The sequence below is a fragment of the Macrobrachium rosenbergii genome, chromosome 6 (assembly GCF_040412425.1).
Source record: "Macrobrachium rosenbergii isolate ZJJX-2024 chromosome 6, ASM4041242v1, whole genome shotgun sequence".
NCBI lineage: Eukaryota > Metazoa > Arthropoda > Malacostraca > Decapoda > Palaemonidae > Macrobrachium > Macrobrachium rosenbergii.
Genome location: NC_089746.1, coordinates 60,500,733 through 60,572,821, shown reverse-complemented (window position 1 = coordinate 60,572,821; position 72,089 = coordinate 60,500,733).

Genomic DNA, 72,089 nt, shown 5'->3' with positions numbered 1-72,089 from the left:
TGTCGGGTGTTATACGAGTATTATCCCCAGAAAGATCATTGTTGTCATTATAGATTAACTTAGCCTTATGCCGGCTTGTTTATGAAAGAAGAGAGGTCAATATAAATGTCATAATTGTAAAGGAAAAGACTTTCATTTTAAGAAGCGGTAAGGGAAAGGGTGAAAATGAAACAAAATATTATAAACAATATGAAATAAGATAGAGAGTTAGGGAATGGATAAATATGTCATTCCAAATACGCACCACTCTCAACGCACAGCCAGTTGTGGAAAGTCACACATATACATACATACATACATACATACACTAAATACATATAATATATAATACATTACATACATACATAAACATGCTTTTATACATAAATACATAAACATACATACATACATACATACATACATACATACATACATACATACATACATACATACAGGGTGTCCATAAAGTCTCTTTGCAATTTTAAAATGTATTACATAAGCAAATGAACAGATAGACATGTGCAAATTATTACAAAATGAGGAATAGATATTGAAGTTGTTTGCCTCATTTAATGCACCTCTAAAATACGTCAGTTCTGAAAATGCCACATTGGAGAAGTTTTGTTTATACGCTTTTATTTAGCTGGCTTTTTTGTTTGTTTGCCCGTTTGTCTGGGTCAAATCTTGTAACTCAATTTTCGACCTGTTCCCTTTGTCCGATGGACGTGAAATTTTGCATGTTTACTCAATCCCGGTGACAATACAACCTTACATGATCAGTAGGTCAGCAGTGACCTCTAGCGACCCTGCAGCGACCTCTCCCAGTATCTCAGGATTGGTATGAAACTCTTCGTATCTTTCAAACCTTCTTTGGCTCGATTTCGTCAGCTACTATTATAAATCGGTTATAATTTCCGTCAAAACTAAAAAGTGTAAAGTAAAAAAAGTATAAGGTAAATTTTGTAAACATGCTTTTAATTAAAATGCACTAAAAAATAAAATAAAAAATTTTTGAGGCACACCAGTTTTTTCTTACAATTAATCATGTCTACAAATATAAAAGCGTGGGCGCCAGACATGGAAGGGAATGGTACAAGAAATGATTCCACACTGGAACGTAAAGTGTACTGTAAATTCTTGAGATTAATATTTATTTAATTTATTTGCATTAGTTTGCTGCTGAAGGTTTGTCATTCGAATCTTGCCTAATGAATAAACTGAAAGCCTTGGAGGTACAAATAATCAACTTACAAATTAATTATTAGAATAATTATTCTAAATGGGATAAATGGCCCGAAACCATTCTAAGATGACGACGAAAAATTAATTAAATTTCTGAAATATTAACAAACCAGCCAGTTTCCCTTCTGCAACATAAAAGAAAATGTCAATACTAGCCAACAGCAGACTCTTCATCGTTTAGAAACGTTCGTTTTTTCCCCATTACTGTCATTTACTGTGATAAAATACTATATGACTAGTGAAGCGCTGAAAGAGAAGGAAATTAATTAATTTGTATGCAGGGTAGAACAGTTGTTTCCATATTAGGAGACAAAGGCAAAAGCAACGTTGATGTAATAAAATCATCTTAGTTTTTTTATTTACGCATAAAACGAAAACAGGAAATTGTGATTGCAATAGCTTGCGAAATACTTTTATCAACTTTTCTGAGATTCAATGCCTGACAAGGGTAAAATGAAAAAGATATGACAAATTGTTATTTACGAAAGCAAGTTTATTTACATTAGCGTTTGTTGTTCACACTTGTAAATGCAAACTTCGAAGAGCTAAATATTCACGTAACAAACTGATCTTGACCTCACATGAATATGAGAATGTGGCCTAAAATAACATTTCTGACTTGGTAATAGTAAAAATAAAAACAAAATAAAAATAAAAACAAATAAGAGGAAAAAGAAAAGTTAATCCCTCGTAAAAATATGAAGAAATATCCTTACGGAAAAACCGTAAATATCAGCTGAAAAAAAATCAGCATGAATTCTGCACGGAAAAAGAGAATTGACACCATTTAAAGAAAAAATACATTAATAATGAACTATTTCGTACTATTTCCTCTTAACGTGATCCTTCAACGACTGACCTTTTATATTAAATCCAAGTCAGAAGCACACAGAGCTAAGAAAAAGGAAATTAAACAAGATGGCGGAAGGTAGAAGAACCTCAATTTCTTCTCTTTAACAGATTTTCCTTTCAAGTTTAGACCGGAAATACTTCAGAGGGCAATCATAACCTTCGTTCTCGGTTGCCTTGCTGGAGTTGCATTTTCATTACGCCAAAGAGAGAGAGAGAGAGAGAGAGAGAGAGAGAGAGAGAGAGAGAGAGAGAGAGAGGAATCTGTATCTGATTGAGAAGGATGTTGTGTATCTTTGATTTGTATTTTTTTAATCGCGCACCATTCAGAATATTTATTTCCAAATCCATTCACACTCCCAATCACCGATGGTAACAGTTTTCTTAACTAATAATATTTGAAATGTTGTCTTCTTAAAACGACTCTCAAACTCTTTTCAACGAAACACAGGAGTGCTTGTAGCCTTTTCTTTTAATCGCCATTTGACGATGCATTATCTGTAGAACTGTGTCATTCTACGTTTTGATCTTTATTTATATATACATCATTTCCATATTTTTCTGACACACACAGTTATATATATATATATATATATATATATATATATATATATATATATATATATATATATATATATATATATATATATATATATATATATATATATATATATAGGTATAATTTTGTATTCATTCGGTATAATTTATAGGAATCAGCTGCTTCTTTATTTTTCCGTTCATATTGACGGACATTTCTTTAATTTTGTGGCTACCATTTCCTCCCATTAACTTAATCTGATAACCATCTTCCTTTAAACCTACATTGTTCCAAATTCTTTAATTTTTTATCCGTCTCTGCTACTTCTCTTTACGATCACAAACTAACACTTCCTCATTTTCCTCGGCATAGCACCATTATCTTTTACTTTTCTGAAATGTCATATGTAAAAGAAATACACAGGCGAGGAGATACCGCATACCAATGTTTTAGACTCACGTTACACCAAACCAACCATACCCATGTCTATTTATCGTACTATGAATATTTCTAATGGCTCCCAACAAAGTACTTTTTACAGTAAATATGCCCTTGACAATTTTTGGTCCTTTAGGTCAGTGTCTGCTGCTTTTTTTTTCTTACATTACTCTCAGACTTCGATTATGCCCGTTTGATTGTAAAGATTTGATGCTCATACCCATTCCTAACATCTAAAATATTTTTCACATAGAGAAAGTGACACAGCTTAAATAACATGCAGATTCATTTTTCCCTTTTTATTATCAATCTTACAGTATTTCTACATCCAATACCTGGGCCTTTTAAAAATGTTACATTCTTGCCTCTAAACTTACAGATTTATCATTTCGTTCGTTCCCAGTCTCACTTTGATGTCTCCCCAGGAAATAAATTCCTTTTTATCTGTATTCCTCATTCAATATTCTTTTCATCCGTTGGACCTCCTACGAAAATTCTCGGAAACCAAGAGAAATTTGACTCCCTCGCAAGGTGGAATATTTCATCAAAAGAAATGCGTATTTGTGGGATAAAAGTATATTTGGATTTTGCGTAATGATGGCAAACCTAGTGTGGGAATATTACAAAAAATACAAGTAATGAAGGATGTACGCGTTGAGGCTCTTAGTTCTGTGATGGGGTGGGTTCAATTTTACGTTCATTCTTGGTGTAAAATTCTCATAATGAAAAATATGATAAGAATAATGAAATGGTCAATTTCGCCTTCTCACTGCAAAATATCTAACTAACTTATCAATGTGTTAAATTTACAAAGCCTAAGTCGGAGATCGAGAAAAGGAAAATCCCATATACGATTTATGCTAAATATAGAGTATCAGAATCAGTCCTTTTCTTATGTCTAGATGAAAAAGGATTAAAACGAACAAAATTATAATAAAGAAATAAGAACACTTTTATGAAAACTGTATATGATTGTTTTCGATATAACTAGGCGTTTTTCGTTAAGGTAACTCTCTCTCTCTCTCTCTCTCTCTCTCTCTCTCTCTCTCTCTCTCTCTCTCTCTCTCTCTCTCTCTCTCTTTTCCCTTGGCATCAGGAAACAAAGATCCATAAATCTTTCTTACTTCAATAGCTTTACGACATTCATTACAGAAAAAAACCACTTCAATATATCAACGGAGCAAAAAATAGAAAAATCAAAATAAGGAATAAGGGACAGCGAGGCACGGACTTATACAAAGGGTAATAAGTAATAACCAAAAAAATTGAATATTTGAAAGTTTATAACATCCGGACCCTTATCAGAAACGCTATTATTAAAAACCATAAATTGTCTCAGTAACTTCTGATGAAGGATTACAATAAGTAAAACCTAATGAAGATTTCAGGTCCAAGCAAATTTTGACTGTTGGAAGTGAACACTGAAATAAAGTGATTTTAATGAAAATTGTATCTGATATATATGTTTAGTGTAAGTAATTGTTAGATCATTTATGAAAGTTTCATGGTTTTAGACATGGCATATGGATTTTCTCTGTTTATAAGCAAATATAATATTGTATGCCCGTACTATCTGCTACTTCTTATATTTCTGCTACTCTTTTGTCATTATTGTCATTGGCAACAAAAGCAGAAAAAGCAGTTAGTAGTAATACGGCAACTAAAAATCAAGTAAGATAATTTCCCACTTCTAGATTGTGCTTGAAATCACATCCTAGAACTGATTGTGGTCAGCCTACCCAAGTGAAGTAATATGAACAGCATCAGAGTTATAATATTTTGATTGCAATACTATGGTGCACTTATCCATGAGAATGGAAAAAACGATACAAAGTACTTTCATCCTTACAATAGTACTAATTAAGGTTGCAGAGCATATGAAAGTCTTGTTGTTGGAACAAAAAATAAATATCTGGATTCTCTTCCATAACAATCGCCACTCCTCACAACAAAATGAATAATTTCTCCAAATCACAGCTCACTCCCAAAACAATTTGTTGCAAGACAATTTAAACAGTTCCTTGTTACAAGACAAACAGTCAAAGCCTCTCAGAGATGGCAAACAATTCCTTGACAGATGCAATTGCACTGAGAAAGAGCTTTCTTATCTTATACAGTCAAAGAATCCTCTCAGAGATGGCACGGCGGTAAACAATTCCTTGACAGATGCAATTGCACTGAGAAAGAGCTTTCTTATCTTATACAGTCAAAGAATCCTCTCAGAGATGGCCCGAGACATTCCGCCCATAACTTATCCACGGACAAATCAGACAGAATATTGTTTGTTTTTCTGGTAACTGCACGTCCTCTGGCAATCGCGTCCGGACGTCTCGTTATGGCCTTGGTGTCGAGGCCATCTGTTGTGGGAATGAGCACCGGCGCTCTTCAATTAGAGATACGGCCATTATGGCCCTCAGCGTCACATATTTGTTCTTGGCAGCTGACTTTTCATGCTTTGTTTTTTTTTTTTTCTGTTGCCCATGTATGTTCGATTGGTAGAGGGAGGAATGGGGTGGATTCAGTAGGTTTTTATTGTGATGTATGTGTGTGTGTGTGTGTGTGTAGGCGCGAGTGTTCTCAATGGTAGAAGAAAACTCGATGAAGGGTTTGCTTTTTATTTGGGAAGAGGTTGTGATAAGATTCAATCTGTAAAAAAGTCGATAAGTATACAAATTTAACAGAAAGATACGAAAAGTGGAATTTCAGAAATTAATCCTGGACAAAATTGCATTAATCGTCGCCCAAATCGAGATGAACTGCTCAGTTATAACTTTGACTTGACTCTTATGTAGTAAGGATACAAAAAGTATCACCCTGTTATATGAATTAGAACAACTTTTGTCTTCTTCTGAAACTGCCAGGTTAGTTCCGGATCTCTCATGGAAAACTTTCCAACAGACGATGTTTGAGGATTGTGTGAGTTGTCACTTTCTTTTTGATTGTGTGAGCGGTCACTATCTTTTTCACTACGAAGTCTTTCTCACTCTCTTTCTCATTCTCACTCTTTTCTTCAACATTTTTGTTATTTTGAGTTCTTCCTAATTTTAAGCTGTATTTCACATTTTCCCTATTTTTATAAGTTGGAATTTTTGTTTTCCATAATGATTATTAATATTGTTTTAAAAAAGATAGACATCTCTAAATATTTTAAAACTTAATGTACTTCTAATGACAGTATTAGCAATACCTTTCATTATTGTAGCTATATAAATATTGTAATTATTTTTCGCATTTACTTTGATATTTTACTTTCATCAATATCATTATTTTATCATTAACTTATACGGGATTTCATTTGAAAGTATCATAGTTATTTGAACACACACTCCAGCTAAGTTTAGAAAATATAGCTGTATTATAAGAATAAATGTATTTAGAATAAATGTATTTCCATGACCCACGAGCATTCCTTAAAACATCTAGTTGTGAAGTATGGTAGACTCACAACCTCTGTAAATATCCAACTTAAGACCGGTTGCGGTGGAAAATGTCAAAGAATAATCGAACAAAAAAATGTGTGAGCTACTAAATGGATGATAAACAGTAATTTATTTGGAAATATAAGAAATTATGTCAGCATTTAGAAGAAATAAGTGACATGATTGTCAAAAGATGGCGCCTGACGTCTCTTCAAGAGGCACTGGCGCTTGATTTAAGACGGAAAAATTTGCTTTTTGATATTTATATATTTCTCTTATGATCATTTTCAGAAAAATGTTGAGGAAAACCTGCTGCGCGATTTAAAAAAAAATATTACCCAAAAATGGAGGCTCCATATATAACCGATATAATAAATTCATGAATAAAATGTGGCCTTCGATCCAAATATAATTATTTCTATCTCCATTATATATATATATATATATATATATATATATATATATATATATATATATATATATATATATATATATATGCCATATAAATATATAAAATATATATATATATATATATATATATTATATATATAACTGTCTCTATCTTCAGGCAAGAGACAGACAGTTGGTGTCTATATATATAGCATTATATATATATATATATTATATATATATTTTATGGACTATATTTATATTTAATGGAATTCTGTTTTAACAGAAAATGCTATATTTCAGTCAACTGTCATATATTCATAAGAGACAGATATGGTGTCTGAAATATATATATATATATATACTATTTAATGGAATTCTGTTTTAACAGAAAATATTTCATATCATATATATATATATATATATATATATATATATATATATATATATATATATATATATATATATATATATATATATATATATATATATATATATAGTGGCTCGAAAATAAATAATGCGATAGTCACTGCTACATTCATACTTGAACTGGTAGCTTTTACAGAAGGTTCACTAGCCGTACATTGTAATCTAGTCCACTCTTGAACTTCTGCTATAAAGGCCCCATCCTCTGTGATAACGCTCTCACTCAGTCTATCTTTTCCTTCCTGTCGTATCCCTCCTGTAAAAAAAAACTTCCAAATTATACAATTATTTCAGAAACCTAGCATGTCTCTTTCCACATGATCATACCATCTCATTCACTTCTCCCCTACGCCAAACTTTGCTGGCTTCTTTCAAATTCTTTTGCTGCCCTTCCCATTGCTCACCATTTAAACTTGTCTTATTTCATATTAGTAGCTTCAGCCTTTTTCCTTTTATCCACATTCATCATACTTACTTTACCCATACCAAGAAGTAATCGTTTTAATAATAACATTCCGTTCAAACATTTCCACTCTGGCTTCTAATGGGATTCCAAGTCTCATAGTAATTTTTGTACACAACCTGCTGCCTTCCTTGTCTTAGCTATTCCATAACTCACCTCTTTTCTCCTACTACCATCATCCTTTTTTATTTGTTCTCAAGTACCTGTAAAACTCATCTATTCGTTTTCTTCCTCAATCTTCCTGTTTTTTTTAATCATCTTCATATCCTTAATTTTGTTCCTGGTTTCCATTTACCCTACAATTCTACCCTTGTATGTGCATAGTCTAATCACCTCACATAAGTGCTCTGAAATATAAAATGTAGTAATGAAGAAATTAGTTTTTTCTTTTTATTTTTTATTATTGATGACACTACATAAGATAAAAATCATATTGTATTTATTTTAAAGGTGTTTGCTAGAGAGTATATCAAATATTCTGACAAAATTTGCAGATTTGCCATGTAGTTAAGAAATGCGTAAACAGTTTTTTTTTTTTTTTTTAAGAGTCCCTACTTTGTTGGCCCACAGACATTAAAGGGAATTTTGATACTCCGAGCGAAAGTGGCCTTTAAAATCATTCTTTTTATAGCATTTCAACCTGAGAAGAAAATTATGAAAAAAAATATTTCTCAATCGACTGTTTTAATATTATTTCTATCTGATGATTTTATGGAAGAGAATGAAAAAGGTGGTGTAAAAGTTGGGCACAAAGAACACTTGAATTTTTTGCCCAACAGAAAATTACTAGATTACTTATAAATTCTCTCTCTCTCTCTCTCTCTCTCTCTCTCTCTCTCTCTCTCTCTCTCTCTCTCTCTCTCTCTCTCTCTCTCTCTCTCTCTCTCATAGAGTACGCGCCATGAACAGTCCAATGCAATGTGCAAATATTGATAATATCTTTTATCAGCAACAGGTCAGAAAAGAAAATATTAGGACAACATTCATAGTTATTTCAGTTTTATCAATGGAGCCTCACATCGCCAGTTACTGTAATAGAACATCCAGACCAAAATTATAAAATGTTTTCGTTGATAATTCTTCTGTGTAAACCGACAATATTGTAGTGCTTCACTGCTAAGCAAGCTATATTTTCCACGACCCTTTTTAGTAAACGTTTAACGGACAAATGAAGGTTTCAATTAATTCGGCTTGCATCATCGAATTCAATAATTGGACATGGTATTTGTTTAATAATGCCATTTTATTTACGTAAATTATCCATATTATGAAGACCTGGTACAATAGTTTAAAATTTGGTTGATTGGGGAATATATATTGGTCAGTGGCTTGACATTCCGCTAATTATTGAACGATAGTTACTTACCTCATTGCTAGAATCGTTAGTTGTTGTAAATTGTCAAGGTGAAAAGGACATCATCCCCGCCAGACACTTCATGTTGCAGGTAATATGGTCGCAATAAAGAAGTGTTAGAAACAAAAATGAAAATAGAAATCGACCTTTTCTTTCACCAAACGTCTCCTTAACTCATAGATTCATCCCCAATTCTCGTTGTGAAAAAGAATATGAGTAATATTTTACTCGTGTATTAATAATCCCACTTTTCTTTTCTGATTTCCAGAGAAGCGTTACTTGCGATAGAAAAACACTCCGGTTAAAAAAAGCTCACATTATGGTGCCTGATCAATTGAGATAATCCGCTTATTGCAGTTAATCCCGGCAGATACCTGATCCAACCGTTTTGCTAAGGGATTGTTGGGTGACGGTTTTCACCCGAAGAATCGAGTGGAATGAAATGGCCTGGATGATAGTGATTCGTTAATTGTTCGGGTGATGAATACGATTTTAAAAGAAAATAATACTTGTGTAATTTATATATATATATATATATATATATATATATATATATATATATATATAAATATATTTATATATATATATATATATATATAAATGTATATTATATATATATATATATATATATATATATATATATATATATATATATATATATATATATATATATATAATATATATATATATATATATATATATATATATATATATATATATATATATATATATATATATATATATATATATATATATATATATATATATATTTATATATCTCCTTGTTTTTTATACTATTTTGTATTTCATAGTCCAAAATTTCACTCAACTCTTAATAATAAATAGTCCTCAAATGTCCAAACTGAATTTTTAAAAAATCGAGATAAAGTCTGCATTAATTATAGCCAAGCCTTTGAAAAAACATTTTCTGCTCTTAAAAAGGGATATATTTGGCTTATATCTCGATATGTATACGTTTTTGTTATCCAGTATTATATACCACTTAGCGGTATATAACTCCACGAACAATTTCTGTGAAATTATTTCCCATTTGTTTTATTTCCACTTAAGGTTTTTCCAAAAAATTCCGAAGGGAAAAGTTATATAGGTTTGTCCATCCCTACGATAGGTCGGTGAAGTTCTTTCTGTTTTACGGTGAACCTGGGTATCGTTTGAAAACATAGGATGGGAATTTGTAGCTGTTCTTTGAAATAGAGTTTGGTGGTGGGTATAAACATAGTGAAATATAATATCACCGTAAAGGCGAAGAACTTTGACAAAGTTAGATTACATCGTGTTTAGCCTCTCTCTCTCTCTCTCTCTCTCTCTCTCTCTCTCTCTCTCTCTCTCTCTCTCTCTCTCTCTCTCTCTCTCTCTCCTTTCCTTTTTCTGTAAATGCAATACTGAAATGTTAGAATAAGACATGGCGACAAATTCTATAAACGAAGTAGCCAGCAAGAAACTATTATTTGAAGGGTGATCAGTACTGTACTTTTCTCTCACCTTTATTTTTGTGTATTTTATTTATGTGTTATTGGTCTTCACAATTTGTTTTGTTCGCAACTGTTTATGGTGTAGCATAATTTTAAAAATCGTATTTTTTATGCCGCATTAGACTTACTTTTATTCAAAATTTAGAATTTTTTCGTATTTATTGGTGAGAAAATTGTAAATATTGCCTATGTATCATATTACTGAGCTTCGTTAGTCATCCTGACACCTAACATAATTTATTTTACGACCGTGATTTGCTCAGGTATCGAAGTATTAGATATCCATTGTAGGCGTTATATATGAAATATGTAAAATTTTTTACGTATATCCTTCAACGTAAATTGGAAAATTCCTATTTGATTACGTTCTCGGTGTGATTTGCGTATATTATCTACTTTTGTTTGTCATTTTGACCTGATAATTAACTCAGCCCTATTCTCGTGCTTCGAAGATATTTAGGACTAGCAAACCTCTAAAAATACCGGAATAATGTATCTTTGTCAGGATGAACGAAAACCAGTTAAACTAAGCGTTTTTCATTTACTTTTATTCAATTTAAATATCCTTATGCACTCAAAAGTTTATATATATGCAAAAACAACACACATATAAGGGAAGTATAACTGCATGCATGTATCACCTGCGCATTTGCTTAAATTCTCACTATTTCCTTTCCATAATGGACAACATGAGTGTGTGTATATTGTATCAACTGTTTGTCCACACTGAAATGAAATAGATTTCATAGAGGAAGCGTGTATGAGTGTGTTGCTGTTGTATTTGCTGATATTAAGATATTAAGAAGCGAACAAATTAAAAAATGTTGGGAATATGCATACGGAATATTCGGGCAAAGCTCTCTCTCTCTCTCTCTCTCTCTCTCTCTCTCTCTCTCTCTCTCTCTCTCTCTCTCTCTCTCGTTGCGTGCTATAAGTTTCCTGCCTCATCGTTAAATAAGGTAAATTCCTAAAAGCTTCACCATCAGCGTAGCTTTGTAATAAGCCTGACGAGCTGTAAGGTCAAAGTACTGCAATGAATTGTTAAGAATTTCGTAAAACCTTAATTTGAAATAGATGCCGCTGAGCTCTGCAGAGTGTTACCTTGAAATGCAAAAGATGGGAAGTAAAACATTAAATTCAGGGAAATTTGACACACGTTTTTTATTAGGTAGATATATTATATATATATATATATATATATATATATATTTATATATATGTATATATAGATATATATTATATATATGTATGTATTATATATTATATATTATATCATGTATTATATATTATATATTATATACTATATATAAAACGCCTTTTAATGTACTTTTAACTGTCTTTGCATTCAATCATTTTTTTTTATTTAATTCATTTAAGTCATATTAACTTCGAAGTCATATTAAGTTCCTTATGATGCATCTTTTATCATTGATAAAAATCTTGGTCAGAGACTTTTGAACGAGATTGAAAACTGCAATAGTACCGAGATTTCTCGTTTCTATGCAGCAACTGAAACTGATTATCTGAATTACTTTTCAGGTAATAAGAACTAATTGCATTTAGTCACTAGAGCATGAAATGATTAATCATTTTCATGAAAGACAAATGAGTTACCGTCTCTGTGCTGCTAGTAATTGCCTGCAATTTCAATGTCTTATTGGTGTGGAAGGTAAAGGAATAATTGCTAATAAATTTCGCGTGCATTGATCATATTACATTACGGCGATGCATTTCGTTCTTCTTTTGTTATTTATCATCTGGTGATGGGTATTTTTATTACAGAAATCAGAGAGGAGGTTAAGTAGTGGGAGGTAAAAACAGAATGGTGGCATCAGCATAAAACAAGTAAAAAATGCGCAATCGAGTTTTCTGTACACCGTATAATCATGGCCACCGAAAATAGATGTATCTTTCGGTGGTCTCGGTAGAATGATGTATGGACCGCGGCCCATGAAACTTTAACCACGGCCCGGTGCTGGCCTATCCTATATCGTTGTCAGAAGCACGATTATGGCTAAATTTAAGCTTAAATAAAATTAAAACTACTGAGGTTAGAGGGCTGCGATTTGGTATGTTTGATGATTGGAGGGTGGATGATCAACATACCAATTTGCAGCCCTCTAGCCTCTGTAGTTTTTGAGATCTGAGGGCGGACAGAAAAAGTGCGGACGGACGGAAAACTGAAAAGGCTGCGTTTAATAGTATTATATATGACCATCCGTAACTTTAACTGTTCTGTATATTATCGTTATACGATTGCATAAAGCATCTTAGAAAAACTCAAGCTAGGATAGTATTATTTAGAGATGGAAAGAAAACGAACAATGGTCAAATAAAACATCTGACCATTCAAATAAATATACTATGAGGTCAAATGTTGCTCTCCGTGGTAAAATTACTATTGAACACTAGTGTTCCTGGTAATGAGTACCAAAATACATTAAGAATTGTGTCCCTGGTTGCGTTAGTAAATAGATCCCTTGTATGGTCGTTTCTATTTTACCTTCGTTTAATGTAATGTCCGTTCAACGAAATGTCTGTTAGCGAAAATTTCTGCTAAAAAAATGTCTTTTGAATTTTTTTTTTTTTTTTTTTTTTTTTTTTTGGCATTATGGGCTATATTTCAGTATGATCGTAATTTTTGTTTCGAGCTCTGAGATTATTTACTTCCTGTAGTAGGATCCTTCATAACGATGCGAATGATTTTCTTTTCAAATGAAATTCTCTTTGCTTGCATTTAAACTTCTGTCTTAGATTTTGGGACACAAAATTTGAATATACATATTACTGACGTCAGCGTACAACAGAAAAGAAAAATATCCAGTGTAATCAAATGAAAGATATGAAAGATTTCATTCTCCAGTTTCAGAGGATTTTTTTTTAACTGCAAAGCAAGGATTTTTAATACAGTAGAAGTCGTATGGAATGCAAAACTTTAATTAAAACCAAAACTGTTATAACTCTTACTGCAGTAAAATGCGTTTTGAAAATATCTCTTATTATTAAGTTACTTCTCGGTGTGGCATAATTGGGTTATTTCCAGACCTCATGTAATGAACATAGGAAACTTCTGGACTTAATTTCCTGGGATTACAATCTAAAGGAACGTGTGTAAATCATTTAACAGGATAAAATGAATGAAAATGTACTCTGGTTTTCCATTTGTCTGTGATTTCGATTCACGTGTTCTAAATGGAAAACCCTTAATCTTCTATGTTATTGCTTGGGTTAGAACAAATTCCGTAAGCAATGATAACCTAAAAATTTATTCCTTTGCGGAATACTCACAGTTCTCTCTCAAGAGAAAGCAATAGAAATGTATTTCCACTTGTAAAACTTAAAGAATCACTTCTAGTTTTTCCTAAACCTTGGCAGAGGTTTCATGTTTGGAATTAATTTCAGTTCTGGATTTATATCAAATCGCAGCATTGTTTCTAGTGTCACTCTTGCTTTGCTAAACACAATTTTCGAATATAATTCTGTGAAGATTTTTGTAAAAGTAATTCAAAATCTAAGAAAAAAAATTAATGAAATAATTATGTTCCAAATAAACCAACTGTTCAGTTCACCATAGTATCCCCCACTCGATGGCAAACATGAAAGAGATCTCGACATATGCATAGCAGATAATTGGCCATTGATAGCGGAGCATCATAATGAACAAGCATTTTTCATGATGAAAAAACAACGTATCCCTGATTTGATGGATATTACATGGCCTTGAAAATGGTTGTCCATAATAGCTTTGCGAAGTAAAATGAGAAATAACTGATTCATTCTGAAATGAGTGTTTTCTACTGCCACTTGAAATCACATCATGGAACTATCCAATACGTTTAGAGGGTTTTTTTTCTTATCCAAAAATATTCAGGTCTCGGTGATGAGTTTTTTTCTTATCCAAAAATATTCAGGTCTCGGTGATGATTATGATTGTTATGACAAACAACAGCGTTTCATGTTATGTGTGAACAGTCCATTATTTTCATAGAATATTCACACTTGTTCACATACGTGTTAGCCAACTCAATGGTCAATACCTTATATAATATTACCCATTTTCACACGAGCGTTTTCAAATTAGCATTGAAAATATATCCTGTATCTACTGTAGCATAATGATACATCTTTTAAGGGCTGCTAAATAGGAACCAAGTTGATTTCCTGGCTAAATCACTAGTCCTCGAATCAGAAAGGCTATCCAACGCTGGCGCTGGTCGGTACGTGGATCGGTAACCGCAAGAAACTATTTTCTAAATATTGGAAAGATAGAAATTTCTCGATGTACAACCATATATATATATATATATATATATATATATATATATATATATATATATATATATATATATATATATACATATATATATATATATATATATATATATATATATATATATATATATATATATATATATATATATATATATATATATATATATATTTATACATACATATACATATATATATTTATATATACATATACATATATACATATTAGACCTTAATCTCAAAGATTGTTTAAAGTGTCCCAGTTTTATTTTCAGCCGAAAATAAAAGGAATCTAAGGTCTTCACTTCGTCCAAATACTCAATAAGAACTTGCATACTTCTTTGTATTATATTATATACTTTTGTGTATATAATAAAATGGCAGGAAGAAAATGGAGTGTTAAGCTAGTATAATGGAGAGCATTAGATACCGTTTTATAAAATATGATAACTTATTTATATAGCATATAGAGTAGAGAAATAGCAATGCCTTCATCCATTCGATTAAAAAACGTCACAGCATTTACTTGACAATATTTCATGGTTTCATATTAAATGTCTTTCTATTTTTCTGCGAAAGAAAACTATCGTGCCGGCTTTGTCTGTCCGTCCGCACTTTTTCTGTCCGCATTTTTCTGTCCGCCCTCAGACCTTAAAAACTACTGAAGACAGAGGGCTGCAAATTGGTATGTTGACGATCCACCAAACATCAAACATTTCAAATTGCAGCCCTCTAGCCTCAGTAGTCTTTATGTTATTTAAGGTTAAAGTTAGCCATAATCGCGCTTCTGGCATAGATACAGGATAGGCCACCACCTGGCTGTGGTTAAAGTTTCATAGGCAGCGGCTCATAGTACATTACACCGAAACCACCGAAAGATAGATCTGTTTACGGTGGCCTTGATTATACGCTGTGCCGGCTGTACAGAAAACTCGATTGCGCCGAAGAAACTTTAGCGCATTTTTTACTTGTTTATTCTCCAGTACCCTGAAACGTGTGCTTTCACCATTCATAGAGTAATGAAGGTTTTTTCTTTATCTTGCTTGATACGTTTGTAAGACCAATTTCATGCATAAAAATTCTTTATCTACAATCATAAATGTACATGAGAGATAGATATTGTTCCAACTCGGAAGAGGTTTTCCTCTTATCCGTATCTTTTCCTATCTGCTGACTTGTCAGAGTCTCCATTTATATATTATCTACTATAATTTGCTTATGTGATTGTGTATTATCCAGAACAACTTACCCCACCCTGTCACAGGCTATTGAAAAGCCAGTATCTTGTAAAACAGGCTGACATACACTTTGGCTCCGCAATGGAAGCAATGGACAACCTCTTTCATTCTACTTTTTTACGGTTTGGCATCGTAAAGCGCAGACTGAAGGTGCCATCAATGAACGGCGAAATGCAATTCTGAAATGCCCTCAGGAGATGTACAGCGGCGACTGTCTGGGTCAGCTTTAAGAAGGGCCTTGGCGAGCAAGAACAGTTCCGCGATGGATATTTAAAGTACCAATTTCCCTTACGTGGCTTAATGGCTTTCTAGATGTTCCTTTGTTAGTTTGCGCCTTTTGTCTCCGGCCTGTTGGGTTATTTCCTCAGGATCCCTCTGCCCTTCCACGGGATATTGCTTCGTATATAGTTCTGTTTTTCCACTGCAGCTCTGGTTCCTTTGCCTCCTGTGAAAGGGCAGGAGAAAAAGTGACCAATCAAGGCTAACTAAAAATGGAAATTGGGCTGTACCTCTGGGATGGCTGGCGTCCGTGGAATCACGTGAATGTCGTTACCTGAGGAATAAAAGGCGTAATCAGCGATTCTTTCACCTATGCAGCGCCAGCAGGGTCAAAAATAATGAACTCGCGTATTGTCAGTTCCTTATACTTTCGTTATAGACAATGTTCCAGGAGGTAAGGAATGTTTTGATTGCAGTGGAATACGTTTCAGAGTATAAACTGGAGTAGGATTCTGTCTTATTGGAGTCGGAATGGAAAGGATTCGAGGGTACGTACGGTCTGGGTTTTTCTCTTGTTTATTATTTGGTATCTATTTCACTGGTTTTTTTTTTTTTTTTTTTTTTTTTACTGAGAGAGGACTTAGATTATCAGGAAAACTGTCTGTGGAAAATTTGCATCAACGGCGTTTTTAATTTCCTTCGCATGATTCACTTGACATAAGAAGACCGGTTCAATGGAAGGAGAAACCCAAATGCACAGAGTATTATTATATATAGGAGGCCGTTAGATAATGTACTTTCATTCATAATTTCATAATTTTTTTAGGTCTTTAATCAAGTACTTGAAAGATCTGTTCTTAAAGACCTGAAGGTGGAATAATGCTATTAATTTTAACTGCAATCCTCTTAAAAGAATTTAATAGTTCGGTATTATTATTATAGTTTTACATTATCACTTCACGATACGTGCAGAACTAGGACGGACTTTAGTCTACATCTCTCTGACCTATTCACAGTATTTAAAAAAACAAATGAAACTTTATTTGCTTGAAAGGTCGACATTTTAAAAGAACCAAATTAAGGGCAGACTAAAAGGAAAGACAAACTTTCAAATTTCACGAAGTTGCAAAGAAGTGAGCGCTGCATTTTATTCTCACAATGGTGACTCAACAGAAGTTTGGCTCAGAGGCCCGACAAAAGACGACGGAGCTCGGCGTCGCTGTGAGGTTTGGGCTGAAGATTTCACTGTGCTTTTTTTTTTTTTTTTTTTTTTTTTTTTGCTTTTAGAATTAGTATATTTGCGAAGAAAAAATGGGCGTCAATTGTACGGAGTTAGACAAGGAATAGAATATGTATTTTTTTTTTTTTTTTTGTCTTCAGAATTAGTACATTTGTGAGAAAATGAATGGGCATTAATTGTACGGGGTTAGACAAGGAAGAGAATATGTATATTTTGTCTTTAGAATAGTATATTTATGAGAAAAAAATGGTCATCAACTGTGCGGAGTTAGACAAGGAATAGAATATATATTTTTTTTTTACCTTTAGAATTAGTATATTTGCGAAAAAAAAATGGTCATCAACTATACAGAGTTACACAAGGAATAGGATATGTGGATCAAAGTGTTTGTTACTGAATAATTACGTGAGATATTTGAGAGTAAAGGGAAAATGTTGCGTGGGAGATAAATTAACCAAGGAAATCTGAGGAGACTCGATAAAGAGGTAATGTAGAGGGTATTATGGATCTAAGGTAAGGAGAACGATCAAATGTTTTTATAATGGAAGGGAAGCGACTGATAGAATACGTTAAAGGTTAATTAACTGGTTTGGTGTAAAGTGGGTCCTTAGACAGAGGTTGTTTTATCTCGGTACCTGTTTAATGATGCCTTTAAAGACAGAGTTTGACTATAAGCCATCGAAAGGAAATTAAATATCGAACGGGTTGTACAGTACATACTGCAAAAAAAAAAAAAAAAAAAAAAAATACTGAGATTAGTGGTTTGGTTACAATGTACGTACCATTCGATAAAAATAATTAGTGGACTATTAGTATTTTCCAGATTTGTTATTGTCTACCTATTTTTAAAATAAAATATACTTCGTCATAAGAGACAAAGTTACCTTGTTAAATCAACCTTTATTATTATTATTATTATTATTATTATTATTATTATTATTATTATTATTATTATTATTATTATTATTATTATTATTATTATTATTAAGAGATTCAATTAGTTTCCTCTGAAAAACAATTTTACAATTTTGTTATCCTCTAAATGCAATGTTAATATCTAAAGTTATCAGATATCCACTAAAGGAAAGCTATCAGTGAACATAACATATCACCTTTCTGTTCTTTGAAAATTATAGGAAATAACATGCAATGTTTATATCTAAGAGTGATAAACAGATAGTATTTACAAGCTCTGGAAATATTTAAATCCCACTCTTTTGTGCTGCGATCTGTATATTTTCTTGAATATCAAATATTTAGCTTTCAGAACCGTTTCCAGGGGAAACGTCATCTTGCAGACATGTAAAGCAGATTGTAAATTTAACAAAGTATCTCTCCCGCTCTCAGTGAAGCGCATGCTTACTCATAAATACTTCATTTGCTACAACATGATAAATTCTATCCTCACGAGGTAAGAAATTCGAAAAGTTTTGATCAATCAACAAGACAAATGACGCAATTTAGAACTGGACGTTAATTTAACTTGCAATTCCTTTCTCTTTTTCATGTAGATTCTTCAGTTTAATATCCATTCTCTATATCATACGCCAAAGATAAATGTCTGTCAATGAGTTGAGGGGAATGTATGTTTGTGCTCGATGAAAAAAAAAAAAGAATTTATGAAGTTGAAACATTCCACAAAAACTAGATTTCCTCCAGTTCAGAAACGGAAGAACGCATTTTAATTTAAGAAATTTTTGAGCACATTGAAATGAATCAGGAATATAAATGTTGATCACCAAAATAAATGTAGTACTGATAGATGAAAATTGATGGCTGAAGAATTAGATAAATAAGATAATATTTTGTGCAGCTAATTAATGAGGAGAAAAAGTATTTAGTTAACAGGGATGCAGGAGAGAGGCACAGGTGCTTTCTAGGAAGAATAAAATGGGATCCTTATCATCCTTCCGTTTTAAAACACAAGAAGATGAGTGAGTGCTATATATATCCGTCTTCCGTACGAGTTTCACTACATATTGTGGTAATTGATAAAAAGCATTGCTGCTTGTGTTGTTTAGTGACACCGAAAATTTAACTCAGTATAAATGTACATTCGTCTTGATTTTTCCTCAAAGTTTGCATGCATTCTTGCAGAACATTGCTGATAAAAAAATTTTTATTTACAAAGCGAAATTCCTCCGAACAGAACACAAATATGCGTTTTAGATATTTGCATTTTGTTCGAAGGAGTTCCGCTGTGCAAATCAGAGCGTGTTTTTTTCAGCGATGTTCTGTAAGAATGCTTTTAAATTTTGAGGAAAATAAAGAACGTACATTTTTAGTGAGTGACATTTTATATATATATATATATATATATATATATATATATATATATATATATATATATATATATATATATATATATATATATATATATATATATATATATATATATATATATATATATATATATATATGTATAGACTGATCTCAGCCTGTCATCTAAAACTAGTCAGTAAAGCAGCAATGCTACATGATTTTATAATGCTGTATGATATTTTTAAAGAGAAAAGAATGTTTCAGAATGAGCTGAGTATCCCTTAAAGACAATGTCCTCTTAAATCGTAGCGAAACCTCTTTAATAGAAGCTGAACACATTCACTTTATTACTCTTGTAGGGTGTCACAAGGATTAAACTTACGTTTTAGTAGATCCCACACTGTAAACGCCAGCGCGTTTATTGTAGTATAACCATTAGATATGCTGTAAAACCGTACCTTAGCAGAGAGATATGAGCTCATTAGACTTTGGGAGAGAGTCTTAAAACTCGAAAACAGTACTAACTGGGCTTCTTCAGATGGTTCATTCTATTTTCTTATCTAAAGCAAGTTGCTGATGAACCGTTATGAGAAACTGTAAGATGTAGTGCGTAGTGAAAATGTAGATTATTTAAAAACCAGCTGTATTGAACAAATAATTGAATTAGAGGCAGGCATACGATCATATGATGGTACATACGAAATATTTGTATTCACCCAAACATTGTACTGACTTGCAGAACTATTACCTGATATTTCTATATTTAATTAGTTAGCTTACCTATTCAATTGACACCTTTATATTGATCTGTTAGCTTAAATTTATATTTCTATGTATTTAATACTGCCAATTCTTCTGTTCCTTCGTGATTTTTCATATCTTGTCCAGTAAAAAGTTAATTTATTCTTCGGAAATTACCGAATTTCATTTATAAATATAATAGATGTGGCTGATGATTGTATGCAGTATAGTAATTATAAGACGAAACCTACGTCAGCAACAATATCGGTTATAGTAATGTCGGTGATAAAGATGATGTCATTGTTAAGATTAAAGATATCAAAAAAAATTGTAAATAATATACGTAGCACTCCAAAATATTATATACACTAATCATTTAAGTAAGTATATCAACTTCTAATACAATTTTCCCATTGGCAACGAACATCTAAAAAGTTACAATGTGGAATTGTTAGGTCAAAGTTTAAATATCACGACTGGCCATATCTCTCTGATACCCAAAATTTTATTCAAATCCTGAAATGTAAAGACAAAAAATTATGAAAAACCAATGAAACAAAAATATATTGTTGGAGAATCACATTTTGATTTTTGTAAGTGTACCATCATTTTTGTAAGTGTACCATCATTTATGTAAGTGTACAAGGGGCGAATTAAATAGTAGAGGGAGAAACTTTGATAAAGATAAAACTTAGTCGTAAAATACCCTTCTTAGTATAAATATTTACTTAGCTTTGATTATCAACGGAGGAGCTTAATTTTCAAGACGAGATTTTTCGAGTCAGTTATTACTACTTGAGTAATTGCTGAAATGCTTTACCATATCGCCAGCTACTGAATGCTTCAGTGAATCAGTTTTGCCTTACAATATGTGGTACCACATCTTGTGTCAGGTTGAACTTTTATATAGAATTATCGATTAACTTGATAACCCACTTTCAATTTCATCTGATGCTCGGGTCACCGGCAATAGCTCAGCTAATGTATTGGTAGGCCAATGAGCGATAATTAATTAGACGTGAAGTATTACGCCATTCGTTGATTCTTTTAGGCCTTTTTTTTTTTTTTTGCGTCGCAAGCACTAAATTTTGATAATAAAACGAGGCTTTTGGTAGAATTTTTGTTTTAATTTTCCCAATATATTACTGCTCATCTCTGTCGCATGTGCGGTGAAATTGTTATTGCAATTGGTGGCCTTGCCTTCATTTTTCAATATTGTACCTTTATACTCAATTTTTCAGTGAACAAAATATGGTACCGTTAAGTAAAATGTACCAATCCATCCCAAATTACGTTATGCTAGGTTTTACCGTTTATTATCAGTTTTTATTTAATGAAACGATGTTTGTTATAAGGGAAACATAAATTAAGTGGAAATTCAAACCAAAATTATTCCTTTAATTATTAGTAACAGAAACGGTCTTTATCCGCGTTTTTAATTATAGTTATTTTCGACATGAGCGATTTTTATATAAATTATTCTTTAAATTATTATTTTGTTACTGCCTGTGTCATTATTGGAAGCGATTACAAAATGGTTGAATGGTAAATATATCACCAATTTAAACAAAATTCCAAGGTAAGTTGCATCGATATTATAAGTTAAATCATCTACAATATTGACTCCCCGATTATTTTCGCCTTGCATGGAAACATTCGCCTCGAAATTATTGACATATTAATAACCCAACCTCATTCCATCTAACACTCGGGTCATCACGAGCAACTGGGCTAATCTATTTGTGGGCCAATCACACGTAATTACACTATATGTGGCCATTGTTGTATCAGGACATTCATTGGTTTTATTTGCTTTAATTGCTTCACTGAACTCGAATTGCCAGGTCAGCTGCTGAATTCAGGGAGCAGAAACACTGAATTAATTTCCGTTGTTTTTACAGCAACGTTTTACGTGATGTATTGCGCCTCATCTGTGTCGCACGCAGGGGGAAATTATTATCGGAGTTTTTGTCACTTCGTTATTTACGCATTTATTTCGGCACGGTCTCTTTTTCCGTGAAATAGTGTACTGGAGAGAAAGCAAATGTTGAACATTCAGCGTAACCTTTTATATGCCACTTGTATGTAGATATTTATAACCGGTCCCCATTTCATGTCAAATTGTCTTTAATGACGGTACTGTTTGTTTTGATTATTTTAAATGGAACATTAAATATTTACAACGGAAACATTACTCTTTTGGTCCGTAACTGGAAATGGCTTCTGCCTGATCGCTGAATTAATAACTTTCTGTATTAACAATAGTTTTGAAGCACTGTACACATTTAGGTACTAAATTGCCTTATAATACCCGATTGTTGCTAATGGAGTTTTCTTAGTTCAACACACTTATAGAAGAGCTTGTTTGATAAGACATTAAAAACATGAAAAGCATTGCAAAGGTGCAAACAGACTAGAAATCTCCGAGTGTAAGACACTTCCCGCCTAATTCATTGTTTTATATCTTAAAATATTTGATAAAAGGTGTTTCTCAAATTAGAAATTGGTGAGATTAGGAGTCAGTACGATGCAAGAAAAAGCATAAACATAACAAAAACAATTACATGACATGTCAGTAGCCATTAGCGAAAAATCAATATTTAAGATACCAGGTTGAAGATGACATAAATAAAAAAATAGGATACATTGTGAACAGATAATTTTTGTACATTATCTAATGGTTCCTTGACATATTTTTTGGTATATAATTGTATGTTTATACTTCATCCGATGATACATTGCAGTATTAACAATGGTATAATCCTGATAGCAAATTTAAATAAGTCTTTATTATTAACATTTTCTCTAATTTACTTAGCCATTTTATATCGTTTTTAGATTGAGAAATGGGATGGAGTGCAAAAAGTTCTCCTCTCTTTATAATTTGAAGGATTAATCTTTTTGTATCAGTGCCTTTTTAGATAATAATTACCGTGTTCAGTAGAACAGTAATACCAACTGTCAATCTCTCTCTCAGCGCAACTGGAGATTCAGTTGTTTTATTTTGCACTGCATCGGAATATCATAAATCCTCTCTCTCTCGCAGAGATATAATCCAACCTGTACAAGCGTCAATCTAAGAGGTATACGTATTAGTAAGGACTGGTATGGTTATATTTTAACAAAATGCAGATCTCATGCAGATAGGCAAGGCTTCCGCATTCCACTTTATTTAATACGTATACACCATCGAGGGACTCTCACCTTTTATTAAGATGTCGCGCTGACGTTAAAGTCTGAACAACGGTCATCAAGTGATACATGATATTTTACCCAGGGCAAAAAAAAAAAAAAAAAAAAAAAAGTCAAACGCTTCCAACAGTTGATTTTATTTGCTGAAGCACAGAACAGGTCTGCACTGATGTGATATTGATTATCGTGTTGAGTTCTATGTTTGCAACCAAATAGTTACTTGTATTCATTTTTTTTCAAAATGTTTCAGATGCAGCATACGAGCTGTTAAAGTTTAATAAAAAAGTGACGAGTATAATAACTTCATCGGTACAGTTGATGTTAATAAGAATTTTGATAATAAATCCTTAATATGCGATAACTTCTAAATCATAGGGAAGGAGATTTTGACATTTCGTTTTAATGGAATATGTCTTAGCAGTAGAGGATCATTTTCACATTTTATGTTTGGAAATACTGCAACAAAATTTTTCAGTCGGTATAAGGACGGTGATACGTTGTACTATGAAAGAATACAAGATAAACAAAAAGTAAAATGGCCAACTGCTTCAGTGTCTTAAGACAGAAATAACGCGAGGCAGTTTTAAACTCGTGAATCTTATGTTTCATGTAACAGAAAAAATAGATCGTCTATATCGTAAACATTCATCATTGCTATAATCTAAGGTATGCAGATTATCCGATATATACTTCTTAATTCTTGAATCCTACCTTTTTCGTCAAATCGTCATTAAAGATGCTAGGAAAGTGCCGTAGAATACTTGACTCTATAACTAAAATTATTACGATGATCGGTTTGAAGACAACAGGATCATCCATCAGGAAGATAAAAAGAAAAAAAGATAAAGAATCCATCCAGAAATAAGGGGACTGATTCAAAAATGGTATGATGAACAGTGAATACATATCCTTTGGTAGAGATAAAAATAATTCGTTCTGCCGAAAATGGATTCGTTTGGCCAAAAAGAAGCTATGCCAAGCGTATTGTCTGTCTCGGCAATTTAACCTTACAAAGTGAAATTCGGATGAAAGCATTTAGTATAAAAACTGTCCATGGAAATGACATCACAGAAAGGTCAGTTTTCGATAACGAAGCTGGTTGCAAAAAGGGAAAAAATACGATTTTCCCCTTTAGTAAATTCATTCTTTTCTATGCTACCCAGATTTTTATCATTTCCTGCTTTAAAAGATTTATTTTTCGAGGCTGAACGTTAGGTAAATGCTGGGCTCCTTCATTATCCTATTTGGTGTAACTGGTTTTTTTTTCCGCTGAATCACCAAGGTTGGTTTACATTTCACTTTTGATCAGATATCTTTTAAAGAGAGTTTTAATAAGGAAGATACTTAACATATTACAGAATTTATATTTACAATGACAAAGAATTAGGGAACCTATCTTGCTCGTAAGATTCGAGTACAATATCCTGAGACAAAGGATCAATGAGCCATCCTATATTCTACTCAGAAAACAAATCTCTGTCAGGAAGTAACTGGCAATATGTCCATGTTATATATCACTTCACAAGACTCAAGGGAAAGACGAACTTCATTCTTTAACCGGGGTGTCTCGGGGGAAACATGGTCTGTATTTTACCTGTCATCTTCAAAATATACAATTGAAAATACTTTCAGTGACTCTCTTCAGAAAAACAATACCAAATGACATGAATATATAACTAAAAGGAAGGCACACCCATTTGAAATGACTGGAAGGCACCCAGGCCAGAAAATGGCACTCTGTCTCTTCTAGGCTTCGACAGGAAGTGAGTAGGTCCCCTTGAATAACCAGTGTCCCTGATCTCAACAGTAAATTTTTCCTTATTCCTAAGAAGCTTGCCTGAAGAGGAAAAGAAGTATAGGCTAATTCAAAGTCTTGATAAAAAAAATGGTATCAGCGTGCAATACCTTTGATTTTAATAAAAAATTGCATAAGAGAGGAAATATGCACACACACACATACACACACACACACACACACACACACATATATATATATATATATATATATATATATATATATATATATATATATATATATATATATATATACATATACATATATACATTTATGAAATACTGGTAGGGCAATATATGACGTAGTTCGGTCAAGTCCATATTTCAGTCAAGATCATATATATATATATATATATATATATATATATATATATATATATATATATATATATATATGTGTGTGTGTGTGTGTGTGTGTGTGTGTGTGTGTCTATATATATATATATATATATATATATATATATATATATATATATATATTAATTATATATGTGTGTGTGCAGTTTGTGCTTTTACGTTGGCACGCGCGAGTGTGCATGAGTGAAATGAAGATAACTTAACCAAATATGCAGGAGCGGACTCAATGTACCAGTCGTGGTTCCGGATTACACCTGGTTCTTGAAGGGTGACCACATTATCTCTCGTAATGAATGGCCGTAATAGACTTAACACCGCTTACAACCAACGAGGAATTATTCCCTGCAGGCGAGTTTCCAGACTGAATGAGACAGACCGACAGGCGTTGAGAGAGTATGACAGAATAATGTGGTATTAAGAATAGAAGGCAAGCAAACGAAGGTCAATACACACACATACTCGCACGCATGCACACAAGCACACACGCACACACAATCGCATATATATGTATATATATTTAAGTATTTATGCGCTTAACAAGTACACACACATATATACAGTATATATATATATATAGTATAACGAAATTATTCCCACTATTTAAACAGGCATATATTTCGGTTTCCAGACTGGAAGACCGACAGGTGTTGAAAGTTACAATGGTATATATACAAAAACATGAATGTGGCCTTAGGCCTCCGATGTTAAGGAGGTGGCGTTTCTTAAGAAGGAGGAGATTGACCAAATTCCCTAGTGGTTTTTGGCCTCATTAGCTCCCAGTTTGGCGATGGATCTGGCGGTCGCGTTTCTTGGGTCATCTTCTTCAAAAAGGGTGCGAGGATTAAGGTGTCAATGGCGTCCGATTTCAATGTCCTCCTGACAGGTTCATATTGTGTGTCAGGAGGACATTGAAATCACCATTGACACCTTTAATCCTCGCACCCTTTTTGAAGAAGATGACCCAAGAAACGCGACCGCCAGATCCATCGCCAAACGGGAGCTACGAGGCCAAAAAACCACTAGGGAATTTGGTCAATCTCTCCTTCTTAAGAAACGCCACCTCTTAACATCGGACAACACCTTCATGTTTTTGTATATATACCATTGTAACTTTACCTATATATGAACAGGGCACAGAAACAAGTATTTATGGTTTCAACGTTTAAATAGTGTTTTATAGATTTTCACACAAGTAGTATTACAGGAAAGACACATATATATATATATATATATATATATATATATATATATATGTATATATATGTATATATATATATATATATATATATATATATATATATATATATATATATATATATATATATATATATATATATATATATATATATATTATGATACTCACGTTGTACAAAAGAGAATCTTTAAGAATTTCCGTTTCTAAAATGACGGTGTGCAGTACGTATTTTGTAAAGAGTTTTCTTGCACATCAAATAGCGAAACAGTGAAAAAGTGTTCATAAAAAGTATTCTGTCCACTATCATAAAAGCATACATGATCATAGCACAAAATTAATCTACGGTGCAACAGCATTTAATTGTTGTTGCGGAGCACCGTAATCAGACTAGAATAACTCTCTATCCTTCCCGGACATTCTAAAGAAATATTATAATGTTTAAGTAATCCAAGAATCACTTAGTAGTTGAACATTCATCATGGGCTATATTATTTTTGCTCTTTGTGAATGACTGGAGTAATTATAATAACTGGAGTTTAATGAGAAAGTTATGAACGGAAACGACCTTGTAGATTACACACATTAATATTCATGACACTTAGCTGCATGATCGGTTGCGCCTTATCTGAATGGAGAACGGAAATTAAACTGGAAGTTGATTGTATTTTTCTTTGCGAATTGTGCTTGTTGCGGGGAATTATTTTAATAGCGCCATATTGTATGGATGCCTGCACACTATTACAGTCTTGGAGTAAGCTGCAGATGAATTTTTTTGGTATGAAAAGAGACAAAGTTTGATGTGCATTTAACCAAATCGGAAATAGATATTTCCTATTCATGGAAATTATATACCTTCTCCTAGATATTTTGTTTACATCATATGGATATCAACGAATACATTTGTTTTAAGGAACAAAAACACCGGAATGGAATTCGTGATAAAGCGCAGATATTATATGTATAGACCATAATGAAATAGGCTTGCCACTATTAACTATATGTGTTCAGATCTTAAAAACTGCTAAGGTAAGAGGGCTACAAATTGGTATGTTGATCATCCACCCTCTAGTCATCAAACATACTAAATTGCAACCCTCTAACCTCAAAGTAGTTTTTATTTTTTATAAGGTTAAAGTTAGCCATGATCCTGCATCTGGCAACGCTGTAGGACAGGCCACCACCGGGCCGTGGCTAAAAGTTTCATGGGTTGTGGCTTATACAGCATTATCCGCTGTACAGAAAACTCGATTGCGCCGAAAAAACTTGGGCGCATTTTTTACTTGTTACTGCGTATGAAAGTTAAGCAACGAAATAAAATGAGAGTTTCTATTGATTATTCCGTAAATGCTAAAAGTTACTAAAAAAATAAGACTTATTTAGCATGATGATAAAGGAGCATGCGTAATTAATTATGTTTTCGGGAAAAAAGGAAAGAGCTTTAATTAGTTACGGAAGTACCGACTTGTTATCATGTTCCGTTTGACATGGAGAAGGAAGGAAGGATAAAGCTTATTAAATGTTATGCCATTCAAAACCCTAATTTAGTACGTTACTCTTACATTATGGTAGCTTTTTAGAAAAGTATTATAGCCTAGTGAACTGTCGTTGAATATGTTTGTGTGTACAATAAAATAGTTTACATATAATGCACACCACCCGATCACACAGAGACACACACACACACACACATATATATATATATATATATATATATATATATATATATATATATATATATATATATATATATATATATATATATATATATATTATATGTGTGTATATACGTATGTATGTATACATATATATATATATATTTTTTTGTGTGTGCTCATGTGTTTATGTATGTATAAGTTTTTGTCTTTGCATGTTCATGGACAGACCGTATTTTTTTCGTGTCCACACTTTTTAAGACTTTTCATAACAGAACAAGGTATAATTTTTAACCGAACACTTACAGAGACATCGCCTTTTATAGAATATACAGAGCAAAGACCATTATTGTATATTTGACAAGGATCGTTGTTGTAAGTGGATTTCTACTAAACATACCATCCACTTTATGCTGGCTATGAAAAATATTGCAGTTGTGCATATTTTTTTTCCGTATTCCCATGGTTTTTTTGCAGTAAATCTAGAATGATGAGGGGTAATTCCATAAACCTTATAAATTTAAGTGGTTTATAAATCTTCTAAAGCAGAAAGCGCTGTATGTCCCTGTAAATTTGAACAATGATACCATTTTTGTAGAAAAATTTTTCTTTTGTTCAATTCGGAAATTTATTCTGGGATTATGAAGATTTTTGTATTTATTCATAATATGAATATGATGCAGATATCAAAATTAACATATGATTTAGTTATGAAACGACTGTAAATAAACCAAAGTATTGACATTCTGCTTTGTATGTAAAAGTCAAGTATGCAAAAATGTTAAAAATATTCGCACGATAGAGTTTTATATTGTTACATTGCAATTTACCTGAAGATTATACAGGATGTATTAAATTTTGCATCATAAATGAGGTTATGAAAAATTTCTTATATTACAGAAGTGGCTGTAACACAATTTCTTTTGCTAAATGAATTTCTTCAACTCCGCTCTTAGTTTGCATTATTATTGGTAATTTGCTTTCAGAAGAGTTTCTTTATAACTGAAAAAAATTACAATGTTTAATTATTAAGAACTTCCTAATAGTCGTTTAAGGTACTGAAACTTTATAAACATATTGAGGAACTGTTCCTCTTTTATATCTAGAATTGTTTTTATCTTTCAAGCCATTGTCTTTAAAAACTTACTTCCTTTTCATTACCTCAAGAGAATTAAAACTAGTTAAGACATATTTTTTATAAAAATGTCTGAAATTTCTGTCTTCTGGGATTACTTTATAATTACCTTGGGATCTTTAGATGCTTTGATCGGCTTAAGTAAGTCAGGTAATTAATAGAAATTAAAATCATTGTTTCCTCAGGCAATAAAAATATGTAAAAGTCGTGTAAAGTGTTGGAACTATAAACAGATTAAGGAACTATACTTTTTATATCTAGAATCATTTTTATCTTCACAGCAGTTGTGTCTTGATAAATTTACTTCCCTTCCTTTACCTCAGGAGAATTAAACTAGTTAATGCATAATTGTTATATAATTTTTTTGAAATTTCCATCTTCTAGTATTACTTTATAATTCCCTTGGGATCTTCAGATGACTTTGATGGCCTTGAGTAAAATAATAGGAATTAATTAAATTAGAACATTGCTTCTTCAGGCAATTAAAATTAAGAAATTTTAATTCATTAATAGTAATGCAGTGTGCTTTTAGCTTCATGAAAATAGCAAACTTATAACTAACTGCCCCACCAGTGTTGTAGAATATAGTCTGGGACTAAATTCGGAAACATTTGAAATGCTAGTTATTCCTTTCATTCCCTTTTTAGTTTTCCGTAAAAGAAAACTATTGTGCTGACATTGTCCGCCCTCAGATCTTAAAAACTACTGAGGCTAGAAGGCTGCAAATTAGTATGTTGACCATCCACCCTCCAGTCATCAATCATACCAAATTGCAGCCCTCTAGCCTCAGTAGTTTTGATTTTATTTAAGGTTAAAGTTATCCATAATCGTGCGTCTGGCAACGATACAGGACAGGCCACCACCGGGCCATGGTTAAAGTTTCATGGGTCGCGGCTCATACAGCATGATACCAAGACCACCGAAAGATAGGTATATTTCCGGTGGGCTTGATTATACGGTGTACAGAAAACTTGATTGTGCCGAAGAAATATCGCCGTATTTTTTACTTGTTAGCATAATGACTCCCATAGAACTCCGCTGAACTGTTATCACCTGTAAATCATCGCCGGTCGCAATTTGAAATAACCTAACCCTGGGTGAAACCTGGGATTTCATTGATTTAACTCTCGAAGTGTTTTAAAAAGAATAAAGAACATAATGTTTCCAGGAATTAATAGGTAAAATTCAATAATAATAATAATAATAATAATAATAATAATAATAATAATAATAATAATAATAATAATAATAATAAAATAAAAATAAACATTCGTCATTACAAACATAAACTGTTTTCTTACTATGTCTTGGAATGAACATTTTACATCAAATTTATTTTTTAATATTCAAGTTACTTTCGTTTATTTTTCCACTGTTTTTCTTACTCCGCTCATAAATCTGTAAAATTTTATCAGGAAGTCATGCCTTGTCCTTATTTTCGAAGAGTTAAGTGGGTACACATTTTTTCCGGGGAGAGTTTGCTTGAAGTAGCCTCGCTTGCGTCGGGAGCAAAACAGCCCCACAATGAACGTCACCGCAAAATGAACGGCGCCTGGTTAGCATAAAATGAAGACGCCCAAGTCTTGGTACGAACAAGATTGTGGTCGTTATGAACACTCGTTCTTTTACAGTGTTATGGTGTCGAGGATAACGTCAGCGCAATAGCCAAATGGCAATATGGAGTAGATGAACACTGATAAAATCAGTTCTTGCTCCGATAATTTTTGTTGGAGGCGATTTGATTTCTGTCATCTGGAATTTGGAGGGGGATCTCGTTTATGGAGTGATGTGACTCGTTTAAGACTCCTAATTTTGTTATTTCAGTACCTCTTCCATTGTACAGAAAGCGTTTTTAAGAACGAAAAAATGAGATTATTCACAACTCTGCTCATGTTTTTTTTTTCCTGAGCAATGTTCTAAATTTTTATCCTTTCAGTACCATCTAACCTCCTCTTCACCAATGACTGTTTGTAGATGCCCTTTCAGTGCATCTGCTCTACCCAGCAATCTACCTCTGTTATCACTATTCATTCTCGAATTATTCTTTCTTAATAATAATAGCTGCTCGGATCTTTACAGCATTCCAGTTAATAAGCTCATAATTAATGAAAATTACGATGCAAATAAGATTAATATTGATCTATTTCTCGACCTATTGTTAACCAATCTGTCACATTTTTTAACATTATAAGTGCAGATTAGTATTGAACTACTGTATTTCTCGACCTATTGTCCACCAATCTGCCTCATTTTTTAACATTATAAGTACAATCGAATTTGCGTGAAACCGCATACTGAATTTTATTATTTAAGACTTGCTTATGTTTCACTTTGTCGTAGTGGATTGCCAAACCCAGAGCTTTGTTTTCCACTTTTCCACGATTCTCTCTCTCTCTCTCTCTCTCTCTCTCTCTCTCTCTCTCTCTCTCTCTCTCTCTCTCTCTCTCTCTCTCTCTGTGGTACTTACTGAGCAATAAACGTTTTATTGCCTTTTATATAGCTGTTTACTAGAATCCGACCAATGATAACCAAAATATCAATCGATTGAACTATAAACCTTTGATTGCGTTTTATCTCTCTCTCTCTCCTTTATTGAACCACTGGCAACGGTAACGGTTATTTGATTTCTGTCAAAAAGAATTGTTTTCTGTTGACAACGCAATATTTATTTTCTATTCTTTCTTTTTAAAACATTTCTATAGTTAAATAAATGAAATCCCAGGCTTCAACCAAATAATGTTTTAGGTTACTGGGACTTTTCGCAACTGACGATGAGTCAGACGTGGTATCAGATCAGTGGAGTTCCTTGCAAGTGATTATTTCATGCAAGAATAAGGCGTAATTTCATACATTGAAAGGAAGAGCGAACGCCCACGAAGATAAATTTCCGCTTAAGATACCCATTATCCAAAGTATATAACCCTGATTAGGATTAGGCATAGGTTTCCAGCGGAGCGCGAACAGGAATCGCAGAAAATTGTGCTGGGAATATCTGCCCTTCCCTATACGGGTTTGATGCTTTAGGCCGTAAAGTTACAGAAACATTTTCCAGAACTTTTGTTTCGGTTTTATATGGATGCGTGAGAGAATTCTTTTCAATTTTACGCGGAAATAATGGTGGTCGTAGTCCACGATGATTGTTTTCTAGTTTTCCAGGAAGCATGAAAATAAAAAAGAAAAAACACTCCCGTGTAGTTAAAGCCTATCGACACAAAACATTTTATTTTCTGATCGGTACACAACTTCTTTTATATGTAATGTATGGGTTTTCCTACTACAAGGTGCATTTAGCATAATGTATTTAAGTGCGAGGTCAGTATACGTTATATATATATATATATATATATATATATATATATATATATATATATATATATATATATATATATATATATATACGCATATATATATATATATATATATATATATATATATATATATATATATATATATATATATATATATGTGTGTGTGTGTGTGTGTGTGTGTGTGTGTATGTATGTGTATATATGTATATATATATATATATATATATATATATATATATATATATATATATATATATATGTAGTCTACTGGTCACTTTTATATGTATTCTATATACAATGCCTCTTAACTTCTCGAATTCTTCGCGCTTTTTTGGATATGCTTGTATATATCGAGACGGAAGAAATTGAAGAGCCTGTGAATATCGCGATCGAACCCGCGTTACCATATTCACAAGGAGGTCACGTTGCCGGCCTGGCTTGGTCGCGACCGCTATTCACAGGCTCTTCATTTCTTCCGTCTGATATTTTCGGCTTCGTATATATCCAAAAGCGCGAAGAATATATTGTATATATATATATATATATATATATATATATATATATATATATATATATATTTATATAAATGTATATATAAATGTGTGTGTTGTGAAGAATTCATAGTTTCAGTTTTCCCTTTTCCTTGCTGGTTTCATAAAATCTTGCATGATAGCCCAAAAACTTAGATGTTGCTTTTTCAAGAATGTTCCATTTCCTGAGGATATACAGTTTAAAATGTCCTAAAATATATTTTAGCACCGATTACGCACACAATCTATTCCAGAGTAACAGTGCAATCAATTTATGTTTTTCCCTCTTTCATTTTAAATGATATACTATAAATATGTTTTAGTAACATTTAAAATACGATATATTCCTTTTGCTGCTCAAGTTGATGCGGTATATTACAATAAACCCGAAACCTGATTAACTGCTTAAAAATGTGTAGTTGCTGGGATAAATAATGTACAAGCAATCTTTACAATGTTTATTCAGTAATGCAATGCACATTCCACATCATCTTCTGCATCATAGTGATGGAACACAATTATTATACATATAAACCCGGAAGCATAAATTTAAGCTTGCCTGTTCTCAGTCAGTGCTGAGGGATGAGATGTGGATCTTGTGTGTAGTTTCGTGCAAAAATGTTTCTGGTAGATTATACAAACAAGAAAGAACGATAATAACATATTATCCACCTAAAAAAGGGTGTATTTATAAATAAACATCTGTTCAGAATATTCACGTTGCCATCGATACACAAAATGTTAGGGACTCTTTTATTTATTATAACAACCGATCAGGGAATCATGAAGAACGCAAATATTTATTTTAAAACTGGCAAAATTTATGCCCAACTGTCATGGCAGTAGAAACATTGATCACCAGTTGATGAGATTAACGCCAGATATAATATATTCATCCCGGTTAGAAAGATTAATTGTAACGAGCTGTATAACATATATAATAAATCATAAGTGACACTCTATTATGAGTGGTAAAATTCGCATACATATATCAAAGGTTCGATTCACTGTCAGAGAGGAAATGGAAATGGGATAGCGGCATAAAATGCTGTTACCAATTAGTGGATCTTTATCGCATGTACAATATAAAGCAATATTAAGAGAAATGAAACGCTGATTTCTGATTGGAACATGTGAAGTATTTTGTCCTGGGCGTTGGAAGGTTGAAATCATGTGCAGTGTCCGCGAAAGACTTTGTGGATGTATATAAAATCAGATGGCTTGGTACCGTGATTATCCTCTCGAAATATGTCGAGACTTTGAACATAAGGTTCCCAGTTCACGTAGTTCAGCAGTGTTAAGAATAACTTGATGAATTAGGAAGTTTTTTTATTGTTGACATGGATAGCTTACACGACAGCTGATTGGATTTAATGACTTATGATTATATATATATATATATATATATATATATATATATATATATATATATGTATGTATATATATATATATATGTATGTATGTATGTATGTATGTATGTATGTATGTATGTATGTATGTATATATATAAAGTATATATATATAAAGATATCTAGCTATCTATTTATCTACATATATATATATATATATATATATATATATATATATATATATATATATATATATATGTATATATATATATATATATGTATGCATGTATGTATATATGCAATGCATTTATGCATGTATAAAGATATCTGTCTGTACATACATACATACATATATATATATATATACATATATATATATATATATATATATATACATACATACATACATACATATATATATATATATATATATATATATATATATATATATATATATGTATATATATATATATATATATGTGTGTGTGTGTGTGTGTGTGTGTGTGTGTGTGTTGTGTGAGGCGAGAAGTTGGTATGCACCCACCAATCCTCAGAGTCCTGTTTAACTGTCTTCTAAGCTTTTTCTAGGGAACTTCTCTATCAAGGTGACTGAGATGTTTCCATCAAAAGCAATATGAAATGCTCTCCTTCTCTTTTCTCACTCTCACACTCACTTATATATTCACAAACATTTAGCTTCCATTCTTTTCACTTTTCGTTCTGTTTTCAAAGATAAATCTTGCTAACAAAGTTTATATTAGTTTGCGTTGACACGGAAAAAGTATTTGAATAACTGTCGAGGCACGAAAAAAAAATTGTTTTCTTTTACATTTTAGGTAAATTTAAGGATTTAGTGAAATATGTAGTAACATTATCAGTAATGGTAAACGCGTGAATACTTCCACTTTATAGTAAATTCGCCATTCGTTCTGTTGATAAAAGAATACGACATTTTTTCATCCTTGACCACCAGCGATTATTGATTGCATGTCAGCGGAACATCGAAAGCGTTAGCGGCATTACTTCGATGTCAAATGGTCTCAGACCTTTAAATTTTCAATATTGCGGTTCCCGGAATTTTATTACTTCTGCTGTGCGCAGTCACATGTTTCACAACCTTAAACAGTGTTGGGCTATCATCTGAATTCTAGTTTATTTGGCCAAGCCAGACATAATTCTTGGTACAAGAATAAATTTTCAACGGGGCATCGTTGTAGATTTTTTGTACCGACTTTTAAAAATGAAAATTGATATGCAATTCATTTAAAAAGCAAGATATTTCGTAACTGTGGCAACACTATTGTTCCATAAATGTGCAATAGGTCCTAATTGATGATGGTTAGAGCACTCGACATTTCAATTCTAATATCTATATCATACCAGGATGACACTTTCATTTACGATGATCTTAATTCGGATGGGAGGATTATTTTTTGTTTTTGTAGCAATCCGAGGTGCATGAAGATCGACGATGTTTTTTATTTTAACTAATGGAAGAAAGACTGCGCTAATTTTAGAAAGTATTTCATACCATTTGTTCAATTGTAAACTTTCAACAGAAAATGCCTAAAAGATTAACCAACGATTTAATTCATAATTTGAAATCACGATGCCACATTGGCTTCAGGGTGGATTTTGTGCTTCAAGGAGCTTTAAGAATTAGGAAAAGTGTTGTGTATCTTTTTGCAAAACTAAATGAAATTAATTTTACTAATTGATGCTATCCCGGAGGGGTTCTTCGGTCCCTGGTGTTGCAATGGACCCTTTGGTGCTTACCAGAGAAGCCCAAAGGTCTTATTTTATAAACTGAGCCTATTTGTTGAACCAAGGGACCCTGATTATCGAAGCCTAGAAGAGGCAGGGCGCCATTTTCTGGAATGTGTGCCTTCCAGTCATTTCAAATGGGGTTTGTCTATCATTTTTGCATGCAAGTCATTTGGCATTGCCTTTTCTAAAAACTTTCTTGCATGTGATGAAGAGAATCACTGAGAGTATTTTCAATTGCGCTATTTTGAAGATGACAGGTAAAATGCAGACCATGTTTCGCCTGAGCCACTCCAGTTAAAGATTGAAGTTCGCCTTTCCCTTGAGTCTTGTGAAGTGATATATAATATGGACATACTGATAGTTATTACCTGATTAGGATTTGTTTTCTGGGTACAAAATAGGATGCCTCAGTACTCAATCTTTGTCTCTGGATATTGTATCCGACTTCTACAAGCAAGATAATTTCCGCAATTCTTTGCTGTAGCAGATAAATTCTGCATTATGTTAAGTATCTTCCCTATTAAAACTCCCTATTAAAGATATTTGATCACAAGTGAAATGGAAACGAACTTTGATGATTTAGCAGAAAAGAATGAAAAAAAAACCAATTACACCAAATTGAATAATGGAGGACCCCAGCATTTGCCTAGAGTTCAGCCTTGAAAAACAAACCTTTTAAAGCAGAAAATTATAAAAACTGGGCAGCATAGAAAAGGGGTAATTTTTTTTTTTTTTTTTTTTTACTTTTATGCATCTAGCTTTGTTTTTGAAAACTGACCGCCGTATGATTTGATTTCCATGGACAGCTTTTATACTAAATGCTTTCATCCCAGTGTCACTCTGTAAGGCTGAATTGCCTAGACAGACAATACGCATGGCGAAGCCTCCTTTTGGTCAAATGAATCCATTTGCGTCAGAACGAATTATTTTTTCTTTATGAATCAGTCCCTTATTCCTGGATAGATTATTTTTCGTTTTTTTTTCCTTCTTCCTGATGGATGATACGGCTAATAAACTGATAAATTGGTGATTGAAAGGTATGAAAGTGTTAATGTATACTGAATAATGACGAATGGCAAAATAACGGTAATAATAGCAAATAAACCGTACTGAAAGCTTAGAGTCTTCGTAAATCACCCATACAGATTTAATAAAAACAGTCGAGTGGAAGGCCGTGTCACAACATTATACCTACACACGCCGAGTAGAATTCAGTGGAAAATTATAGCGAGAGGAGATAGTGGTATTTTTAATGGCTGAAAACATTTTACTATAAGCTCAATTAGGCACACTCCTGAAAGCAGGCGCTTTCTGACGCGGCTTACAGTCATTCGAAGTTGAAGTACAGATTATCTTTGTGAATTTATTTCCTGCATCTGTGCGTGACTTAACACTGCATGTATTTCCTTCCCAATCTGACCAACGAAGAATGAATAGCAATCACAAATATAATTACTGTATTATGTTTAATTCAAGCTTTCTCAGTTTGCCTAAGTTTTTCATATGCGATTCTAATGTAACATCAAAATCTTCACAGTGATACAGGCATTCACAAATCAGGAAGATAACGACCTCACGAGGTACATTTTGTTATTGAATATTTCTTTAATGGAAACATTGTAATGTGTCCTTCCACGTAATTTAAACACTTGAATGATATATATATATATATATATATATATATATATATATATATATATATATATATATATATATATATATATATATATATGTATATTGACAAGCATTTTTACAAATAAGTGAAGATCAAGAAATGAATATGAGAAAATCTCTATCATTTCTCTATATCTGCTGGCAGGTGAAATTCATGTACGAGTAACAGTCGCTGTCAGCAAGACTGAAGCCAGCAAGGTCGGACGCATACCCACAATGGGTTGTTGAATTTGGGGCATTAGGTGCCCAGTCACTGGTGTCTACCACAGTTCCATCTGTCCATTTTCCGTCCTTCACCGCTACCCAGTAATCACCAGTCAAATTGGCTTTCTCTGTAATGCATAAAGTTCTTAAGATTATTAATTGCTAAAAGCTGTTTCTCCCAAGAGAAGGATGACTGCATAGATGAATAAGATATGTAGACACATCCATCCTGTCACTGATGAAATAAGGAGTGTGAGTAGAAAGTTCGTATACAAATGCAGATTGAGAAAACATAGGTTTTCCTTTAAGTCAATTATTTCCTCCCGCCCTCCATTATTCTTCCATATTCTTTCCCAGTTATGCAATTTATCACCACGCTCTATATTTTCCATTCCATCATCTGCATGTTCTTTTCGATACCTAAACTCTGCCTTACCTACCTACCTGTCTACTTTTTTATCACATCAGAAACAGGAGTCTTATCTTACGTTTCCGACAACCCAGGTAGTCTTTGAAGATGGAAAAGTCGTCGGGTACGATCAGCTGGGAACCGAGGCCGCTGCAATGGACGGTGGCGTTGTAGTAATCGGTGGGGATGTAGACTGACTTGATGCAACCAATTCCTGGGATACTTGAGAAGCCTGAGTTGCACACCATCTGCACGTCTGCAGACGAAGTGAATTAATAGGTTTCAAAGGCCCATTACCCAATTGGAGAATGTTATGGTAAAGTAGCCAGAATAATATAATAAATATCTCAGTATAGTCAGTAAATCAGACCACGAATGTGAGTATTATTTAGACTAAAGTGAAGGCGATATACTTTATTCCAAATCTGTATTTTATATGATAGTCATGTCCTCGATCTTGTGGCTCTGTTGAATTAAATACTTAGTTATTAATCAAGAGGATTAAATACACTGAGAAGAATTTCTGACGTTCATTACAATTCAGTTTAACACGATCATAAACTTGTAAGGGATTATACTTGACGCCTTTAAAAAAAAAAAAGTAACACAATTAAGAGTGACATTTATTTTTGAGGTTCTCCAACTTCCGTATTTCTATAGTAAGCGCCTGATTTGTATACTAAAACAATAACACAGATAAACGATCGAAAGTTATACACACGCGTAAAATAACTGATAGCGGAACTGTAATGATAACCTGCGGTATGGTGTTTTACCTGTGAGCATTAAAACGTACATGTCATGCATGGTTTCGAAGCAGTAAACTCAACTAAATAGCTACATTTCTGCTATTCTCTCCCAGTTCGCCAGGCACTTATTTACATCCTCCTTTAAGTCTATTTACTGACCGTCACTGCGTTCAGATCCACAGCTTCAATAAATTTTTTCAAGTATTTTGATTTTTCGAGACGGCACACCGTTAATGTCTGAGCTACTGATAAGTAATTCCCAGAATTAAATATATAATGAAGTTTTTATTATTTAAAATGAAAATTATCAGTTCAATATTTTATCAACGGCGTTTTGACCACGACTATATAAGACAGGAAAGAAATTTACCAACATTCTATATGTTATGACAAGCTTAACCAGAAATATGCACCCTTACCTTTATACAGATTATACGTTTTCCTTATCCAGCACTTTTTAAGAATGCACACCGGAATCAAAATGTAAACACCTTTGTGGTCGACGATGAAGTCACCCATGACGCAATCTGAAGCCGAATGAAGCGAAAGAGAATATACAGGCTATAATTAATGAACTTGTGTAGAAAATTCAGTCCTAATCACCTTGTCTAAATACTGACGACCTCCAGATATACTGTCCTTTCTGGATGTGTGTTTAGTTGTATTGTGTTAAAAGATGAAGATTAAGTTTCATAACTGTTAAAAGTTCATGTATTTTTCTTGAAATTTGATTAGAACCTTTGCTACCAGCAGCGATATTTCTTAAATGTATGAAGTATCGATAGAAATGAGAACTGGATATGGAGGCCAGATGAGTTACGGAAATATCAGCGATGATGAAAACATTGTGGGGTTGGTAGGGGGGACTAATAATAATTTTTTTAGAAAAGGCAGAGTCAGCTTACTTACTTGGCTCTAAGAGGATCGAAATCAATGTCTTTACGATTCTTCCTGCGAGGGTAAACTCGCATCTATGTGATCTGTCATAATTGTTTCTCAGAATCTTTGTTGTTAAAAATAAAGCTTAATGCAAAAATCTCGTTACTAAAACGTCCAACGTGAATTTCCAGTTATAAGGGTAAATGTTAGATAGCAACTTCCTGGAAAGCGTATTAAAAGCTATCCTGGCGTAAAATAATCAGGAAGGAAAATATAGCTCGTGAATTCAGTTGTAATGGGAATTTTATGTAATAAACTTAAGATATAAACTGAAGTCGCCCTTATGGGCATACTTATAGATTGAATGAATGTAATTCAGAATACGAAAGACATTATGTGTTGGACATGATTTTTATACACGTATATACATATACTTTAATAGTTAATCTCGTAAATGAACTCATTATTACTGAACGCAATGCACTTACGCCAGTGCAGCTTCGTATAGCTCTGGATGGCGTCCGTCGTGTTGTCATTGTAATCTGAGGTCAGTTTCATATCGGAGATGTAACAGAGGCCATTTTTGTGCCATATCAGGTACGACCAGTCCTCCCGGTACGCTTTCATGGCGCAAAAAGTAGCGCTGTAAGCCTCTTCTACTGTCATTATCACTGATGCGGTGAGCTTGGCTTCAGAAACTGTCACCGGGCGGAATATCTGTTGAACTTTGCCACCTGGAGGGATAAAAGGAAACTATTTCTATTTCAAATGAAGAATCCATACATATAGACTTCGTGTTATCTGTGGCCATTTGTTAAGAGAGTTATTGTTTGACAACGAGATAAGAAACTGTAAAGATAAGGTCTTCAAATGTATTCATTGAACAACTTTCGACAGAATGCAGCTTGCAATGGTTCCATTAAAGCTCCAATGAACTGCACCTTTGGATCGATATTTCTTTCATCTGATTATTTCTCTTTTAAATTATTGTAATAGTGTAAACCATGTAAAATTAATGTGATTAATTTGAAACGGCTTTCAATCATATAAAAAATCATTATTTAAAGTAAACATAAAAACACTCATGGATAGTAATGTTTACAGCTCTCTCTCTCTCTCTCTCTCTCTCTCTCTCTCTCTCTCTCTCTCTCTCTCTCTCTCTCTCTCTCTCTCCTAGCGCAACAGGTAGCACATTATATTATAATTAGGTGATCAGCGTTCTAAAAAATGTATCGAGTGATAAGCGAGGGAAATGGTACCTTAATAAAGAAGGAAAGTATGATTTTACTAACCTTATACGGTCATTTATATACCTGATTGCTAGTGCACTGTTCTAGGTCGCTACTGGTGTGGGATTGAGAGAGAGACAGATTGACGAAACAGACGCAAATCGTTTGTACTCCCTCAGATGTACATCACCCTCAGAATGTACATCACGCCATTTTATAATACCAAATGGGAGGGCCACACCTCATCGGCATGACATCAATTGTAATATATTCATAAGATATGCTTTCTTACTCTCTCTCTCTCTCTCTCTCTCTCTCTCTCTCTCTCTCTCTCTCTCTCTCTCTCTCTCAAGACTTGATTCTTCTTAAGGAATTCCGGCGCCAATGACCATAGAAGTCACGACGCCTGATAACTTAAAATCCTTAATTCATTCTTAGGTAATTCATGACACAATTGTTGTTATTGCCAGTGAACACTTTTAGTAAGCATGTTCACACCTATCGATGAAAATTCTAAAATTTACAGAAAACGGTTTAAAGATAATTAATGGCGTATGCCCAACATTTAAAGATAATACATCTTGATTATATTAGCCTTTACACAGATTCCTTAAAAAGCACTGATTATTAGAAAGAGAGAGAGAGAGAGAGAGAGAGAGAGAGAGAGAGAGAGAGAGAGAGAGAGAGAGAGAGCACCAACTGTTCTTAGCACGAGAAAGAAACAAACTTAGCTGAGAAATGAAACTAAGAGAGAGAGAGAGAGAGAGAGAGAGAGAGAGAGAGAGAGAGAAACATCTGTGACTGATACCTGAAATAAACCAGTAGAAATATAAAAAAAGGGGCAGACCAACAGACGGAAAAAATGAGAAGGCAATTATGCTAAAAAGTTCAGAAAGCACAAAAAAAGAGTAACATTTCTCGCTCACCCAGTGAAGTTTGGAAAAGACAAAGTATCAGTAAAAGCTGTGGGAATATCATGGCTTCGGTGACGGGTTGAGTCTCGTTAAGATTGCAAATCCGTTACCCTGTAAGATATAGAAATTGTTATTATTATTATTATTATTATTATTATTATTATTATTATTATTATTAGATAGGGTGAATCAAGAAAGAAAGGTGAGATATTAAGTGACAGTCTGATATACAAATAAATTATGTATATTATTTAACATCCTTCGAAAAAGTTAGTCTTTATAATTTAAAACTTCCAAAATCCAAGAAGTTTTGTGTTGACATTAGACACGAGGGCTACACTAAACCTTACTTTCCAAAGTTTAGAGACACGAATGAGCTGCTCCTTTTGCTAACGGAGAACGTAACGCGGATCTACTGTAGAAGTGGCAAGGTAAAAAAATTAGATAGTTAATTATTAATTTTAGCAAAAGACCTCACCCGTCTTATTCCTTGACTCCAGTCCTTTCCCGTCAGATGGTGAAATGGTAATGATATGAACTCTTACAAAGAATCCGGTTAAAGACAGCTCATTCGGCGCATGCGCGAGGGGAGTGTGACACGCCTTCGCCTCGTATTCCCACGGATTAAAGTTTGACACATGGCAGTTATAGTTTTCAATCACAGCTACATTCCAAGGGAAAGTGGGTTATTCGATAAATCCTTCCATTGTTGCCTTTAATATAAACCTAACAGAGACAGATGTATTACTTTTACATTTTTTCTGCGTAAAAGTTCCTGAAAGAAAAGAACAACATTATACAGTTCTGAAGTATTTTAACTTTTGTTTTATTAGAAAAAACTATTTCACTTGCAAATTTGTTACCGAGAGAGAGAGAGAGAGAGAGAGAGAGAGAGAGAGAGAGAGAGAGAGAGAGAGAGAGAGAGAGAGAGAGAGAGAGACGTGTGCAGAATTACACTTAAACAGGGAACCTGGAATAATTATGAAAAAGAATTATAAAAAATTAGTAATTACAGTAATCTGAAGGTCTCTATCCAAATAAATGGATCAGAGAATATTACATAATGTAATATGAGATTCATGAATCAAAACTTGTTTTTATTTGGTTCCTTATTCTCTATATAACCGATACAATTTTTCTCGTAGTGGAAAAAATACTATTTCATACAGCCAGATGTAATATAGGTTTAAAAATTATACTTTCAACCTTTGCAATCTGCACCCTCTTGAAATGAGCTCGTCAAACAGTCATTTGAAGAATGCTGTTTAACCATTTAAAATATCAGAATCAGAAAAAATAAGAAGTCTTTAAATAGGACAAAGAAAAATATGGGGTACTTGGGCGGCTTCTTACCCTTTGAACATTATGTATATAGGTATATATATATATTATATATTTTATACACATACATACATACATGTGTATATACAGTATATACACACAAACACGCACACACACACACACACACACACATATATATATATATATATATATATATATATATATATATATATATATATATATATATATATATATATATTATTTTATATATATGCTGTAGACAGAAAGTAAATCTAAGTTAACATGAGCCGAGAATGTTTGTAGGTTCAAATCTTTCTGAGGAATAAATAATCTACAGTAATTATAGATGACCGTGTTATCTTCAAGGTTAATTAGCCGGGTGTAGAAGTTTTTCTCTTTATTGTCTCTGGAAGTATATATATAGTTTCCACCTTCGAAGAATAAGCTATTTCACTGGGGTCATTGAAGCTCGAGACTAAAACAAACAAAGTCCCCAAACTTGGCTGTAAAAATGGAGTCGATCAGAGAGAGAGAGAGATGTGAACATTTTCAAGTCTCGTCTACACCGAGAGATGGGGCACTGCTTGAACACGCCCCCTTGCCCGATGTACCACTCTACAGACACTGCCTTTCTTCTCCTCCCTTCCTTCTTTTATAGTGTTTGGGCACAGACGACTGATCACTGTCACCATTTCATTTCACCATTTTCTATACACCATTTTCTTTCTCTCACTGTCGGATCCGTAACAAGAAGTTGCGAAGCGTTTATCTTAACCTCTCACCTTTCCCTTTGTGCTGTAGACTGCTGAGGTTGCTTGTGGCCAACTACCTCAGACCAGGCGCTAAATTTTTATTTTGTCTTTTAGCGTTTGATCAGCACTGCTCGTTCCCTCTCTCCCGAATGTACTGAGTCATATTCATAACACCATTCGTCTCACTATTTGTGACAGTCTCACTTATAGGTTATATATATATATATATATATATATATATATATATATATATATATATATATATATATATATATGTATGTGTGTGTGTGTGTGTGTGTGTGTGTGTGTGTGTGTGTGTGTGTCCGCACACAAGTTTATATATATATATATATATATATATATATATATATATATATATATATATATATATATATATATTAATACTTGGTACTTGGTACTTGAAGTAACTATCGCTATTTATCTATAGCATTCTGCCCGGAGTTAACACAGGGTCAAAAACCATTTTTCTGATATGAAGATATTTTCTCAAGAATTTTAATTCATTGGGGATATGAAATACTCTTGTATCTTTGCAAGAATCATTTAATTTTCTGTAATAATAGGCTTATTCAATGGCCGTTTCAGCGCTGAATGACCTTACTGTTCCCAGTGCTTGGCCTTTGGCCTAAATTCTATATTCGACTTAACTCAACGGAATCATCTCGGGAAAATAATATTGAGTTGCACAGTAAACAGTCTGACATGGAAAAACTGGGTTTCAAATGTGCCCTTCAAGCAATGGGAATGACGTGCCTTTTTTGGCATTAAGCCTATAAATGAGAACGGAAGTGGATGATTTTCGTTCAATGATTTCTGCTGAAGAAAATGGTTGTTATAAGTGTTACATACTTCTAATCGTATACAAAATTTAATTGCTTTGGGATTCAAGCTACGAAGAACACGCAGGCAGACTCAGATGTATTCTTCATATCTGGTCATCACGCAGTTCTCTTTTATCAACAGGAATTGAACCCCTGCAAGACAAGCAAAGATCACCAAAACGTGTATTATATTTTTTTCATCCACTTTTTTTTTTCTCTGTAAAATCGCATGACACGGATAGCAATAGCATTCTCATACACTAGATTTACGAGCAGTTTATACGATCTACAGCTCTCTTATAACGTACATATACATACATACATATGTGTATGCATATACGTACATCACCAGTCAACATAAAGGAAAGTCTATAGAGGACCAATTAAGTATACACTATATATATATATATATATATATATATATATATATATATATATATATATATATATATATATATATTATATATTATATATATATATATATATATATATATATATATATATATATATATATATATATATATATATATATATATATATGATTATTGTCACTTTTGTACATGATTCATTTATCATACATTACCACAGGCAATGAATTTGCAAGTGACATTGTCTTTGTTTCTTTTCTAAGCAAAATAAGTTAAAATACTTCCAAACCCGTATTATGTTGTTCTTTGTTTTCAGGAATTTTTACATAGAAAAAATGTATAAGAAGTAATACATCTGTCTCTGATAGGTTTACATTAAAGAGAGCAACGGAAAGATTTACCGAATAACCCATCTTCATTTGGTATGTACCTGTGATTGAAAACTACAGTATTACTGCCACGTGTCAAACTTTCATCCAAGGGAATACGAGGCCAAGGCATGTCATATTGCCTCCGCGCATGCGTCGACTGCAGTGTGTCTAGCTTGTTTCTTTGTAGAGTTCATATCATTACCATTTCATCATCCGCCGAGAAAGGACAGGAGCCAAGGGATTTGAATTTGTGAACGTGTAGTTTTTACTTCTGCGGTATTGGTTTTGCCTGCAGTTGCAGTGATTCTTTTTCCTTTAGCAAAGTGGAAAGCTCATTTGTATCTCAAGCTCTGGAAAGTAAGGTTTAGTATAGCCTTTATGTCTAAAGCAAAAAAAAAAAAATTAGTTTTTGAAAGTAAATGTTCCATAGTGTTACTTTGATTAATTAAAATCTTCAGTCAAGTGTCTTTTGAATGAGGTTAAATAATGTAGTTTTTGCTTATACATGTTAATCAGCATATCAAACTATTATTTTATTATTATCTCACCTTTCTTTCTTGATTAACCCCCAAGATTGATAAAAGAAAATAATAATGATATCACACAACATTGCTCAACAACAGTTTTTATATCAAACAGGATAACGGACCACGGACATAAAAGAAAGAAATCTTTACCAGACTCACCCTGTCACCGAAGCCATGATACTCGCACATTTCTTACTGATACTTTGTCTTTTCCAGACTTCCTTGGGTGAGCAAGAAATGATATTATTTTTTTCCATGATTTCTTAATATTTTTTTTTTCACATAACTGCCTCCTACTCCGTTTGGCCGTCTGTTGGTCTGTCTCTCTTTTTATATCTATTTTTACATCTGTTAATCTCTCTCTCTCTCTCTGATAATTAATACCAGTTAAGGATTCTTTGTGAAGGCAAATATTATTGGGATGGTATGATCACTATGTGTTTAAACCATTCTCTGTAAATTCTAAAATTTTAAACTAAAAGGATAAACGTGCTTACTAGGTGTTCATTGCCAATAATAACAATTTTGTCATGAGAGAAAGAGAGGGCATACCTGATGAATATGTTACAATTGATATCATGCCGATGAGGGTGACTACCTTGTTACGGCTATTTTAAAATCCTGTACATTTTGAGGAAGTACAAGCAGCTCACGTCTCTTCAGTCGCCCTTTCACCTTAACACCAGTAGCGATATAGAACAGGTCACAAATTGGTATATAAATCACCGTATAGTGTAACAGAGTCGTACTTGACGTTTTTCCGAATATTCCATTTCACTCTATTATCGCTGAATTCGGTATCTCTTGCGCTAGGCGAGAGAGAGAGAGAGAGAGAGAGAGAGAGAGAGAGAGAGAGAGAGAGAGAGAGCGCGAGCGGTAAACATTACTATCTATGAGTGGTTTCATATTTTCATTCGCTAAAGATCGTTTATATGATTCAAAGCCGTTTCAAATTTGCCAGATTAATTTTACACGGGTTACGCCATTGTAATTTAAAAGGAAAATAATCACATGACTGATTATTTGCTAGGCTGCTCCTTTGGATTAAGATCCACAGGTGCAGCTTAGTCGAGCTTCAATGGAAACATTCCCAACTGCATTCTGTGGAAAGTTGTTCAATGAATACATTGTAAGACCCTTACCTTTACAGTTTCATATCTCGTTCTCAAACAATAACTTTCTTTATGAATGGCTACAGATATACGAAGTCTATATGTACGGGTATTTTATGTCAAGTAGAAATAGTTTCCTTTCATCCCTCCAGGTGCCAAAGTTAATCAGATACTTCGCCCGGTGAAAGTGTCTGAAGCCAAACTCAACAAGTCAGCGGTGACGGCAGCACAAGTGGCTTTCAGCGCTACTGTTTGCGCCTTGAGAGCGAATCAGGAGACCTGGTCATACCTGATGTGGCACAAAAATGGCCTCTGTTACATCTCCGATATGAAATTGACCTCAGATTACAACGACGACACGACAGACGCCGTCCAGAGCTACACGAAGCTGCACTGGCGTGAGTGCATTGCATGAGGAAGTTGCGCTCAGTAATAATCAATTAATTTATGAAATTAACAATTAATGTATGATATATACATATAATATATATATATATATATATATATATATATATATATATATATAATATAATATATACATATACACGTGTATGTGTGTGTTGGTGTATGTGCGTGTATGTGGCTGTGTATTTTTTCTGGATATACTTATCTGTATAAAAAACATGGCATTCATGTTCTGAACGATATTCATTTAGTTTATAATTATGCCGTGCGGCCGACTTTAGTTCATGTGCACCATAATTCCCAATTACAACTGAATGTACAAGGTGTATTTTCCTTCTTGAATACTGTTACCCAGGATATTTTTCAATACGCTCTCCAGGAAGTTGCAATTTAGCATTTATAAGTGGAAGGTCACATTGAATGTTTAGAAGTGACATTTTTCCATTAAGCTTTATTTTTAGCAATGTCCGGGGCTCATTTCTATCGATACATGATACATTTCCGAAATAATGCTTCTAGTAACAGAGCCGCCAATCAGATTTCAAGGAAAATACGTAAACTTTTTAACGTAAGCAACACTTGATTGTTATCTTTAAACACAATACAACTAAACACATCCAAAAAGGACAGTATATCTGAAGGTCATCAATACTGAGTAGAACTGAATTTTCTACACGAGTTCAGTTATTATGGATTTTAAATACCTTTTCACTTCCTTCAGATTGCGTCAGTGGTGACACCATCACCAACCATGGCTATGTTTACATTGCGATTCCAGTGTGCATTCTCAAAAAGTGCTGGATAAGAAAGATTGTTAATCTTTATAAAGGTAAGGATGTATATTCCTGATAAAGGCTTTTGTATTAATAGAAGGTTGGGAAATTTCTTGTCTTAAATATTCCTAGTCTAGTCACATTTGATGCATACTGATCTAATAATTTTCATTTTAAATATTTTCAAGTTCATTATATGTTTCACTCTGGGAATTATTCATCATAGTATAAACATTAACGATATAGGCTCTCGAAAAATATGAATATTTGAACGAGTAAATGGGGAGAGAACAGCAAAATATGCAGCTATTTTGCTGATTTTGTTACTTTGAAATCATGAATGACATGTATGTATAATACTTATAGTAAACATCACACAGCATCTTATCATTGCAGTTCCGTTAGTTTTATTTAGATTTCTGTAACACAAAAATATTGAGATGGCTATTTGTCTGTCCATCCGCACTTTTTCTGCCTGCCCTCAGATCTTTAAAACTACCGAGGCTAGGGGGCTGCAAATTGGTATGTTGATCAGCCAATCATCAAACATACCAATCTGCAGCCCACTAGCTTCAGTAGTTTGTGTTTTATTTTAGGCTAAAGTTCGCCTTGATCGTGTGTCTGGCACCGCTATGGGCGCCAAAAACACAGGTCACCACCTGGCCGTGGCTGAGAGTTTCATACAGAATTATACGCTGAACAGAAAACTCGATTGCGATTGCGTGTGTGGAGAACCTCGACGCTGGTTGAAATAAAATTTCATTGTTAATTCTATTACCGCCAAGTTTTTCTTGAAAATAGTACGGTTCCTCTCAGAAAGCATTTGCTTTACAGAATTGTCAAAACTCTTTAGGCCTGAAATTTTTTTCAGCGACAAGAAATATAATCTTTCTCTATCTTATAACCGTAAAAATAATTGCAGCGTTCAGCTGAATTCTAGTAAACATCAGAAATTCGTTTCAGTGACCCTAACCCTCTTGATTATTTACTAGGTAGTTAATTCAACAAAACCACAAGATTGAGGATATGGGTATCTTATTAACTTACAGATTTGGAATAAAGTATATCTTCTTCACTTCAGTCTGAAAAATACTCACATTTGTAGTTTGATTAATTGTTCTGGTTGCTTTACTATAACTGATTCCAGTTGGGCAATGAACCTTTGAAACCTGTTAATTCACTTCATCTACAGACGTGCAGATTGCGTGCAACTCGGGGTTCTCAGGAATCCCGGGAATTGGTTGCATCCGTTCAGTCAACAGTCCCACCGATTACTACAACGCAACCGACTATTGCAGCGGCCTAGGCTCCCAGCTGATTGTACCAGAAAACTTCTACATCTTCAGAGAGTACCTGGGTTGTCGGAAACGTAAGCTGAGACTCGTGTTTTTGATATAATAAAACTGTACTTTTTGATAGAAATTACGTAAGCAGGTAGGTAGGTAAGGGATGGTTCAGATATCTAAAGTACACGAAGCTGCTAGATTGGAAAGTGTATAGCTTATCGGTATAACTGAAGTTATACACTTGAATACATAATGAAGTTGCATAACCAGAAAAGAATGTGGAAGAACAACGGAAGATGAAAGGAAATAACTGGCTGAAAAGGAAGACTTTTGTTGCTTTAATTTACCGACGATAATTTTTGAAGGAGTTCTAAAATTGACAAGATGCATGCATGAGAGGGAACCATTCGGGATCTGTGACGGAGGCGCTATTGAAAGAGGAGTTGCTCTCTGGTTTTAAGGAAAGGAAGACAAGTTAGAAAGGTCCTTCAACCAAGTAATCTGAGAAATTTGCTAATCTTTAGTACCTGCGCCTTGGGAGTTAGTGAACTCTTTTATGTTAATGTAAGGTGTGACAACTAGTGACATGGAGCCTTTTATCCCTTAACGTAGAAACATTGAGCAGTTCTTTTGGTAACATAGTATTTCAAATATCTTATAGTGGTACATTAGTTGGATTCCTACTTCAGCGTAAAATTGCTCTAATTTATTAATTCCTAATTCAGGGCTACTTGCGCCAGCATTCCAGTGAATTCTTTCTTGTAGCTGGTTTCCTCTTTCTCACTTACAGTTCAGTAACTGCTGTTTCACTTATACAGTTCAGTAACTGCTGATTCACTTAAATCACTGTTGCCAAATTTTGGAAGGGTCTTCTGGCTTCAAATATCCATGGTTCGCGTACTTCCATTGCCTCTCTTTTTTCAGGCCAGCCCTGAGCAAGACGAAGACATTACATAGACCCATCAACCCCTACATTAAGAAATCTAAGTACTGAGTAAACGTATCCGATAACTTTTATTAATTGGTTATTTATTTATTTACTGTGAATGTGAGCTGTTTAATAATACAAAACTTTTAGTATACTACTCCTTCGACACGACTGGGACATTGTCCTCCAAGATTCTTCTACACCTTGCAAATATGAGATGTTAGCCAATAATAACAAGCAATATTCATGATAATAAAATATTTAAAATGAGATGCGAAAACCTGACAGATGTCACGAGGTTTCCTGAAAGCGAAAGTGGTTATGGATTCACTGATTATGAGAAATTACTTTATAGTAAACACGCGCAAAAGAGAGGAAGGCAGAGCAGAGAAGGAATAAAGCTATGGTAATTGTTACGAACAATCAAAGAGTACTTTAAACAATCCTCAGATTCCCAAGAGATGCCCGATGATTCAGCAGCACACTCAAGAAACAACAGTGGGTCAGATAATTTAATTATTTAGGACAATGATCTAAGCACTCAAATTTTGCGTTAGCCGTCTCTTCATAATGCAGCTTCAAGATATGAATAAATCTAATAGATTTATTAATTACAGAGTACGCCAAAACAACAGGTGATTACTGGGTAGGGGTAGAGGACGGAAAATGGACGGATGGGAAGTTGGTAGATACAGGGAATTGGGCACCTAAAGCCCCAAATTCGACAACCCATTGTGGGTATGCGTCCGACCTTGCTGGCTACCGTCTTGCTGACAGCGACTGTTACTCATCCAAGAATTTCACCTGCCAACAGATGTAGAGATTCAATGAAAATTGTCTCATGCATAATTCTTGATCTTGATATATTTGTAAAAATGCACGTCCTACATATATAATGTATGTATATATATATATATATATATATATATATATATATATATATATATATATATATATATATATATATATATATATATATATATATATATATATATATATATATATATATATATATATATATGTATATATCAAGTGTGTAAAATTACCTGGAAGGATACTTTATAATGCTTCCAATGAAGAAATATTCAATAGCAAAATGTATCTCACGAGATCGTTATATTCCTGATTTTGTGAATGCCTATATCAACGTGAAGATTTTGTATATATATATATATATATATATATATATATATATATATATTTGTGTGTGTGTGTGTGTGTGTGTGTGTGTGTGTGTATGTGTGTGTTCGTGTGTGTGTGTGGCTGGGCACTACGCTGCTGTTTTGTTAAGTGATTCGCGTATAATAAATTTTGCGCTGCTCTGAAGACATCGTGCTGACTCGTATCACTGCGAGCTTTAAACGGCAGTGGTGTTCCCCTTTAATATAAGAAGTAGAAAGTCAGACCAGCGAGCAAAAGTCCTCAAAAAGATGGTGAAGTCATCATAGTCATGATACGAGTCATAATCTTCACAAACCCGGCTTACTGTGGATTGTGCGTATAAACATTCCTATCGACTGTAGTTGAAAGCAGCTTTGAAGAGCTTACAAAAAAACAAAAAAAATGGCGAGGTCATCAAGCGAGAATCATAATTATCTGCAAACGATGCAAAAAAAAAAAAATTCCTCCCCGATCTGGAATGCAATTGCAATACCTCCCTTTCATTTGACCTCACTGCCGATGATATCTAGAAAATTGCTTTGGTCTTTTTTTTTTTTTTTTTTACAAACGTCATTTGTGCGTGTTAGGAATAGAAAGGTATATAGTCCAAGCACTAAAAAAAAAAAATTCTCTCTCTCCTCCTCTCTCTCTCTCTCTCTCTCTCTCTCTCTCTCTCTCTCAAAACCTTGGTATTAAGATACACTACAAAGAAAATTGAATTATGTAATAAAGTCAACATAATTTACCGAAATTTTGTAATGCTTGCAGAGTATGATAACAATTTCCACTAACATTTTGGAGAGATTGAAAGACAGACAATACCAGTCAACAACTTCTAGAGAGGTAACCTTAGTTTTAACCAACAAACTTGGAAGAAGGCAAATAAAGGCTATCCTTTTTGCTGAATTACTTCTCAAAAGGTGGTCTGGTCAAGCAACTTTTAAAAATGTCACTATGCACAGAAGGGTAGAAGTATAAGGTGAAGAGCATTTAATTTTAACAATAAAACTGTAGAGTATTAAAATCTGTATAAATTCATCAACCGATATTTGAGTTTATAATCTTGCGTGAAAGGCACCACCTAAAATTTCTTACTCTTCGATTGATTCATCGCTCATTTTAGCATAAATCAGCATTATTTATAATTTTTTAAAGAACAAATATATTAATTGGAACGACTGTTCTTAATACCTGACTAAATTCAGGCTAGTTTCGAAACTTTTCCTATCATGTTTTAGGAACATATCTCCCTGGCTGTAATTATATAACAAGTCATCTTGAGGAGAAGCACTGCCTTAAAATGTACAGGTATATGTATTCTAATAAAACATGGGCTTAATCAACAAGACTTTGAATGAACCGAAGACCAACGTGATATTTAAGTAAGTAATTGGGAATACGAGACTGATAAAGCGCATGCGTCTGTGTTGCAGATATACTTTGGAAACAACATGCATAATTCCCTCAGTTTTCTACTAAACTCTCCCATATGCATCTATAAAAATTATGATTGGTTTTCCTGGCTCCTTTCAGTTGATAATAGTTCTGATTAATTAGTTTGGCCCTGTTGATTACGTAATGTTACACGCTTCATTTATGCATAATATAATTTTTAAAGTGGATATTTCTTAATGGGCAGTATTAAATTTAAAAAAAAAATTATTAGAACATTAGAAACATAACACAGGAAATTCTCGTAAAAAAATAATGTGTTTTTACGTTTTATCGGAAGTTCATACACTGATCTAAATAAATGAGGAGAATGAAATGTGATTACAAGTAATCTAAGTTATTCAACTGAAACACTTCCTGTTTAAGGATGAGTCTAGAAAATCTATATTGCTATGCATCAGGCTGTGCCATATTTCACAGTATCTCTATATCCCTTTTAGGTAAAATTACAGAGTAGTTTCGGGGCTCCCCACACCGATAACTATGGCCCTATGTAAAAGATCTTTTTCGGTTTGCGAAGAAATGACTAAATTAATGGAGATGTTTATCCCCAAATGGGTCGCTCCTGTGATGTGATGTCATCCCTCTCCTGGCCACCGCGCATGCGTAGGTTGTTTACACTATTAAACTATGAGAACCCCATTTCAGTTCACCGACCTTTTGGTGGTTAATGCGATTGCGTGGGTTGTTTCAAATTGACCTAAGATATTCTTCGATTCAGGTTCGAGCCTTCGGATCATGTCGAGATTAGCGACCCACTCGCAACAGGTTTCGCTAATCTTTACAAGAAGATTATTGGGTTCGTCATTCTTTAAATGGGAATAATCGGTTTCGCTGTTCTAGACATGAACACTTCGGTGCCAGACATTTGATCCCCCACGGGCTTGTACTAAACAAGGCAAAATACATTTGACCCCCCAGGGGCTAGTACTAGATACGGCGAAACAGTGTACATGAATCACTGTTTCGCCGTGTTTAGTACTAGCCCACGTGTTATTGGAGTTCGGACCGGAAAGGGTTGGCTATTCTTTACAATGGGAACATTGGGTTCTCTGTTCTTGACGTGGAGATGTTGGGTTCGCTGATCTTGACATGATCCGAACCTATTAACCCAGTCATCGGCCTCCAATCATGAACGATTTGGTGAATACGCAAACCTGGCCTGGTAGACTATTCGCTCTTTTGAACCTTGACCGCGAAAGCAGTCGGTACGATTACGTCTTTTTGCTGTCACTGTGAGGTGAATGCTGTCGAAATTATTATAACTAGTATTGATCGTGAATCGTTTCTGACATTTTTAACATCGCACAGAGTGTTAAACGCAGAGTATACGTGCCGTACATGCAAGAGGTTGTCAATTTGAAGAGGATAAAAATTCATATTTCGTTGAGATAAAATTACTGTAGTCCTCGTCGATGTCAGTTTAAGGATAGGTGAAGGCCTAGGCAGGTTAGATCAGTTTAAGTTAAGGTCGATTAATGTGTTAAAATGACTTTCGTTTGCTTTTATGCTGTCGGGTAAATTCGCCAAAATGACCTATTTGTCGGATTTTCGGCCGGCGAGTCGCCGAACCCCTCCCAAAGCTAACCTGCAGGTTTACCACACTTTTTACTTGGTAAGACTGAAGACCACAACCGCGGCCTGGTTCCTGCTAGTCGCAGACCGTAATATTTACTACCTTTTATTTATGGTTTTGCTTTATGATAATGTATTTTGTTTATGTATATGATATTTGCCGTCATTTGCTTATGTTTTTACTTTCATCCCCAAGAGCTGGTTTTAATTTAATGCGTGGCGCCCAGTTTGCACGTAAACTGGTAGTTGTCAAAACCAGAGGGCCGCTGTAGTAGTTTCAGTTTTACTTTTTACTTTCCTATTAAGTTTACTTAGTAAATTCATTGGGTTGCAAGTGGTAAAGCTAAGGAAAACATAAACTGACGTTCGGAGGATTGTCTAAGACCCCTTAATTCTAGTTTTCTATGAAGGGAATATTCAGGTGTAATAGAAAACGATCCATGTCTCTTGTTATGGTAAACATCAAAAGAGAAGCTAACTTTCAGACTGAATACTACCAGACCTTATATATTTATTATTTTTTGAATAAACAAAACTTTAGTTATACAGAAAGCTTAAAAAGGAGCGTTATAATTGTCAATACTTACAGAACTATACATTATATCAAAACACGTGTGAAATGAACTCATCACAAAGGAATTGATTGTTGGTAAGAAATTTTTGGATTTATCATTGTGCACTAAATGCCAAGAGACTCAAATAACTGACTGAATGCACTGGCCGATGTTTGCAATAAAGAAAGGTATTTTTAGATTCAAAATAAAAAAATAAACTTATAAGTACAAGATTTCTTGAGACCTACAAAATCTATGGTTACAGATTTTTCTAGCTTTAGGTATTATTATTATTATTATTATTATTATTATTATTATTATTATTATTATTATTATTATTATTATTATTATTATTATTATTATTATTATTATTATTATTATTATTATTACTCTTTCTAACCAGTTATTCTTAAACCCACAAGTAAAGTAGTGAGCAATAAAAGAAAAATAAAGTTTAATTAAGATATATAACTTTAATCAAATGAAGTCAAAAGCTCTAGTATTCACTCCGTTCTTGTTTTGATTAAGAATTTTTTTTTTTTTTCAGTGGGTCTACTCATCCTCGATCTGGATGACTCCTGTTTTCTTGTTCCTATTTCTTTTGCTCTATCAATCCATTAATGACAATGAGAACTTAATACTTCTACAGTAACTATTATGACTGCTTCGTCAAACTCATATTTAAAAGCAATATGGTATATTTCCTTGAAAGAAGAATCAAATATAAATATAATAGAAGACACCCGCTTTCAAGCATTCGTGCTCCGGATACTGGTAATTATTTGCTGTGTAAATATAATGCCTTAGATTTACTCTACAGTCGTTCTTGGTTAATCAGTAAGTTTTTTACATAGCAATCTTTAAGTTTTTTTTTTCTCCAATTGATTGTAAACACAAACGAGAATTTAATTCATTGGTACACAGCTTTGTAGGTAGTCGGTATTTATGTTATTGGCTTGTTTATTTTAAACCATATAATTTTGAAGAACTTTTTAGTAATTTATCTCTCAGTCTCTCAGATCTGTATCTTGGTACCCATACAAAAATTGTCGTATTTTCGTTACCGTAGTCTTGCAGCTACTACTTTAGTGTGCCATAATATCACAAGGAAACGTTTTCTTTGATACACGCACATTTTACCCATAGAAAACTGTGTATCTGTTGTATTGATGAGTCTACCACATTCCTTGGCTTTCTTATAATATAATAAAAAAAAAAAATGAGCAGGATACGATAGGGATGTAAAATATGGCATTAGTTTATCGTATAACAAAGTGTTTCAGGTACGATTTTAGAAAGAGAATAATATCAGGTTATATCTTCAGCCTGGGCAGTCTTCCACAATGAAATGAGGTTTTATTAAAATTTTGTCTTCCGTGAATTTAAATTCACTTACCGATTGCATGCCTCCGACAACAACAACTCGTTGTCAGCGCGTGTGTTCACTTACTGTACGCAGTGAATATTAGCAATGTGTTTGGAATGTTATAGGAGGAGAAAGAGCCACTTTCTTCAGACTGTTAGTAGAAGGTTTATTATTATTATTATTATTATTATTATTATTATTATTATTATTATTATTATTATTATTATTATTATTATTATTATTTCGTTTAAGTCTACGGTGTCAGGTCGTATGATTTCAATCCAAGTGCTAGAAAAAAATGAGTAATGCAGTGCTTGTTGATTTATCATTTTTCAGTTAGGTGTACAGAACACTCGTACCATTACATGCAAAGAAAATTAAGATAGACTTACACGTACAAGCCTGCATCGGCAGCCTGGCTCAGATCTAACACAAAACCTAATCAATACTATATTAACACTTTAAAAAAGCCTATGGAAGATATCGAGTAGCCCAGTAAAAAAAAAAAAACTGTTTGGTGAGCTCGTGTTTGTCTTTTATCTGTGTTGTGTAAAGAATTAGGTTAATACGCGACAGGCATAAAATATGTAAAAATGAAAATTTTCCTTGGTATATTGTATAATGAATTTAGGAAAATAATAGTTTTTTTTTAATCATTAAAAATCATCTATTTGTAACTGAAAATGTCTCACATAAACAGAGTAGGCTTGTACAGAATGTAGATTGAATATAGCAATTTATAACTTGATTTGGAAGCCGCACTAACTAACTAATCACCTGTCCAATAATAATATTCCGAAGAGAATGTACTTTTCTTAACCAAAGGATACTAAATTATCTATGGTTAAGGATGTAATTCGTTGTCTCAAACCACACACTTTTTTGAGAGATTGTATTGTTTGCATCAGTTTTATCAGAATTTTTTAAAATGTGGGATAATGAAATAGGCTACATCTCTTTGAAAATTCCTCCGGTAACGGTATATTTCTTTATAAACAAAACTAGTTACTAACTTTTGCACATGTGGATTACAGGGTGCAATAGCCTTTTCAGCTAATTTTTTGTAGGCTATTCAGGGCAAAATTCATTAATTAATTTTCTTGATGCTTTGTTCTTGGTAATTTCCTCAGCAGTGTTCAGGTTTTTGTTGCCTCCTTAATTGAGGATTTTTTTCTTGTCTGTTGAAGTTTGGGTAATGCAATAACATCGTTCGAACTTGTTTCTTTCGGATTAGGATGCTTGTTTCTATTAAGATATTTGTTGAGATTTTGATGATCCTCTTTGCGAATTTAGGACTTTTAGCGTAATTAAAGGGTATTATGTTAGGGTACACTGGAAATTATTTTATGTGATTACTCGAGAAAGGCCAACAACACACACACACACACAGAGAGAGAGAGAGAGAGAGAGAGAGAGAGAGAGAGAGAGAGAGAGAGAGAGAGAGAGAGAGAGAGAGAGGTGGGTGTAAATGTAATTTGTGATCAACTGATCATTAATACTGGATGTAAGAGAATAAACAAATAAAAAAAACTAACATTACATTTTTAAACATAAAAGCCAGTGCAAAAAATATGCCAACATTAATCGTCATGATTAAATAATATGCTGGATATCCTATAACAAAAGATATTAAAAAAAAATATGCAATAATTAGAAGAGAAGGATCTCCGAAGGAGAGCAGCATAATTGCATTCCCGGCCGGAGAAGAATTTTGACTCCATCGTTTGAAGATAATTATGACTCTCATAAGATGACAACATCCTTTCTTAGAGTTTTTTTTTCTCTTTTTTTTTTTTTTTTTTGAAGCTCTCCCAAGCAGCTCATCTTACGTAAGAGACTCGGGAAAGAACGCACTTACTCGCAAAATTAGGTGGCCCTTCTGCGTTATTTCATCCAGAAAAAATATAGGAAAGAGAAAAGGTTCTCTCCTACACCCACCTAAATGAATATATATATATATATATATATATATATATATATATATATATATATATATATATATATATATATATATATGCTTAGACGAAAAAAACATTGTACATGAAAAGAAGATAAAAAAGGACTCTCTCTATCAGTCCAACAGAGACATAGCAATCGGTCGAGACACGACTGTCGTGTTTTTCATCTTTTAAATATCAGAATTATTTTTCAAAGGTTAACCTCATTGATGGAAGTCATTGTGTATGTAGGGAATGTTTTATATATGAAATATGTATGGGTCATTTCAAGTAACTTCTACTACTCTATTTAAAAACAAAATAAGTTATCCATGAACTGAATCTTATATATTAAGAACGGACTCACTTCACGGAGAGAGGGCCTCCAATTATTGAAAGCTACAGGAGAATTACAAGACGTTTAACCAGATTTCACTTTCAAACTCTCTGAGGCCTGAACCACATTATACATCACATTCGATATTTATTAAGCCAAAAAATCTCTTCTTATTTGTTCTCTCTGAGAATTTGTGAACACAGGAGATGGCATAAAAGTTCTAGGTTTCCCAAACGATGCGGATATATTTGAGAAAGACGAAAAGGGAACAGACGGACCAACAGAGCAATAAAATAACAGCACTGACGATGTTGCCACACCCATCAACCCAAATTACTCCGTTGCAATATATTTGATTGTTAATAAAAACATCTTTATGTGTGGTGTAGATGTTGTAGGGAACCGTGAGGTATAATACGACCCAGTGATAAAAAGCAAGAACTAGATGGCGGATACGAAACAGCGTCAAGACAATTTTGCTTTATCTGTGAATTAAAATAAAAAAAAAAAAACACACACAAAGTACGCTAGTAATATAATTATTTAATGTATCAGGTTTTCTAATTATTTCTGTGTTTTGTTCTCATCCCTTGATAACTCAAGAGATGAAAACCGTCCCTACGAAGGAAAGATTGAAGTGGCAGCATTATGTTATCTAGATCAAAACTTTTGTACTGGCGTTTATTAAGTAATTAAAAAATATCGACGTTGCCCGGCAACCTTCTCAAAATATATTCGTTTTAAAAGAAAAAAAAAACCAGTCTAAGTGACAGAAACATAAGGCCTGTGTACTTCAAATCTTAATAACCTTTCTTCTGTCTAGAATCGTTCCGCTCATATATATACAACGCACTATCTGTATAACTACTATAATAATAAGGAGGATTATATATTATGTAACTGTTTGTCTACCTATCTTTCCATGTATATGTGTACACACACATACACACACATATATATATATAAATTATATATATATATATATATATATATATATATATATATATATATATATATATATATATATATATATATATATATATATATATATATATATATATATATAGAGAGAGAGAGAGAGAGAGAGAGAGAGAGAGAGAGAGAGAGAGAGAGAGAGTGAATGTGTGGCGTATGTACGTATGTATGTAAGGAATCGAGTTGCAAAGAAAAACAACGTTTGTTCATTAAAAACTCTAGTAAATTCCTTGCAATTTAATATTCCTTGATGTCCTTTAATCTGACGTAATAGACGGAGGACATTGTTATCATGCAGAAACCCGAACGACGTGTGGACTAAGTGTAAAAAAAGATTGTATTGTTATGTACATAATTACTTTCGGGGACCCTTATTGGAAGGACAATTCTTTATCCTAATATCTTTAGAGAGAGAGAGAGAGAGAGAGAGAGAGAGAGAGAGAGAGAGAGAGAGAGAGAGAGGTGGGTGATTGTGAGGCTGGCGGGGGAAGCGTTTGACCTGATTAAACATGCTATGTATTACATAACGTTCTCTCTCTCTCTCTCTCTCTCTCTCTCTCTCTCTCTCTCTCTCTCTCTCTCTCAATCTTTTCGGTGCATAAATGCAAGAGAATGTGGGGGGATTTCAGCACACAAACTAATTAATTAATGTTTTCATATGGTACTTTATCATCAACTAAAGAACTACAAGATTCATAGTTAAACTATGGTAGGTTGAACTTAATCTATATGTGTGTGAATGTTATCTCACTTTTTACCAGATACACATGTGATTGTATTTTCCACAATGCCGACTTAACTTCTCGAATTATTTGCTCTTTTTTGGATACGCTTGTCGCTGCAAAGCTTTAAGATCCAAGTGCGAGAAATTTGAAGAAGTTGTGATGTCTGGTAGCGGGAAGCGAACCCGCGTCCCATAATTACAACGAGGTCACGTTGCCGCCCTGACCCTATATATATATATATATATATATATATATATATATATATATATATATATATATATATATATATATATATATGTGTGTGTGTATATATATACAGTATGTATATATATGTGTATACATGTACATATATATATGTATATATATATATATATATATATATATATATATATATATATATATACATATATACATACATACATATACATACATACATACATACATACATACATACATACATATATATATATATATATATATATATATATATATATATATATATATATATATATATATATATATGCGTGATTTTTTAACGTGTGTCTATCCTGTCCTGATACCGATTAAAATAATTGTATTAATAATCACATCAAATACATTCCTGATTTACGCTTAAGCATAGCAAGACATTAACAGATTGCAACAAATTGCATTTTTGGTTGAGCTCATTTTGTACCCTTCGGCATTTGTAACGTTTTCGAAACATACATATAACTCCAATGATTCATTTTATTTATATTTACGTAATTTTGATGTATATATGTGAAAATGTTTGCTATGTATCTGCAAGAAAAAATTGCGTTTTTTTTAGTGTTCCTTACTCATGCATAGATCATTACTTTGCACTGGTCTGCGTGACAGAGCAAAATAATAAGCAAAACCTTTTAATGACGAAAATGATTATCTTTCGAGATTATGGTAAACCTATGAATAGAGAGCGTGCCTGGAAAGAGTATTATCATAACTGAACAGCTTCCATTACCTGATGAAGAGCAATTTTCAAAGCAATTAGCGATAATTGGAACTTGCATATAATAATCGAGCATTTCGTGCCAGTTGGATAATTAATGAGACTATCTCTCTGACAATTATCGACATCTTGTATAGCAATTTTCCACGAATCTTGATTAATTGGTTGCGTGAATCAGTCTTCGAATTATTTATGGATTGTTCAGTCCTGCAATATTTCAGATGTCAGCGAAGCTGGCCATTCTGCCATTAGCTATTGATCGCTTAGATTTTCTAGTATGAAATGTATATATGATTATTATTCATTTCTTTTAGAAATGCAGCGTTTGCTGTGGAATAGATTACACGGATTTGATTCCAATAGATTTTATTGGTAGAATGGTCAGATGATACAGTTTTGATAGCTTACTCAATAGGTTCCGGATAATCTCAAGAGCGCACAAAAATGTTCACTGCTAGTACCTTTTTTCGAGTTTTAGTTTCGTCTCAGTATACCTCCTGTGAATTAATACATTATAAGTCTATGAGGAACTATTTGATTCATGCAACCTTCAGAGGCGTTAAAATTCTGAGGGCTAAAAGAAAAGTAGGACTAAAATATGCTATAGTCTAATTAGCAATCATATATTCATCTTAGAGCTAAAATAAAAATAGAGCTAAAACATGCTATAATTAGCAGTCATAAATCCATCCCAGATTTATATTTATGTATCATGAAAGCTTTAAAGAAAATCACCTGAGGCCTGAGAACGTAAAGAAAACTTTGGGTTTTATCTGACTTCTCTCTGGCCGAATCCAATATCACTTTCCGATATCTTCCTTGAGTGACACATTCGCCAGATGACTGCTGGAATGCACAGAGAAAAGAATATGGTTTTACGTAGTCAAGATAAATAACGCATTCTTCGGCAACTGGTCCGCATTGCAGTTTGAGAGACAGCCAAAGATACTGACCAAATATCTTGACCTTTATGGAAAATCTGTATCTTTCTCTAACCAAGTTAATGTCCACTTCGGTACAGTTGCAGTCATATGTAAAAGTGATATGAAATTTTAATAAAATTAATGAGATATTTTTCAAACCGAGAGAAGATATCTTCGGTAACAGGAATAACGGACATGCAAAATATCTAATGGTAAATATTGTAATACATTTATGCTCACGCCTAGGCATGGTATAATTAAATACCAAGGACACTTCCAAATCTGTAAAACGAATCAAATGAGCAGCTGTTGTTTAGTAACAAATGAGCCATGTTAACCAGAGAAATGTACGTGCAGTGCAATAACCTAGTCCATTTGTTCTAACCGCTATAATTTAAAAACCTGGCATTCATTTTTAAAATCCTGGCATCCCTTTTTAAAATCCTGGCATCCATTTTTAAAACCTGGCATCCATTTTTAAAAATCTGGCATCCATAAAGGGAAGCGACCGCTGGTTCAGGTCAAAGTTTCTAAATTCAGTTTTTTTTTATTTTCAAATCTTTAATACCAAGAATTGACGTTTCATTTTTTAAAATAATGTTTTTCATGGCTAAAATGCCCATTGTCTTCCATGTATTGAGCGTTGATTCGTCCCTCCAAGCCAAAAATGTGTGATTACAGTACTTGCTGTACCTTGCAGTAGGATTCTGAGCTATAGTTTCTCCCCTTATTTCCATGAATTTGTCATTTTCTGTTATAATAAACGCCTTTTTACAGTCGTTTTGTTCTCTTCAGTTTGAGCAAACAAGTCGTGTAGTGGACTTGCTCATAAGATATTAGTGATTTGTTTCGAACTTTTTGTGAGCTCTTGTAATTTATTCGCATCAGTAAAGCAATACATACTGCCTCTGAAATAAAAAAAAAAGATAATTAATTCAGAAAAAGACGTAAAACGGTAGGTATAGCAAATCTGCGGCGAACCGTAAGGTGATATCACAGTGCTTCTAGGATGCAGAAAATGAATTAGCAATTATAAATACTAAAAGACAATTTAGAAATACCTTGGCAATTCGGGAAGAAATGATTGAAAATTAAAAGGCATTATTCCTGAAAGCAAAAAGAAAGGTAAGAGCAGTCCTTCAGAAGAATCTCGAGTGACTGTTACGAGCTGAAGCAGTTAATAAGGTATTTGAGGAATATTTTGTTCCAAGTGAACAGTGGTAAGAGATTTTGAAACTTGAATCTTTAAAAATCTTTGAGAATAACACCTTGGAAGTAAGGTATCTGAGATGTGAGTTTGTTTGTAGCTTTCCTGCTGCATGTCGTCAGCAAGGAGAAGATTCAAGTGAGACAAACATGAATATGGTGCTGGAGGCCACTAGGCTCTCAACACCAGGCTTGGTTGGTGGTCTCACATTTCTCACCAGACGCCAGGAAACTATCAAGCTTGTTAGCCGTCCTGCCTCAGGAATTTTATATTTAATGCTGATAGGCCGTACTGAGGGAGGTATTGTGTTTCTTGAGCAATTTAGTAAAAGCTTACCGGGTTGCTAGGCCTATCGAGGGCTTTCGGGACTGCTAATTTGTACCACACAAAAAACTACAGCTCCGTTCCGGTTACAGAGGTCCCAACATTACCTGCGAGCACTTTTTTTGGTAGGTTTCAGCCACTGCACCTCTTCAAGGTTACACATGTTGGTCTTTGGACCGCAGTAACCTACTTGGGAGTTACAGTTTCTTTATCCCAGTGATTGGCTCAACACTGGTAAATAAACACTCTTCAATAATGAACATTTATAACTCTATCATGCCTAGTGCTGAAGTAAAATTTACCGTCGAAAGCCCAAAGTAAGTGGTTTAGCTTTTTCATTCTAACTCATTTCTAGAGCCTAGTTGATTTTACACTGTTATTAGCTTCCTTAGTAAAATGTTTAAACATTTATTTCAGTGGAGGTACTGTTATGCGTTATTAACTTGAAACTATTCATCGCAGACGTATGAAATTTTTGCGGCGGTTTTCTTAGAGGTTTCTTTATACTCATTTGAAAAATAAAAATCAAGTTCCTTGTTTTCATCGGCTAGAATTTCATGAAGGGAATGCAGTGAAAACCATTTGAGAGCATGTCCTCAAAAGTGTATATACTTCAAATATCACTACCTTTTATATTAAACGATTTTTGCCATTCAAAGAGATATTCGTAGTTTATTTCCCTACCTGAATTTGGTAGAGAAATATTTTACATACGACAATATCATATGGTTGGAAATATGGGAAAGCTGTAAAATTTTTCTCAACGGGTGCTAAGGGGTAAAACGTTAAAAAACTTAAGTAAATACACAGTATTTTATTATAGATTTTGTACACAAACCATTTCACTGACTAAAATCGGCTGAGAAATAACGGTTTTGTAATAGCTTCAAATACTCATAAAACTGCATTTTTAATATGGGTTCCGATGCTCCCATTAAGGTGGCAATAGATAGGATAGGAGCCCCTCACCCCAGGCTTTGACAACCAATCAAAAACCGCCAAATTTTCTGTACGCCCACTTGCTGGTATGAATATGGCATAGATGCACTCCTGGCTTCATTCGCCTTTTGAAAATAGTAGAAAGCTCTACCGAAACGTCAATGAATAAATGAACTCTGGGCAGATGCTGTAAAATTTACCTGCTGCTACGCAGAAACTCGTTCGATAGATTTTGAAAATACAATACAAACTAAACGGCATCGAGACAACCATTCTATCAATGAATTTTATTATTATTATTATTATTATTATTATTATTATTATTATTATTATTATTATTATTATTATTATTATTTTTTTATTATTATTGCCATATTGAAACAAGTAATTGTTATGCATTTTGATCTACAGCATTTCTTATAAGAGGAAAAATTGTTTATATAATTTAGTAAATTAAATAAAGAATTACCCTAATGCGTCATACCAAACTACTTCAGAATAACTCTGAATGACATGCCCTTTCACACACGGCATGGGAGCTAAGACGGTAAGGGGGTTTACGATGAATGTGATTTATCGATATAAAAGGTATGTAAATGAATGGTGAAAATTATCCAAAACGCATAGAGCCTACGTCACAGTCATCAACCAATCTAACCCTCGTAAAGAACACTTAAAATCACGAGGTATTTGTATGTCCACCTGTCTTCCACGTAAACAATGCAAAGTTCCAGGCTCGTTCTAACTCACCTGATTACGTAATTAAATTCTTGACATGTTTGCAAGCACTACGAATTTAATCCTGCATTCAGAGGTCCGGCTAAGCTATTTAATATGCATATTCATAGAGCCACTACCGGCGCATGATTAAATTATTTTGTAGTAAATTCTGTTTTGAGATGCACGTTTTCTCTCAGAATGGTAATGTTTAGGAAAGGAGACAAGTTTCGGCTCCATTTATATTTTTCCTGTGAATTTTGAGTATGCAGAGAATTTTGAATTATTTCTATTGCAGACTTTACGAATTAACAAAGACTCAAACAAACAAATGCAGCAAAAAATACTTAGTATACCAAGGTGATGTTAAGAATTTATGCATATATACTGTATATATATATGTGTGTGTGTGTGTAATATATATATACATATATATATGTATGTGTGTGTGTGTATAATTTATTTATTTATACATATATATGTGTACACACACACAGTCGAAAAGCCTCGCAGCACTCCAGCGTTTCCCTTTCCCTCGTGGATTTTATCTTTATTTATATATTCATCACGTTCCATATTTTCTTGATTCAGTTATACATATATATATATATATATATATATATATATATATATATATATATATATATATATATATATATATATATATATATATATATATTTAAATTTAATTCATAGATTTTTTAACATCTAACAGTAGATGATTGGAATGTTTCATTATTGATGAGTAAATATGTTTCAAATAAAGACCTAAGACAGAATGAAAAGAACTTTCTATACTAAAAAAAAATCTTCATCGTCCACACGACAGAAGCGTCGTTGAGTTTATAGAATTTACTTATCTATTCCATAAATTTGAAGCTATTGTTTACGGGGACGTCACCCTAATAGGAAAGAGTTCGAATAACAGTTTTAATGGTAAAAGTCTGTTCATACATTTCCCGTTCGGAGTCAATAATTACGATAGAAAGCGCATCCAAATGTGAAAGGGAATAGAGAAAATAAAGGATTTTGTTCGCTTAACACTGGAAATCACTGTTATTATTATTATTATTATTATTATTATTATTATTATTATTATTATTATTATTATTATTATTATTATTATTATTATTATTATTATTGGAGCTTCAAAATTAATGATGCTGTAGCGTCATAATGGAACAGTAAAAAGGTCTACATATTTATAGAAAAACACAATTAATGAAAACATTATTCTCATATTTATTTTCACAACAAGAATTGAGTTTTAGTTAGCTTAGGGGCAAGAAATTTCCATCTCCCCTGTACTATCATACATATTTTCAAAGTTAATTTGGCAAATATTTCAAAAACTTGACTTTTGGTGATTTATGCATAGGCATAAAAATGAATTAGAAGTACAATCTGAAGTTATTATGTTTTCTTTAGCAGCTGCCACTTTTTTGTAGCAACATTTCTGTCTCCGTTGTTTATTACACCATGTGACATCCCAAAAACTTAAAGACATTGAGTTAAATATCATATTTACAGAAGAAAACGGCCAGGTTCCTGTATAGATAAAAATAAAGTAATTGAATGCAGTTATCATTAAAATAGGATATATCCAAAATGCATAAATAATTTCGGGTTAAAGAGAAATTTGCCTGATTACATCCCCAGTCAAACGTTTTTCTTATATTGATTTTAAATCTCCTAATAGAGAGTGAAAATCAACAACGGACACTTTTCTATCAACTACACAAACCATGAATGAGTGGAAGATACGTTAGGAATAGGCTGCTATGCCAGAGTGAAGAGAAGATAAAGTGATGGTAATCACAATGATGAAATAAAAAAAAAACAAAAAAAAAAAACTATAAACCTAACGAAACAAAATAGACGTGGAACGTTGGAATCAATATTCACACAGCTTAAGAAAAATGGACGAATATCGAATAGGATTATGAAATATGGCATATTAGGAATGGGGGAAAAGTTCATTTGAATGATGGATTGCTCATGTGCAATTGGAATATACTGTACTACTTTTTGTTGATTCGCGGACTTGAGGTTCATGACGCTCTGTTTAATGAACCTTTGTTAAACTGATCAGATTATTTATAGGAAGATAATGTAGGCACAGGGACAAGTTTTCGTTCACTCCCGACCAATCAACAAGGTTCAAACTGAGGCATCTTTCGATAGCCTAAAGAAGAAGGAAGCTATTATGATACTATTATATTTTATGAACTAAGAATTCCAATCTAAAAGAAAAGTATTTTAAAAACTCAGAAACTTGTGTTTTTAAGTGATGGAATATATAAAATGTTATATTTTAGTTTGAATGTATATATATGTTTATTATGACTTCACCAATTCCGAAAAAAGAGATGGACCTAGATTTTCCTTCTGAAATATTATTAATCCATTAATATTATTAATACATCTTCATTTGAATTAACTAAAGTATATCAGCATTTTTGTTACATCTTTAACGCTTCGTATGTTGGCTTTAGTGCCGAAAAACGTGTTGTTTTAAAAGTTGTAATTCTTTTCAAATTCAATTTAAGTTTACCAATAACTGACTTTACGGATTATATACCTTCTCATCTGATAAGTTCTTTCAAAAGTTGTTTTCATAACTTAAATTATTGATGAGGACTGACTCTCTCTCTCTCTCTCTCTCTCTCTCTCTCTCTCTCTCTCTCTCTCTCTCTCTCTCTCTCTCTCTCTCTGTGAAAGTATGAAACTTTCATGACTAAGGGAAAATGTTAAATATGTAAAACACCGTCCTTTTTTAGTGTTTTTTTTTTTATTGGACAGATATAAATATTATATTCAAGGGTTCAGTAATGCCACTTATATAAATTAAGAAATTGAACAAAGATGAGTAGATATCTCCGTAGCATCAATGCAACAGACCTAAATAGGAACTTGCGCCAGACATTAAAAGCACTTGCGAAAGCAGAAATGATTAAAATATATTCCTAATGAAAATAGCTGACAACTTTTTTTTTAATTAACTGTACAAAAGGATCATAGCGAATTGGAAAAGGAGATGACAGTTAAGGAAGGAAGATAGAATCGAAAAATTTCAACTAAAAGCAAAATGATGGGCGAATTCGTTTCATATCTCTCCGTATTTTCTTCCTGCGAAGCAGCGAAACCCTTTTAGGTACTGGAACAGGAAACCGAAATTTTGGGAGGGAGTGTAAAGTCCACTGAAGAGAAAACAGGGCTTTCCCTGCGAGTGCTTTCTCTCAAAGAAAGGAGCTCTCGGGCCGAGCACGTCCCGACCGCTTTCATTTCTGGTGTTCCGAGCGACAAGTCTTGCTGGAATTGTTTCCTCCGAATTTCTTTCCTCAGGAGAAGGAAATTCTCAGGACTGATGGGACGACATTTGCTCTCTTTTAGTTCTTTATTTCTTTCATTCTCTTTGCCTTTCTCTTTATGATTTTAGTGTGCGTGCACTCACAGACAAACGCACTCGGGAGTTGAAATTGAATACTATCAACTCGCGTATTTATTGTTCTCAATGATATGGCTTCTGATAAATTAGAGTTCCGTTAACAGATATTAATGTTCTGGTTTATCTCTCTGTTTATCGTTAAAATGGAATAGTGCCGTACGTAATTAAAGCGCGTGCGCATATGTGTGTGTCTGTGTGGTTATGTGAGTTTGTTTGTGCTCAAATATCAAGTAACAAATTTCCTTAATATCGAATCATTTTTACCTTTGGGATATAACTTACATCCAAAGATATTTATATATGTTAAATGCATACTTTAGATTAAAGATCGAACCTACATAAATTATGCCTTTTGGTTTTGTCAGATACACACACACACACACACACACACACACACACACACACACACACACACAAACAAACATTAAGCTACAAGTGTCGTTTAAAATCCAATTCGCTCTACCTTGGAAATACTACAGAAGGGGGATTATAATTGACAAGTGGTTCATAATCTAGCGAGCACGACCCGCCAAACAGCGAGAACCAATGACGTCCAGTGACGCCTTAGACCACTAGACTGTCAAGAGAGGTATATAATTTAATATGACACTGCAAATTCCGGTGAATCCCCAATTCACTATACCTCCGAAATAACTTACTCCCGAGGGAAATTAGAACTGATAAGTGCTTAATCACGAGTGGGATTCGAAATGCTGCCTTGTTTAAAAAAAACAACGTTTTACAGTGATATCTGACCATTGAGCCAGTGGTCAAAAGTCACTTTACATCCTTTGTTGCTAAACCAGGCAGCGATTCGAATCCAAGTGATGGCGAAACACTTGTTAATTATACTTCCCCTGGTTGAAAGTTATTCCCGTGGTGAATTGGAAATTAAACGATATTTGTGAATATAAAAAATGTCACGATGTATGTGACACTCAAACACACGTATATATATATATATATATATATATATATATATATATATATATATATATATATATATATATATACATATATATATATATATATATATAGTCATATAGCCTATCAGAATTTTGCAAGAGTTTTTCTGAGGGATGATGGTAAAAATGATCCCGTTCTAAAGGTGGTCGAGATTATGTACTGAGTGTATCAGGCCCTTCCTTTCCTTGTAGGCAATACTTCTTAGTACTGACCGCACTCAATGTGTCTTGTGCGTTTTCTTGTTTGTGCATGACATTTATGTGCGTGATTAAACACAACAAGGCCATAGCATACCTAAATTACGGCATATGCATGTGAACAGATGATGAATATTGTTATCAGGAAACTTTGTTTATAAAGACAAACGAATGTTATACCATAGTAAAAATAAATGCCGCATTTTGAATGGGACAATTAAGCCCATACATTCTGCAACGGATAATGTCTGATAAAGTTAAAAGAAAAAACAAACTATAGGTTGTATGTTGAATTTCCAGATACTCGCATGTATTCCGGTAGGTTTCAATTATTGCCAATCGATGGCCTTCAGTGCATCATTTTTTAGGGAAAATTAGTGGAGAACTCCAATTCTGTAAAGAACCTAAGGTCGCCTGGGGTAATTCGCAGTATCAGAATTCGGTTAAGCTAGTATTTTGTTCGTAAACTTCCCCCGGTGAATGACCGAACTTTCAAACAAACCAAATGACACTTACGTAGCAACTAATTGTTTGTATATGCCACTTGGAAATGTTAGACAAGGTCTCGAATTTCACTATAAATTTCACCTAAGAAGAGAGATATTCAGGTATCATAATCCTTCCTTTACAAATGTAGTTATTTTCAAACTGCATAATGCGCTTATGTGAAAAATCTGTTTAGTTTTTGTTTACATTTAGATTTTTCGTTCGTTGCTGAAAGAGGAAAAAGAACATAGACATGAAACCTACGTA